Source organism: Poecilia reticulata, chromosome 5, assembly GCF_904066995.2.
Source record: "Poecilia reticulata chromosome 5, P_reticulata-male-v2, whole genome shotgun sequence".
Lineage (NCBI taxonomy): Eukaryota > Metazoa > Chordata > Actinopteri > Cyprinodontiformes > Poeciliidae > Poecilia > Poecilia reticulata.
Window position 1 is genome coordinate 1,112,243 of NC_088834.1, and position 71,244 is coordinate 1,183,486.

General features: G+C 49.6%; 1 protein-coding gene across 2 annotated transcripts; it reads right to left on the reverse strand.

The window, feature by feature from the left end:
- Positions 1-9,465: 9,465 nt before the first annotated feature.
- Positions 9,466-42,817, reverse strand: dag1 (dystroglycan 1). 2 transcript variants are annotated; one of them, XM_008408248.3, is made up of 5 exons: positions 42,305-42,817; positions 29,231-29,448; positions 26,062-26,678; positions 14,497-14,955; positions 9,466-13,685 (listed from the first exon to the last, which is right to left on the reverse strand). In XM_008408248.3, exons 2-5 carry the CDS (start codon positions 29,241-29,243, stop codon positions 11,880-11,882), a joined length of 2,895 nt encoding a protein of 964 aa, XP_008406470.2. In that variant the 5' UTR covers positions 29,244-29,448; positions 42,305-42,817; the 3' UTR covers positions 9,466-11,879. The 2 variants fall into 2 exon arrangements, with proteins under 2 accessions (XP_008406470.2, XP_081462891.1); XM_081606765.1 differs by lacking the exon at positions 29,231-29,448 and having other exon boundaries at positions 42,305-42,815.
- Between the last annotated feature and the right edge of the window lie 28,427 nt (positions 42,818-71,244).

Below are 71,244 nucleotides of genomic sequence, written 5' to 3' on the forward strand. Positions count from 1 at the left end.
TCTCTGACTCCAGTGTTTCCATGACTCCAGAGTTTCTCTGCCTCCAGAGTTTCCATGACTCCAGTGTTTCCATGACTCCAGTTTCTCTGACTCCAGAGTTTCCATGACTCCAGTGTTTCCATGACTCCAGTTTCTCTGACTCCAGAGTTTCTCTGACTCCAGTGTTTCCATGACTCCAGTTTCTCTGACTCCAGTGTTTCCATGACTCCAGTTTCTCTGACTCCAGTGTTTCCATGACTCCAGAGTTTCCATGACTCCAGAGTTTCCATGACTCCAGTGTTTCCATGACTCCAGTGTTTCCATGACTCCAGTTTCTCTGCCTCCAGAGTTTCCATGACTCCAGAGTTTCCATGACTCCAGTTTCCATGACTCCAGAGTTTCTCTGCCTCCAGAGTTTCCATGACTCCAGAGTTTCCATGACTCCAGTTTCCATGACTCCAGAGTTTCTCTGCCTCCAGAGTTTCCATGACTCCAGAGTTTCCATGACTCCAGTTTCTCTGACTCCAGTGTTTCCATGACTCCAGAGTTTCTCTGCCTCCAGAGTTTCCATGACTCCAGTGTTTCCATGACTCCAGTTTCTCTGACTCCAGAGTTTCCATGACTCCAGTGTTTCCATGACTCCAGTTTCTCTGACTCCAGAGTTTCCATGACTCCAGTGTTTCCATGACTCCAGTTTCTCTGCCTCCAGAGTTTCCATGACTCCAGTTTCTCAGACTCCAGTGTTTCCATGACTCCAGTGTTTCCATGACTCCAGTGTTTCCATGACTCCAGAGTTTCCCTGTCTGACTCTCTTCCCTGTTTCTCTGGTCTCTCCTAGTGAAACCCAGAATCCTCCGAGTTCTGCAGAAGAGTTGTTGTCAGGCGAGTTGGACGGAGCTGCAGCAGTTAATGAGTTCAGTGGAGCCCGGAAGGTTCTGGAATCTCCCCATGGGATGTTCCTGTAAACATCTCTGGTGACCTTTAACCCCCCTCCTGGGCCGGAGAAAAATCTGCCAGCTGAAACTCCTGCATGTGCCAAAGACGGACGAATTCTGCCACATTTTAACTTTTCATTTTCAGTCTGATGACGTGAAAAACAGTTTATTGGCTCATCGACTCAACAATGTTGGTCCAATCGGATGTTTCTGTCACCTGGACTGAATAAACGGATCATCACTCAGCTCAGACGGTCTGATGGTGAAGGAGGAGATTCAGGTCTGGATGAACGGCTCCGTCGGCACGGCAACCCTCAGCTGGCAGCATCAGATATGCATCAGGGAGGAATGAGATGCTGCAGCTGAGCAGAGCGCCGCAAACAGAACAGAGTGAGTCTGATGCTGGCGGTCTGACCTGAGGGAGTTAACCAGTTGGAACTGGTTCCAGGTTGGGACTGGTTCTAGTTTGGGACTGGTTCTAGTTTGGGACTGGTTCTAGTTTGGGACTGGTTCCAGTTTGGGACTGGTTCTAGTTTGGGACTGGTTCTAGTTTGGGACTGGTTCCAGTTTGGGACTGGTTCCAGTTTGGGACTGGTTCCAGTTTGGGACTGGTTCCAGTTTGGGACTGGTTCCAGTTTGGGACTGGTTCTAGTTTGGGACTGGTTCTAGTTTGGGACTGGTTCTAGTTTGGGACTGGTTCCAGTTTGGGACTGGTTCCAGTTTGGGACTGGCTCCAGTTTGGGACTGGTTCTAGCGTCTGTCCATCAGGAAGCCTTCAGTCCAGAGGATCTGTGGTTCTGAGCTTCAGGCTGATTGTCTTTCAGCTTCTGGGACCAAACAGAGAAAATAAAAGCCGACGTTCCTAATACCTGCGACACAGTATTAAACACACACACACACACACACACACACACACACACACACACACACACACACACACACACACACACACACACACACACACACACAGGCGCCCAGGGAGACGCAGCGACACACTCGCGGCTCGGCTTTCTGAGCAGCGTGTTGCTTGGCGTTCTGAAATGTCAGAAGGAAAGTGTTCAGAGAAACAGCCGGGCTCCTGGGAGATTCCACTTTATCAACATACAAATGAGCCGCGCTGAACGGGCTGCTGACACAACGCTGAGCGCCGCTCGGATGAGAGGAAGGCGGCTTTGACTCTGTGTGCCGCCTGCAGCTGCCGCGCTGCCGGGTCAGACGCTGGAGCGGAAGACCGGAGAGATCAGGAGACTAGAAATCTCCTTTAATGAGCAGCGAGTCCAACGTGGCTCACTGATGAAGGTTCTGCTGACAGGAAACAGAAACTCAACCGTCCAGGAGCCAAACCCTCACAGAGGTCAGAGCTGCGGCCTCTGGTGGCCGGTCCTGGATCCTGGGTCCTGGGTCCTGGATCCTGGATCCTGGGTCCAGGATCCCAGAAACTCAACTCAGGATCCAGGATCCAGGACCGGCCACCAGAGGCCGCAGCTCTGACCTCTGTGAGGGTTCCAGGACCAGGCTGAGCTTCATCCAGGTCATTTCCTCCGTCTGAAACCAACACTGAGGTCCAACAGAAGATGAAACATCCGGGAGACGTTCACGTAAAACAGCATCAACATTCAAATTAAAACCGACGGACGTTAGTCCCAGTTTGGTGTTTCTACCGTCTGTGACGGTGAGGAGGAGGCAGACCAGGGTTCTCCTGCAGACCCGGGTTCTCCTGGTTCTCCTGCAGACCAGGGTTCTCCTGGTTCTCCTGCAGACCAGGGTTCTCCTGCAGACCAGGGTTCTCCTGCAGACCAGGGTTCTCCTGGTTCTCTTGCAGACCCGGTTTCTCCTGCAGACCCGGTTTCTCCTGCAGACCCGGGTTCTCCTGCAGACCAAGGTTCTCCTGAGACGTTTGTAGAAATATAAACAGAAATGAAACAGAGATGAATAAACTCCAGATCTGTGATGTTTTCCTACCAAGACGGTTCTGGTCCAAAACCAAAACCTGATTTTATTTTTTCATTTGCAAAATGTTTTCACATCATGGTTTTTAAATAAAGTCACACTGGTTTGACCTTTGCTCCCATTGGACAGACAGGAAGTGGGCGGGGCAGAGCGCAGACCAGGGCAGAAAGGCCATCTGTCTCCATGGCAACACCTAGGACTCCTCAGACTGGTTCTTTCCTTCTGGACCAGCCCAGAACCAGTTCAGCACTGGGACCAGTTTGGTGGAGCTCTGGTCTGTCGTTGGGAACATCCTGAGCGTTTCTCCACAGGTGTGTGATTTATTCCTCGCTGTTCAGATATGAATCTGAGAGCAGCGTTGTTTGTGTGGCCTATTTATTTTCCCATCAATATGCAAAGTATGGCAGCTGCACATTAAGCTTCCCGACTCATTCAGCTGCAGAGATCAGCAGGAACGCTGAGCGGAGCGCCGCATCTTTCATCTTTAATCCTCCGTCTTTATGTATGAACGTGTTATGAGTGTGTTCGATCACAGGACGCCAGAAACACATTCACCGAAACCTTCTGCACCCACCGTTAGCCGGGCTTTACTCAGAGACGGGAGCCCAGCTGGAGCCAGAGAATTACTGCTACAGATACTGGTCTGGTCTGGTCTGGTCTGGTCTGGTCTGGTCTGGTCTGGTCTGGTCTGGTCTGGTTTGATTTGATTTGATTTGATTTGATTTGATTTGATTTGATTTGATTTGATTTGATTTGGTTTGCTTTGGTTTGGTTTGGTCTGGTTTGGTCTGATCTGGTTTGGTTTGGTTTGGTTTGGTTTGGTTTGGTCTGGTTTGGTTTGATCTGGTCTGGTTTGGTCTGGTTTGGTCTGGTTTGGTTTGGTCTGGTCTGGTTTGGTTTGGTCTGGTTTGGTCTGGTCTGGTCTGGTTTGGTTTGGTTTGGTCTGGTCTGGTTTGGTTTGGTCTGGTTTGGTCTGGTCTGGTCTGGTTTGGTTTGATTTGGTCTGGTTTGGTCTGATCTGGTTTGGTTTGGTCTGGTTTGGTCTGATCTGGTCTGGTTTGGTCTGGTTTGGTTTGGTTTGGTTTGGTCTGGTCTGGTCTGGTCTGGTTTGGTTTGATTTGGTCTGGTTTGGTTTGGTTTTTGTTTGGTCTGGTTTGGTTTGGTTTGGTTTGGTCTGATCTGGTTTGGTTTGATCTGGTCTGGTTTGGTTTGGTTTGGTTTGGTCTGATCTGGTTTGGTTTGGTTTGGTTTGGTCTGGTCTGGTCTGGTTTGGTTTGATCTGGTCTGGTTTGGTCTGATCTGGTCTGGTTTGGTTTGATCTGGTCTGGTTTGGTCTGGTTTGGTTTGGTTTGGTTTGGTCTGATCTGGTTTGGTTTGATCTGGTCTGGTTTGGTTTGGTTTGGTTTGGTCTGATCTGGTTTGGTTTGGTTTGGTTTGGTCTGGTCTGGTCTGGTTTGGTTTGATCTGGTCTGGTTTGGTCTGATCTGGTCTGGTTTGGTTTGGTCTGGTCTGGTTTGGTCTGGTTTGGTTTGGTTTGGTTTGGTCTGATCTGGTTTGGTTTGATCTGGTCTGGTTTGGTTTGGTTTGGTTTGGTTTGGTCTGATCTGGTTTGGTCTGGTCTGGTCTGGTCTGGTCTGGTTTGGTTTGATCTGGTCTGGTTTGGTTTGATCTGGTCTGGTTTGGTCTGGTTTGGTTTGGTTTGGTTTGGTCTGGTCTGGTTTGGTTTGATCTGGTCTGGTTTGGTTTGGTTTGGTTTGGTCTGGTTTGGTTTGGTCTGGTTTGGTTTGGTTTGGTTTGGTCTGGTTTGGTTTGGTTTGGTTTGGTCTGATCTGGTTTGGTTTGGTCTGGTCTGGTTTGGTTTGGTTTGGTTTGGTCTGGTTTGGTCTGATCTGGTTTGGTTTGTTCTGGTCTGGTCTGGTTTGGTTTGGTTTGGTCTGGTCTGGTCTGGTTTGGTCTGGTTTGGTTTGGTCTGGTTTGGTTTGGTTTGGTTTGGTCTGGTTTGGTTTGGTCTGGTTTGGTTTGGTTTGGTTTGGTCTGGTTTGGTTTGGTTTGGTCTGGTTTGGTTTGGTTTGGTTTGGTCTGATCTGGTTTGGTTTGATCTGGTCTGGTTTGGTTTGGTTTGGTTTGGTCTGGTTTGGTCTGATCTGGTTTGGTCTGGTCTGGTCTGGTCTGGTCTGGTCTCGTTTGGTCTGGTCGTCTCAGTTCGGACTTGAGGCCCGGTCTGCCTGATCCGGTATGTTTCCATGAATGGAGCAAAGCTTTGATGTTACATTTTGTTTTAATTGAGCTGAAAAAGGCCCGAATGAAGCACAAGCAGAACCAAATGTAATTTTCTCCACATGCATCGGCTCCAGAATAATGACTCACTAGAAATGTGAAGAGCTCACAGCCTGAAGTGAAGCGTTTGAAGAGGACTTATCAAAGCTGAAGCATTTTCTATCAAACAAAGAGGGAAGAGCGACATGAGAGGGTATAAAAACAAGAACTCACTCTGTGGTTTACAGAAGGAATGAATGGGGGATGAGAGGAAGAGGAGGAAGAGGATGGCGGGGTATTCACGTCCTCAGCTGGGAAACACAAGGTCAAGAACACTCAGAGAAGAGCGAGAGGAGAGGAGATCCATCATGAGGCTGGGAATCCTTATGGAGCGGACGCTTCTCACACTGCAGCATGAGAACCAAACCCAGTTTGTCTGGTTTACCTTCAGCTCAGAGACGGAAACACTTTCTCTGCTATACGACGACATTTAGAGCTTTTCATTATCCTCCTACATTTAGTTATGTGATCCATTATAACCCAACCTGAAAAATAAAAACTCCTCTCAAGCTTCACTTTTCAGACTTTTGTAAAGTTACAGTCAAAAATTAACAGCAATAAGAGAAAAAAATGAAGATGAATTGTTTTAATGTTAGATTCACCGTGCTATTCATTCCTTTATAAATATTACAACTTACAATTAAATATTTAGCTTATCAACAAATATTTAGATGTTTTGTCGTCAAGCTAGCTCTCTAACTAAATTTTTAGTTTGGAGCTAAAATATTTGTTGCTAAATAAATGTTTAGCGCCAAGCTAAATGTTTAGTTACAAAGCTAGCTTAGTGTGAACACAAAGCTAAATGTTTAGCCTGAATAGTTAGCTAGCCAGCTAAATGTTTAGTTACAAAGCTAGCTTAGTGTGAACACAAAGCTAAATGTTTAGCCTGAATAGTTAGCTAGCCAGCTAAATGTTTAGTTACAAAGCTAGCTTAGTGTGAACACAAAGCTAAATGTTTAGCCTGAATAGTTAGCTAGCCAGCTAAATGTTTAGTTACAAAGCTAGCTTAGTGTGAACACAAAGCTAAGTGTTTAGCCTGAATAGTTAGCTAGCCCGCTAAATGTTTGCTCCTGAGGGATGGGTTTCTCTGAATAGACAGAGGAAGTGGAAATCATCAGACAGGAAGTTGAAGTTTGGACATAAAGGTGTTTTCCAAATGGACAACGCCCACCAGCAGTTCACCAGAGTTACTGAATGACAACAAAGTTAATGTTCTGGAACATCCATCTCCAGGTTCTGATGTCAGGCCCAGAGAAAATATGGGACCAGAACCGTGACCCGGTTCCACCGGTTCTGTCAGTAATGGGCCAGAAACCCAGTGCATCGGGGAACGGGTTCCTGGTCCCAGAGGAGAGCCGTGGTGGCACTGAGATGCTTTCTGAAGGTTTTCCTCAGATTGATGGTCAATTTCTTTCCAATTTAAAGTCCTGATCGCTGCACAGCTTCAACGGCCAACACACGTTACGGGAACACACATTTTATTCCTTCTGTAATAGAAACCCTGAAATCTGTGAGTGTGTGTGTGTGTGTGTGTGTGTGTGTGTGTGTGTGTGTGTGTGTGTGTGTGTGTGTGTGTGTGTGTGTGTGTGTGTGTGTGTGTGTGTGTGTGTGTGTGCTCTTTTAATCAACCTTCCCTCCAACAGACCTGTAAGAATGAAACACTGGTCACTAAAGCTTTTCCTCCAACAATGAACTGAACAACCGACAAACGGAACAATCTGCTGCCGTTCACTGTTCAATTACTGAAAAAAGTGATTCAGTCAGCTGAAAGTACGTCTCATAAAGTCTGTCACAACTCCAGAGAGAACTAATAATCTATCAGAGAGCTGGCTCGGTCCGGAATGGACTTTTTCTTTCCTCCGTTGTGTGGAGGACGTTTTCAGACGCTGGTTTTAAGCTGAGGATTTCTCTCTGCTGTGTTCAGGCCTGAACTGAGACTTTACTGCTGATTAAAGCTGGTTCTGGTACTGCTGGTTCAGTGGGCCGGTACCAAGTCCTGCTGGGAATAAAGTCAGCAGGAAACAGGATGAAGAGCAATAAGATGTCCAGGTTGACAGCAGTTCAGACTTTATGATAAACCAGATAAAAGTCCATTTCTTAGCATCCATGTTGGATTTCAAAACATATAATTTACACGTATTAAAATTTCAAGATGTTTCCAACCAAGATAGAAAAGTTTCTAATTGGCTGAAATAAGAGCGAAGCTTCATTAACTCTTTGGATGCTGATCACATTTCACCCTGAAGTTGTTTTATTTGTTTACATGTATTTTTTTAAGTGCCGTGTTGTTTCAACCAGGTTTTATTAAACATTTCATATAAAATGTTTTTGTTCCACACGTTTGCTAAAACTCTCACTTTGTTGTGACTGTCAGGTATGTGGCAGATAAAAAAAATAAACATTAGCATAAAAGGAGCTTAATGTAAATACCAGTTACTGCAGCACGTTGTCATGCTGCCGGAGAGACAAGTTAACTTTATTTATATAGCTCCTTTCAGATACGTTGGAATTTACAGGCATAAAATCAAACATAACTACCTTCACTTATTGATCGTTGATTTGACTATCAATAGGTGTCAATATGTCAAACAATGGGATGTTTCCTGCCTGTTACCTTCGTACAGATGAGAGACAGTAGAAGTTCAGCTCGGCTGAAGGCCTTCATCCATTTCCAGACTCCTTCTGGTTTTGGAAATGTACTAAATTACATTCTGCCTCTAAGCATTCTGGGTAACGGCTGATTGACCTTCATGCTCCTCAGTGACGTTTGACTGAGATTTTCTGTTTCCGTCCTTGAGTTCTTTTTTTTTTTTTTTTTTTTTTTTTTTTTTTTTTTTTTTTTTTTTTCCTTCTTTTAATTAAACAATTCAAGCTGTACAGAGTCACATGGCATGTACATACATAAAGACGATAAGTCTCAATTACTTAAGGCACATAAAATTATAAGATGACAAAAAATGAAAAAAAAAAAAAAAAAAAAAAAAAGGGGGCACTAGTTTTCAAATAAATTCACATCATTATAGGCATCCAAGAGCTGCAGTCCATGCTTGTTTTTCATCCGTTTTAAAGTTCTGAAGTGGCTGTCCGTTAGAAGGTTTTTAAAGCATGTAAAGTCAGGTTTTCTATTTCCCCATTTACATGAGTGGATGAAGAATTTTGCAAGGATCAGTAGGTTGTTAAGTATGAGGTCGGTTCTTTTGTCTCTGTGGGTGGTTCCAAATATTATATCCTCTCTTTTTAAAGGATGATTTAGGAAAAGTTTTGATGAGATCCAGTCCTGAAAGTTTCCCCAAAATGTCCCAGTGTGCACACAGAAGAAAAAGAGATGATCTGTTGTTTCAATGTCATTATCACAGAAAGTACAGCTGTTAGTGTCAAAATTGAATCTTTGTCGTCCGTCCTTGAGTTCTGGCTGCAGCGCTGGAGGTTCCGGTCCTCCGGATAAGGGGCGTGTACTTCCGGAGAAACGCAGCGCTGATTGGTCAGCTGCTCACCAACGCACTGGATGACGGACAGGTGGCGTCATGTCAGGTCCAGTTCAGTCCGGATTTAGATTAAAGCTGTTGGCGTTTGGTTTTTAATTCTGATCCGTTAATATCACGAAATGCAATTAAATTTTACCTTAAAAAGCTTTGAATCGTAGAGACATTCCAATAATCTGTTCCAGATGTTTGTTAAAACTATCTGGATCTTAGTTTAGTTTATATTTGTGTCTCTTCATTCGACCTGAATCGGTGGCGCAGTCAGAGTTCATTTAAACTCCTGGTCCTGGGAGCCATTTTCTCTGTGAGAACAGATTAAACTCAGTCTGATCTCCAGGTTTAACTGGATCAGCAGCTGATGGACTCAACATCCATGCGGCTGATTTAGTCCGACAGCAGAGGCGCCTCAATCGGGCCGGGATCAATCCTCCATTAATCTCCATCATCCCTGAGCTCCGTCCCTCCTGCAGGAACTCATTCATCTTCGCTTCGCCCTCCTCCAAATTAAACTCCGTCATGAATCATCGCTCAGCTGTTTACGTCTAATCAATGGTCAACATCAGAGCAAAGCGTTTGGATTCAGTCGGTGGAGAGTGTGATTTGACTGGACCGAGTCTTCGAAGCAAAACCTTTAACCAGGAAGGGAAGTTTGGACAAGTTGGACAGCAGCTTGTCCGTCCCAGACGGCATGAAGCCGTCCGAGGAAATGGACATCAGACGGGGAGGGAGAACCAGAACCAGGCTACTCCCAACAGAACCAGCAGGCATGAGGCGAGAAGCAACAAAGACGAGCCAGGCGTTGGTTTGATTAAGGTACCAGTTGGTTTTATTATTACAATGCACACTGGATAAGCAAAAAAAGCCTTGGCATCCTGCGAAAACCAACATCATGACAGTATGAGTCACACGCGTGAGGCTGCATGGAGCGCCGCGCCACCGCGCCGCGCGCTATTATTGCATTGGGTCACTTCCTGCTCCAACTCAGGCGAAGGATGGAAGCGACTTCCGGGTCTCTGCGCCGCATCGGAGACGCCAAAATAATCCAAACGTGACCCAGGAGTGAACTAAGCTAAAACTTCAACAAATCACAGAAGACTAATCATCAATTCAGATCATTTTAATAAACAATTTGAGGCTGTATCAAAAAGTAAAAAAAAAAAAAAGGTTTTCTGGGAGAAACTGGTTGGAAATTCAATGTTTTTGTTTCCTGAATCTCAGCCACAATCCGGAAAAATCAGGAAAACAAAACTTCCCTTCTGGGAGAGTCCCAGCGTCACGTAGAAAAAAGTAAAATCAAATAAAACGATCCCTGGTTTAACCTTTCCGGGTTTCTTGACCCGTTTTACCGGAGAGAAAAGAGGCGGAGCTGGAATCCTGTGGAAAACCAGTTTAACCAGTACAGGTGATACACCTGCTCCACATGCAGCCTGAACACCAGGGGGCGCCACCTGGGTCATCAGGCGGTTACCAGAGCGTCTGACAGTGGGTCAGCAGACACAGAGCATGCCCAGTGGATGACAGTGGAGCCGTCAGGGTCACACTGGGGTCACACCGGGGTCAGGGTGAAGCAGGATGTGACATCAGAGCAGGTAAACCCGACCTCCTCACCATGAGGTCGGTTCTGAGTTACTGTCGGTTGCTCTGGTTGCCGCCTGTAACCCATCAGGCGGCATGTGGACGGCCTTCTGTCCAAACTGGACTATTTAAACACCAACCATGGAGCGTCTGACCGGGACCGGAGAAATAAAACATTTAAATCTGTTTTCTGTCACACGTTTGGGTTTTTTGATGTCCAAATTGTTTGGATGGTCGATTATTGGAACCAGTTTCCAGTGGAAATTCCTTCCACTGGAAACTGGTTCAAACCGGTTCAAACTGGTTCAAACCAGTTCAAACTGTTTCAAACCGGTTCAAACCGGTTCAAACTGGTTTAAACTGGTTTAAACTGGTTTAAACTGGTTCAAACCGGTTCAAACTGTTTCAAACCGGTTCAAACCGGTTCAAACCGGTTCAAACTGGTTTAAACTGGTTCAAATTGGTTCGAACTGGTTTAAACTGGTTTAAACTGGTTTAAACTGGTTCAAACCGGTTCAAACTGGTTTAAACTGGTTTAAACTGGTTCAAATTGGTTCAAACTGGTTTAAACTGGTTTAAACTGGTTCAAACCGGTTCAAACTGGTTTAAACTGGTTTAAACTGGTTCAAATTGGTTCAAACTGGTTTAAACTGGTTTAAACTGGTTTAAACTGGTTCAAATTGGTTCAAACTGGTTCACGCCGGTTCAAACCGGTTCAAATTGGTTCAAAGTGGTTCAAGCCGGTTCAAATTGGTTCAAACCGATTCAAACTGGTCCAAGCCGGTTCAAACCGGTTCAAACCGGTTCAAACCGGCTCTAACTGGTTCAAGCCGGTTCAAACTAGCTAAAACTGGTTCAAACCGGTTCCCACAGGATTCCAGTCATCGATCTTTCTGCCTGGTTTCTCTCGTCTCAGAGGACCGGACTGAAAGTTGTGGCTGATTTGTCTTGTAGAAAAACAGGAATAAAAAAAATCACCTGTTAATATTTTGAAGATAATTCTCTCTCCCACTTCGCTCCACCAAATAAAATCTTCCAGACGAACAGTGAACTTAAAACCGACAAAACAAACGATTATTCATCTCTACCTTGTTATTCTCAGCTAGACTTTGTGAATAAGAATAAAAACAGACAAACCGAGTTAAAAGGCAAACCATTATGAATCCCAATAAACACACACACACACACACCTCGGCCTCCCTTCGATCGGAGAGCTTGGGGTCGGGACGAGGATCCGATGCCTCAGAAGACGTGTGTGTGTCTGGTGACGCTAGCAGGACACAACGGCTGTTAGGCAACGCTTCGCTTCAGTCCAGTGAAAAATAAAAGTTATCGGGAAAAAGGAGAAAAGTCAAATCCAGTTCTCAAATGTAGAAAAAGCTGAAATGCTGAGAGGGAGAGCAGGTCTCCCGGTGGTCTCCTCTGGGTTGGGTCAGCGGCCCGCTGGGATCAGAGCGCGGCGGCTACCACAGAACCAGTAGTCCCTCAAAGCCGTTGCAGACCCCACCCAGACCGTCGCCTCCGTTGTTTTGGAACTTTAGCACCTCTTGACATCACTTCCTGTAAAAGTCCAGACAGAAACAGCAGAAACCAGCGCAGTTCCTGGAGCCTCCCTCCGCCGTGAGGGGAGGGCAGCCGGGCCTTATGGCGGCACGTAGGGGGGCGGCGACCTGTACGGGGTCATGTTCTTTGGACGGGAGCCCTTCCCCTCCTGGGGAGCCGTGAAGGGAGGAGGCGGCTGGTAGGGGGGAGCGTTGGGGTCTTCGTCCCGCAGGGCGGTGTACTCCCCCAGCATCTCCTGGTTGAGGGGCGTGGTCTCTGGGCTAGCCATGTTGGGGTACTCGGGGGGCGGCAGCGGCGGCTTCTCTTCCTGGAGAATCAGCGGCATGCTGGAGGAGGGGGGCGGCTTGGAGTCGTCCAGCTCATCGGCGAAGATGATAGGCACGCCCTTTTTGATGAAGGTGGCCTGATCCTCGATGGTCAGCTTGCCCCGCCGCTTCTTCCTGTAGCAGATCATGGCGATGATCCCTGCGATGAGCAGAATGGCCGCCACCACCACAGCAGGGATCACTGTGTGAAGGTAGACGTCATCAGTGCTGTGGCGGGTCGACCCCAGGCCTGGAGTGACCATGGACGGTTCTGGGATGTCGACCTCTGCTGGCGGGATGAAGGAGTACGTCCGGCAGCTGGCTCTGCCTCGCACCTTCACCTCCAGCGGACTGAAGTCCGGCCCCATGTAGTTCCTAAACTTCTGTGTGGGTCTCCCGTCGGCGTCTCCGAGCGTCCGGCTCATGTTCCTGAGCTGCTCCTTGGGACACAGATGCTGCGGCAGGCTGGTGTTCGTCCATTCCACCACGATGGAGCCTTTGCTGACGTTCCTTAGGCTCACTGTGCTGCTGTTGCGGTCGCCCAGAACGTAGGCCAGCTTCTTGACCAGCAGGATCTTCTTGTGGATGTTGTTGGTGATTAACCGCGGCTCTCCTTCAAAGCGGGCCGTGAAAATGACCGGCGTTTTGTCATTGGCAGGCCAGCGGTTTACTTTGACTTCAAACGCGTCGATGGCGTTGCGGCCTCCTTTGTCGGTTGCCTGCATAAAGTACTCGTGCTTCCCGAGGTGCTGAACATCCGGCAGGCCGTACAGCAGCTGGCTGGTGGTGTTGAACTGGATCCAGGACTCCTCTCCAACCACATCCTTGTGGTTCTGTTTCAGAGACAGGCGGAGCTTGTCTGTGGTTCCGTCCTCTTTGTCGAAGAAGGTATCAGAAGGGATTTTAACCTCGAAGTATGTTCCCACCAGTGCAACGACCTGATCAATGGGGTTCCTCAGCACCGGCTTCTTGTTGTTTGGGTCGTCGATGACGCCAGGTGACGGTGTGCTGGCTGTGGGGGCCTTGGGTGGGGGGGTCTTCGGGGTGGTGCTGGGTGGTTTCCTGGGTGGTTTTTTGGGTGGGATGGTGGGCGTGGCGGTGGGCTCTACAGGGATCTGCCTGGACATGGACGGCTGAATGGAAACGGTGCTGGTGGTCACTACGACCTTGGTCGGCTGAGGCGGGCCCAGGGTCGGGGTGTGGGCGATGGGGTCACGGATCCTGATGGTAGGCTTCCCCGGCAGAGGCACCGGGCCCCGAACCGGAGGGGCAGAACTTTCTGTGGGTGCAGCGATGGAGGGAGAGGAGAGGGTTGGGACGATCCTGACCGGAGGCTCAGCCGCCGTGGTTGGAGGAAGAACGGCCAGGACGGGCGTTGGAGTGTTGTTCAGCTGCCTTCTCACTCGCTTTGGGACTTGTGGCTTCTTGTTGGCGATGTGCCATCCCACCACGGGGTACCCCAGCCTGGCAGACATGGATCCGTCTTTAGCTGGACCCTGGACACTGTTGATGTCTGGAACGGTGACCCGGTCCAGGAAGCAGCCCAGCTTCCATGACAGAAGAGCTCCGTTCTCCACCACCTGAGAAACAAACACACCGATGAAGCCGCTGGGTTTCTGTACGATTCAGCGAATAGTTTGATTGTTAAAGAGGAGAAAAACAGCAGCTGGCCATTCTGTAACACTAGATCAGCTCTGATGGCTGATGTGAGGACTCTGTTTATGTTTGCAGTTTGATTTCTGCAGCAGCTCCTGAACCCTGGAGAAGCTCTGTGTGAAATATTAGGCTGAGTTTAAGGCCTGCTGAGGAACTCGAGTCTTTTATGACCTGAAAGGTAAATCCTGTGGAGTTTCACTCACTTACACTCAGGAAAAATGGTGTTTTGCAGATATGGCAGCTCAAGTTGTTGTGGTGACAAATCACATTTTTTATGTCTGTGTGGGGAGAACAGATGCATGTGAATTATTTACTAAGATGTTTCAGAAAGTAAAGGAACCGTTTTGTTCTGGCTTGTTGTCGGACGATAATCTGACCAGCTGGTGAAGATGTGAAAACATCCAGACGAAAACTGTCTGAGATGGAAGCAGCAAACGGAAGGCTGGGAGGAGAAGCAGATTGTTGTCTTGTTAGCATTGTTAGCTAACAGGAGAAGCTGCCATCCTGTTAGCTAACGACGCCAACAGGATCTTCCCCTGTTAGCGTCGTTAGCTAACAGGAGAAGATCAACAGCCTGAAGCTCAGAGGTTGATGTGACTGAACCTCTGAATGTCAAGTGAAGAAGAATAAACGGTAAACATATTAATTATGCACAGAAACCAGGAGAAATTATGAATAAAAGTTAAACTTTACGTCTCTTTGTTAGCTTACGGCCAACCATGCTTATCTGCTGACCTTCTTGGCGTTTCCTGGCCCGGCCATGAAGGCCGACATGTCGAACAGCCGGTTGTTGACCACTGGCAGCATCTTCATGCCCTGCAGCTCCACGCCTGAGAAGCTCCTCATCCGGTCCAGCAGCTCCACCCGCTGCGCCGAGCTCATCTTCGTCAGATCGGCGTCCAGAATCACCGTCAGCACCGTGACCGGCTCCTCGTTGCTACACACGAAGGGCTGGACGGGATCCTCAGCCGCCGCCGCCGGGCCGGACAGCGGCGCCGACGGGTCGCCGTCAAAGTGGTCGTCCGGGTGAACCTCGATGGAAAACTCCTCTGAGGAAGAGGAAGTGTGGTTGGAGATGGTCACAGAGACGTAGTGGACTCCTTTGTCCTCCTCCAGAGGGAGCCCCCGCAGGACGCTGCTGCCACCGTCCCAGTGCAGCCAGGCGGGCAGCGAGTCCTTCCCCACCTCCGTCACCTGGAGACAAACCAGAGAGCAGGAATGAACCGTCGATCCAGGATTTGGAACATTTGGGGATCACTGGCGGGGAACGGTGATAAAGACGGGAGATTTACACTTTGGTTACCATGGCAACACAAGTTATCGATGACTTAATGTAAAGTCGACTAATAATTAACTGATAAACAGCCATTTTTTGGGCCTCTGTCTCTTTAAGAAGCTCCTGCTCTTCCTGAAGCTCCAACTCCAGGAAGTCGTCCCAACATGGCTCCTCTGTTAACCCTTTAACGTTTTCACCAGCACTGAGCAGCAGCTGCTAGAACGAGCTCAGCAGCTCCACCAGCTGTTTGCTAATTGCTGCTGGCTAGTCTGGAGGAGCCGAGTGGGTTAGCAGCTGCGCCTCGAGGGCGGGGCTAGGTCCTCCCAGGGGTCTGTACAGTTTGAACGGCCATCTTTCCATATCAAACCAAGCAAAACTCGTGATAATGTGGTGAATTAAACATCTGAACCGTTTCTTCAGTCAGCTGAATTACAGAAACACATGAATGCATCTTGCATCCCACACTGGACATCGTTAGTCCTGCTCCTCTTCCTCATATGCAAACACAAACGAAGAGCTGAGTCGTTATTTAAATGCGACTAAAATTAAAATGAGTCGGTCAGTTATGAGGCTGAAGAGGGGAAATGGATCACCGGGGCGGGACAACGCAGAGATAAACTCAGAAACAAGAGCGAGTCCCTCCGCCCCCCACCCACAGATTAATGCTGCGGCTAATAAATCCGGTTAATAAATTATGCAGCGATCTGCTCCCAGGATGCATCACTGCGGCTGCAGCAGGATCACGAGAAGCAGACAGAGAGACGGAGCTCCAGGTTCTCATCAGGTCCTCGTCTCCTTGTCCAGGAGACGGCAGGTCCTCTGACAGGAGACAGGCGTCCACGTCTGCTATCAGGACGCTGCTCCACCCTCTGCTCCACCCTCTGCTCCACCCTCTGCTCCACCCTCTGCTCCACCCTCTGCTCCACCAGCTGCTCCACCCTCTGCTCCACCCTCTGCTCCACCCTCTGCTCCTCCCTCTGCTCCACCCTCTGCTCCACCCTCTGCTCCACCCTCTGCTCCTCCCTCTGCTCCTCCCTCTGCTCCACCCTCTGCTCCTCCCTCTGCTCCTCCCTCTGCTCCTCCCTCTGCTCCACCCTCTGCTCCACCCTCTGCTCCACCCTCTGCTCCACCCTCTGCTCCACCCTCTGCTCCACCCTCTGCTCCTCCCTCTGCTCCACCCTCTGCTCCTCCCTCTGCTCCACCCTCTGCTCCTCCCTCTGCTCCTCCCTCTGCTCCTCCCTCTGCTCCACCCTCTGCTCCACCCTCTGCTCCACCCTCTGCTCCTCCCTCTGCTCCCCCCTCTGCTCCATCAGCTGCTCCTCCCTCTGCTCCTCCCTCTGCTCCTCCCTCTGCTCCACCCTCTGCTCCTCCCTCTGCTCCACCCTCTGCTCCTCCCTCTGCTCCTCCCTCTGCTCCTCCCTCTGCTCCACCCTCTGCTCCACCCTCTGCTCCACCCTCTGCTCCACCCTCTGCTCCTCCCTCTGCTCCACCCTCTGCTCCACCCTCTGCTCCTCCCTCTGCTCCACCAGCTGCTCCACCCTCTGCTCCACCCTCTGCTCCTCCCTCTGCTCCCCCCTCTGCTCCATCAGCTGCTCCACCCTCTGCTCCTCCCTCTGCTCCCCCCTCTGCTCCATCAGCTGCTCCACCCTCTGCTCCTCCCTCTGCTCCACCCTCTGCTCCTCCCTCTGCTCCTCCCTCTGCTCCTCCAGCTGCTCCTCCAGCTGCTCCACCCTCTGCTCCTCCCTCTGCTCCACCCTCTGCTCCACCCTCTGCTCCACCCTCTGCTCCTCCCTCTGCTCCACCCTCTGCTCCTCCCTCTGATCCTCCCTCTGCTCCTCCAGCTGCTCCACCCTCTGCTCCTCCCTCTGCTCCACCCTCTGCTCCACCCTCTGCTCCACCCTCTGCTCCACCCTCTGCTCCACCCTCTGCTCCTCCCTCTGATCCTCCCTCTGCTCCTCCAGCTGCTCCACCAGCTGCTCCTCCAGCTGCTCCACCCTCTGCTCCACCCTCTGGTTTTAAACCACAGAGACATGAACCCAGATTTCCTCCCCACCACAGAAACGGGACACAAACAGTTTAAAGCTGAATTTAGAACAAAATCTCGTCTAAATCTCTTTTCAACCAATTATTAATTATTGACCAAAACTCTGTTCAGCTTTTCATCATGTTGGAGTTTGAAGGATTTTTAGCTGCAGATTCATTATTTGCTGTAAATGATCAAGGAATGATGAAATGTTTTATTTTAGAAAAGAACTGAACCATTAAAAAGAACTGAATCATTAAAAAGAACTGAATCATTAAAAATAGAACTGAATCATTAAAAAGGAACTGAATCATTAAAAAGAACTGAATCATTAAAAAGAACGGAATCATTAAAAATAGAACTGAATCATTAAAAAAGAACTAAACCATTAAAAGAACTGAATCATTAAAAAGGAACTGAATCATTAAAAATAGAACTGAATCATTAAAAAAGAACTAAACCATTAAAAGAACTGAACCATTAAAAAAGAACTGAATCATTAAAAAGAACTGAATCATTTGCTCGTTTCCATTTTCTCATGTATTTCAAATATTGTCTAAAATAATGTTTTGTAGTTAAATTAAAAATGTGCATAATATGACTAACGGGTCAGCGGATGAGCCGATGAACCAAGACCCATTCTTACAGAGTCAAAGGTCAAAGGTCAACATTTTGTGTTAGCCAGTATTTCTCATTGGACCTGAAGGAGGGACGTTTCCACTCAGACTGAGAAAACGAGCTCAGAGCCAATCAAAGCCTCTGATTGGCTCCAGTTCAACAGGAAAACATTCCCATCACTGCCAGTGGGCAGAAATGTGCAAGAACCTCTGAGCTGTGGGAAACGGACCAAACCCACCTGTGGCTCAGGTACGTCTGCAGGCTGCTGACAGGAAAACCACGAAGCTTTTCCTGTCGGCATCAAATGAAACGTGGAATTCAACTTCATGCTTTCCACTTCCTCTGCAGCTTTGCTTCTATTGCTACATGTGAAAGAGTTGTGGAAATGACCAGTGAAACCAGTGAAACCAGTGAAACCAGTGATGAAAGCTCGTCATGAACCCTTTCAGCTCCCAGCAGAAACCTTCATCTTTCCTCCTCCTCTCAGACGTTTAGAAAAAGTTTCCAGTCGTTTCCGGCGTAAAGCTTCTGATGTTCGGCCCTCCAGGCCGTCAGCTGAGACAAACCAGCTTCCTGCAGGACGGACCAGGAGGAAACGGGTCGGAACCGGCCTCTGGAAAGCTGCTACGGCGGCGGCGGCAGGCGGGATGATGCGGCTAAACGCCTCGTTCAGGAGCGATGCTGCCGAGGAACTGGCTCTCCGTGATGGATGCTAATGTTGGGTTTGAAGAACGAGCGGCAGGCGGAGCAGCCACATCCGTTTGGCCCCGACTTGAAAGGCTTCATTAAAAGGAAACGAGTGATAATCTCATCAGAGCTGCAGCTCCTTTCATCATCTGCTGCTGTGAGCCGCCGCCGGCAGCCGCCGCCGTGCAGCAGGCTGGCCAACAAGCCAACCGGCTCCAGGAGCGACAGGCGTGAAACGCAGGGCGGCGTTATCGCATCAGGCGGATTCCTGATGGCCGGGGTCAGGGGTCGCACGGTGAGCTGACGGCTTTATATTTATATGAGGGCGAAAACATTAGAGTCAGCCTGGATGCTGTAATAACACGGCATCACTGACTGACCAATCAGTGAGCTGGAGGCCAGAGGCGGCCTCTGATTGGCTCTGACCGCTCAGCACATGTTTAATGAGTCAATCTAAACTGAAAACTCATCAATAATTTGCTTTGAGTTTGGCCACCAGGGGGCGTTTTATGATGAGGGCGCAGGTCACGTGACTGGCGGCCCCGGAAACCAGCCGAGGTGGGCGGAGCCAAAGCGGCTAACATAAAATTAACGTTTCAAAATCTGAGTAATTAAAATATTAAATTGATTTGATTCACTTTATGATGCATAAATTCATGTTAAATTTTAATACATTTGTTTAGTTTAATATTTGTTTTTATAATCTGAATCATAAAAACAGCTTCAGCATTTAGACAAGCATGAATATTATTGGCTGTCTCGGTTGCCTAGCAGCAGGCGGGTCGTGGGTTCGAGTCCCACCCTGGGCTCTTTCTGCATGTCCGGTCCGTGTTGGGTTTAGTCCGGGTCCCTCCAGCCGAACCCCCTGACCTGCTCCGTGTTATTTCAGTCTCCTGTTTGGGTCTCAGCCGGAACCAGAACCGCCCGGCTGCTGCTGGCTGCGGGCCGAGCCCGTTAGGCGGGGAGTTCTGCTCGGATTTACGGCCTCTGCGTCTCCATCATCATATTTTAATGGCTGCTGCTTCCGCGTGTCTGTGGACGGCTGAGGTGCTGCGCATGCGCAGCTGCCTGTCTGAAGACATGAAAGCTGCGATCCGTAATGTCTTCCTCATGTACCGCCGCTCCCAGAATAGACCCATTAATAGTAACGGCCCGTTTTTCCTGGAACCGGCTGCGGCTCGGGGAATTTTCCGTCCGGCTCCAGAGCAGCTCGGTCGGCACCGCTGTCCTCAGTTTGGACCCGGCCCGGAGGAGTTCTGGTTCTGCCCGTTTATTCCTTCAGTGTAAACAAAACGGAGTAGCAGAAGGTGGTGTTGGCGAGCTGAGCCCTGATTGGCCAGCTCGGTCCGTGTTCTGATCCGGCTGCAGGTTCTGCTCCCACAGTGGGAAAGTTCCTGCTGTGGATTCCAGCCACAAATTCATTTTTAAGAGCAGAAAATGAGCCCAGAGATGGAAACGCTCCTGTAAACACCCACCTGGCTGCGGGCCACTCCGGCCTGCAGCTCTTCACCTCCATCCCTCCATCACATTTTCCACTGGACGTCCCTCTGCCTCCCTCCCTCCCTCCCTGTTGGCTGCTGCAGCTCCTCTTCATCCTTCCTCCTAAATATGAGGCTTATCTGCCGAGCCGGGCCCAACAATGGCCTCCTTTCTTCGCGTCCTGCGACAATGAGCCGCTTTCTTCCGCCGCCGGCAGCCCGGCCTCCTCCTCGTATCTCCAGGAGATATGGTTCCTTTCCCTCCTCCTCCTCCTCCTCCTCCTTCCCGCTCCGCTTCCTTCTCTCCTCTGGCTGATTAAACGTCGCTTTTCCCGGGATCATCTGGGAGCTGCTGGTTCTCACTCACTGGGAAACAAACCCTTTACTGGGAGGAAGCTGGAGACCCCGGAGAGAATCATGACAGAAACATCCCAAACTGGGATTCAATCCAGATCCCAACCGAACCACCAGTAAATACAAAAATCACTTTTCAATGTTATTCTGTTTAATAAATCAAAAGCAGCAGGTAGCAGGCGGGTCAGTGGTCCGGCGGAACATCGTGTTTTCAGCTTTAAAACATTACATTTACAGAAAATCTGACACTATTAACAATAAACGGGAACTATAAAGTCATCAAAAAGGCAAACGTAAAAATTAAATATTAATTCTGCACCCAGTTGTTTCATCCTAACTGAAATATTAAAATCTGATCGGTGACTGTCACTTTGTTAGCATGTAGCTCAAAATGCTCAACGTTAAACTGGGATTGGGGGGAAAATGGGAGCGGGATCATAACTGGGTCGGTGAAAGTCCAGCAGCATAAAAACTTCCAGCAGCAACAAATCTGGAGCAACGACGTGAAAACTGGGAGCTTCTACAGGATCCGTGTTGGCAGAAGAAAAAACCCAAATAATAACAATGATACCAATAATAATAATATTAACAACAATAATGATTATGATTCGGGATTAAAGACGCAGCTTTGGGTCAGAACCCGGTCAATTCACAGACCCAAACCTGAGACATGCCGGAGTTTTCCCTGAGCGCTGCCTCGCAGGCTCAGACGCCATCTTTGTCCAGCTAACGAGCTGCAGCTCAAACACGCTGATGGGGATAATGAGAGACGTGAAGATGAAGTGGTGAAGATGTGAGGGCAGCCTGAGGAAGAGGAGGAGGAGGAGGAGGGGTCAGACTCCCACGGTCCAATCAGAGTGCAGCGGCTGGGACAGTTCACACCCAAAAAAGCCTCAGAGTTTACGGACCGGTTCGCATGACGACCCGAACCGGGTCAGAACAGGAACATTTACATTAGGGGTGAGACGCAAAATTCATTCCCAAATCTCATTTTCCACGATTCAGAATCAACATAAAAAGTCCCAAAATCAATTTTCAAATATAAAATGATAAACAAATCCATCGTTTGTCGGTGGCGGGACGTTGTGACGTCATCAAGCAGCCGGTTCTGGAAGGTTCTTCTCATGAAGCAAAGAGGAAACTGAAGAGAATTAATCCGGCAAATGTTGAAGGGAAACATTTGGACTCATTTTGGTTCTGAATTCCCGGGAAGTCCGAGCCGGACGGGATCCTCACGGAGTTCAAAGTTCACAGGATGACGACCGAGGACTTCAGGAACAGCGCCAGTGGGCGGAGCCAAGCTTGGGAGGAGGGTTGTGATTGGTCAGGAGGTTGTTGCGTTGTTTATGTGAAGCTGTGAGGAATTATGGGCATTTCTTATGATTCTTCACCAAAGAACTACGAAGAACTACAAAGATGGCCGAAGAGTCCTGAATGGAAACGTCAACGTTGATTTTGAATAAAACCGCGGGGCAGTAAACGATCAGAGAACTTTTCTTCTGCACGGCGGCGGAGGACGGGTGATGTGGGCTGATTTTACAGCCACAGAGCCGAGGCGCTTTGGACTCACTGGATGGATCCTCAGCTGAAGCTCGGTCCAAAGCGGGTCACCAACAGAACCATGATCCTAAACGCAGCAGCAGATCGAAAAACTCCAGGGACTGCTGTGGCCTAGTCAAAGTCCAGACCTCACACTGACTGAAGGGCTCTAAAGGGAAACTTCTGAGAGCTGAGCAAAACCGATAGTGGACCACCTGGTTGGACTCACCTCATCGTCATGGCAACACTTCCTCCTGCTCTGATTGGAGGAATTATTATCCCTGAACGATTTCTACAATCAGTCCAGATTCTATAACCACCAAACGTGGTTCTGTAGAACCTCCTCCCGTTGGATCAGAACCAAACATGGCTTCCTGGTTCTGTAGAACCAATGGGAGCAGCTCTGTGGCCCGCTGCTCCCCGGTCCCGTTGGATCAGAACCAGACATGGCTTCCTGGTTCTGTAGAACCAATGGGAGCAGCTCTGTGGCCCGCTGCTCCCCGGTCCCGTTGGATCAGAACCAGACATGGCTTCCTGGTTCTGTAGAACCAATGGGAGCAGCTCTGTGGCCCGCTGCTCCCCAGTCCCGTTGGATCAGAACCAGACATGGCTTCCTGGTTCTGTAGAACCAATGGGAGCAGCTCTGTGGCCCGCTGCTCCCCGGTCCCGTTGGATCAGAACCAGACATGGCTTCCTGGTTCTGTAGAACCAATGGGAGCAGCTCTGTGGCCCGCTGCTCCCCGGTCCCGTTGGATCAGAATCAAACATGCATCTCTGTGGTTCCAGAGGGAAACACCAGCAGGGTAAACCTGCGGCCCGGATCAGAACCGAATGATGCACATAAGAGACCAGAACCAGAACCAGTAATGGTTTCCAGAACCAGCACATCCAGCTGAATCATGAATGAATGTGGAAGAACATAATCAGGAACATGTGAGTCCAGCTGCTGTATGTTTAATTACATAGCAACATGGCCGCCAGCGCTGCGGCGCCAGTAACCTCATGGTAGCGTGCTGCAGCGCCCGGCCCGGCCCGGTCTGGCCCGGCTGACTCATATGTTCTGCTGGGTTTCATCTCCTCCCAGTTCTCCAGTTTTCCGCTCCCGTCCTGCCAGTCAGGCTGCGGAGCTTCGCTGGAAAAACACGACGGCTTGAGATGCAGAGCAGCAGAGAGACGACGATGAAAGACCCGGAGAACCGAGCGACGGGTTCTGGAGGAACCGCAGAGAGATCCCAGCAGGGGGGAAATGTTCAGGAAGAAGAAAAACAAAACAGAAAATGGAAACAAACTGATGAACTGAGCAGGTTCTGAGGGTCCTAGTTAAATCCTGGTGAACTTTTTTAGGTCCAGGTGTGAAATGTAAAATAAAATGCAAAATATAAAAACCTTGACTGTTTCAGAACCGGTTCCCTGGAACTCAACCGGACCGCCGGGATGAGGAGGACCAGCTTCGTCTGCAGCGTTTAAAGGTCCAACAGAACATCTGAGACCAGATCGTGGTTCTGAACGTAATGAGAGGAAAAGGTTTGAAGTTTGGATCAGAACCAAACCCATCCCGACCATGAAATGTTTCTCCTGACCGCCTGATAAAAAGAGCTGCAGTCTGCTAAGCTAACAGCAGGTCTGCTAAGCTAACAGCAGGGCTGCTAAGCTAACAGCAGGGCTGCTAAGCTAACAACAGGGCTGCTAAGCTAACAGCAGGGCTGCTAAGCTAACAGCAGGGCTGCTAAGCTAACAACAGGGCTGCTAAGCTAACAGCACTGCTATAGGCTTCCACGTTTAATCCCACTGAAACCACAGACTGTCTGATCCCCTTTACTCTGACACCAACAAATAAACTCCAGCTGAATTACTGCCGTAAACAGAGCGCTGCAGCGGCCATCTTTACTGCCGTAAACAGAGCGCTGCAGCGGCCATCTTTGCTGCCGTAAACAGAGCAGAAGTCTGACTGCGGTCGCTTTAAACTAGTAGCAGGAACCATCGTGCAAAAGCAGTTTGATGTTTTGAAGCTGAAACCTGATGGAAGCTGCAGGTGATGAACAGCATAAACGGCGATGCATTCACTGTCAGCGGAGGGTGAAGATGCAGGCGGGACGGGCGTCCTGCAGGCGGACCCCGCCCCCCAGGTTGGTCTGAGAGCAACACTGAGCTGAGAAATTGATTTGGCCTTTTCCTCTGAAACCCTCGGCACCACCGACCTTCCAGAACAACTGGGGGGGAAGGAAGAGGTTCGGAGGGAGGGAGCAGGACGAGCAATAAAAGCTGAGGAAGAGGAGGAGGAAGAGGAGGAGGAAGAGGAGGAGGAAGAGGAGGAGGAAGAGGGTGTGGAAGGAAAAATAAAAATAAGAAAAAACTCCCAGCTCTCCTCATCAGGACGGGGAATCTAACCTGTAACCTCCCATTAGAGGACAGACGGGATGTTTTCCCCAAACACACAGAGACCTTCCTGAAGGGCCTCCAGCCTCTCCTCCTCCTTTTTCCAAAACCCCTCACGCCCCCTCATACCCCCTCACACCCCCTGCCCCCCTCACACCCCCTCATACCCACCCACACCCCCTGCCCCCCCAGCAGAGGGTGTCAGCTTAGCGCCCCCCTCCCCCCCACCGCCCCCCGGAATGAAGGATGAGTGGCAGGTCAACAAAACCAAGCAGAAACTTTCAGAGCCGCCTGCTGCTGATGGAACGTTTTCTGAGACAAACAGCTTTCCCCACAGAGAGTGTGTGTGTGTGTGTGTGTGTGTGTGTGTGTGTGTGTGTGTGTGTGTGTGTGTGTGTGGGGTGAGCTTCATTAAAGCAGCTAAAAGTGCAAGCTACTGTTCAATAACACTGATGTGATCTGATGTGACGGAGTGAGAGAGGGATGGGACTGGAGAGATAAAAGCAGCGATGGAGGGAAGATGGTTGGGGTGTGTGTGTGTGTGTGTGTGTGTGTGTGTGAAAAGGGAACAGCAGGACAGACGAGGTAACCGAGGAAACCAACGGCAGGAGTTAGGACAATTAGAGCTGGGGGGTTGTGCTCCAGCTGCAGGTGACGGAGGACAGGAAGGAGACGGGACCTTAATGTCTCCTCCTCTGAGATTCCATTAGAGAAAATCGGCTATTTTGGAAAATGAGCTGCGATTACGGATGAAATATTCCTGTGAAGAACCACAGAGCGCCGATTCCTGCCGCAGGTGGTCAGACGGATGATTCTCCAAGTTCATGAGTGGAGAAGTTTCATCCACCGGCTCCACGGACCGGCCCGGTTCTGCCTCAGAGGAACGGAGATCAGCAGAGCTCTGAATGGACCGATCACTGACATGTGGTTCCCTGGAAGGGGAACCAACCGGAGGGGCTGGGAACCTCTTCAGGTCCGGGAACTTCATGGTTCCCCCACAGGAAGATGGGGAGGGTCAGCAGCCTGTCCCTCCAGGACCTGCTGATGGACGGCAGGAAGCCACCCAGCATCGGGTCCAACAGGACCAACAGGTCCATCAGGACCAAGAGGACCACCAGGTCCAACAGGTCCATCATGTCCATAAGGACCATCAGGTCCATCATGTCCAACAGGACCACCAGGTCCAACAGGTCCATAAGGACCACCAGGTCCAACAGGTCCATCATGTCCAACAGGACCACCAGGTCCAACAGGTCCATCATGTCCAACAGAACCATCAGGACCAACAGGTCCTTCAGGTCCAACAGGACCAACAGGTCCATCAGGACCAACAGGTCCATCAGGTCCATCAGGTCCATCAAGTCCATCATGTCCAACAGGACCAACAGGACCAACAGGTCCAACAAGTCCATAAGGACCATCAGGTCAAACAGGACCATCATGTCCAACAGAACCATCAGGACCATCAGGTCCAACAGGACCATCAGGACCATCAGGTCCAACAGGACCATCAGGTCCAACAGGTCCATCATGTCTGTTGGTCCATCATGTCTGTTGGTCCATCAGGTCCACCAGTCTCCTCTTGGACTCTGATCTGTCTTCTCCTCTGACCGTGTCCCCCATCCGTCCCTGATCTCGTCGTCTCTGTGGTTCATTGACAGCCTGATGGTGACCAGCTGCACTGCAAAAGCAGAAACCCTGACCAGGTCACTCTGGTCTACGATGAAACTAAGTGTTTCAGCAACAGGTAGAGTTTTGTTCTAATGATAAATTAATGAAAAAGTTCCACATTATTTCACTCATGGGAAACTGCTGAGTCTGCAGAACCCAAATGACTCGGTGAGATGTTGTGTTTTTAGAGTGTCGCCTCTCCGGGCCGCCGACCCGACAGCCCACCGCCTGCAGAGTCCAGCATCAGCAGCTGAACCTGCTGCTTTGAGCCGACTCACCTTGACGACGTCTCCCAGGTGAACATCCTCCATCTTGTTTGGCACCTTGATCTGGAAAACGCGGCCCACCGCCGCCGAGGAGTCTGGGAAAGCTGCGGGCGCGGCGGCTTCCTGCCGGCTCGCCGCCACGCTGCCAGGCTCCGCGGCGCGCCGGCTGTCCATCGCTTCCTGGAAGTCCTGCAGCAGCGAGGAGTGCATGGAGGCCTCCAGGTCGCCGCCCAGCTCCTCGCCGTCTCCGTCCGCCTCCAGCAGCACCAGTCCTCCCAGCATGTCCAGCTCCAGCTCGGCGCGGGCCGCAGGCGGCGTCCAGCCCGCGGCGGCGAGCAGCAGCACCAGCAGCCAGACTCTAGTCCTGGGCAGAGTCCCGCCGTGACCTCTGACCCCCCTCAGCCAGCCCACACCGGCCTCACTGCACATTCTGGGCCTTTTGTCCGCCTGACGGTGAAGCAGGGAGCAGCGGGGAGGAGGATGATGATGATGATGAAGGAGGGGCGGGCCGCAGGGGGAGCATGCACCCCCAACCGATCCACCAAATCCGTCCTTCCAAACCCCCCGCCTCCTTTTGTCCTCCGCTCTCCTCTTCCTCAGAGCGCCGGCGGTCCCATCGGGTCGGAGATCTGGAAGGAGAGAAAGAGGAGCGGTGAGCGGACGATGAAGAACCTCACACTGCACCGGAGCGCACGGAGTAATCCGATTAGTTCAGCTCCGGTTTGGGAATGAAGGATGAAAGGATGAAAGATGGAGAGATGAAGGAGGGGGAGGTGAAGGTGACTTAGCCAACAATGGCCGCCCAGCCGGGTTTCTGGGGGAGTCCTAATGAATGCATGCCTTCTCCATTGTGAGAGGTCAAACCGAGTGTGTGGAGGTGTGTGTGTGTGTGTGTGCAGGCCTGAACTCAGACCCCTCCTGACTGAGTGTGTTGGAACAAAAGGCCTCAGAAATGCTGAAAGAAAGCAGAGAGAGGGAGCGTCCCGCTGGGATTCCACTTTGTCCCGTCAGAGAAAGTGGATTCTCTGCAGGAGTCTCCTAGCAACAACACGCCGCCTCCCAGGTGGAGCCCACCGCCCACCTCCGGACCAAACATTAAAGCTGCTAAAAACACTCCTCCATCAGCTGAAAGTCCAGGCGTAGCCTCACCCTGCTTCTCTAGGAAAACTTCCCATCGGCGCCGTTCTCCAGCCGGATGCTCTGCTGGTTCCCAAACTTCTTCCTGATCCAGTTTTACTCATCAGACACAAACCAGCAGCCATTAGGCGACGAAAGGCCTGGAGATGAAGGAGTGTGTGACAGTGTGTGTGTGTGACAGAGTGTGTGTATGACGGAGTGTGTGTGTGACAGTGTGTGTGTGTGTGGCGGTGTGTGTGTGTGACAGAGTGTGTGTGTGACGGTGTGTGTGTGTGACAGAGTGTGTGTGTGTGATGGTGTGTGTGACAGAGTGTGTGTGTGTGTGTGATGGTGTGTGTGACGGAGTGTGTGACGGAGTGTGTGTGACAGTGTGTGTGTGATGGTGTGTGTGTGACAGTGTGTGTGTGATGGTGTGTGTGTGACGGTGTGTGTGTGACAGTGTGTGTGTGATGGTGTGTGTGTGACAGTGTGTGACGGAGTGTGTGTGTGTGTGACAGTGTGTGTGACGGATCATCCACAGTAAGCAGTCGGTTGTTTTTATGCACGTTGTGAATATTTTCCTAAATGATTCTAATCAGCTGCACAAATTTCTCTTGTTCTGAATAAGTAACTTTTAATAACTACAATATTAATATTTTACAGTTTTACCCTAATTGTAAATTAGTAACACCTTATTAAAACCTTAGTGTGAATACAGACGCTTCTATTCATCTTTAATTCACTTTAATTTCTCCACTCCGGGACAATAAACAATATTTAATGTTATTTCCTGTTACCATAAAAATAATGCAGGTCAGATTCATGATTTCTAGTCATAAACTGATGTGACAAAACCTGAGCTGTGCTTTTCCAGGACCATCAACCTTTAATACATCACAGAAAATGATTCAGCCTTTTTGTTACTAAATAAATACCACAAAATACTGAAAATGTTTAGCAAATATTATAAAATAAAATAAGTAGCAACAGAACACATCAAGCCTCACTGACATCTGATAAAACTTTAACCGCTAGCAGACGCTAACAGACGCTAACAGATGCTAACAGACGCTAGCAGACGCTAACAGACACTAGCAGACGGTAACAGATGCTAACAGACGCTAGCAGACGCTAACAGACGCCAGCAGACGCAAACAGACGCTAACAGACGCTAGCAGACGCTAACAGACGCTAGCAGACGGTAACAGATGCTAACAGACGCAAACAGACGCTAACAGACGCTAGCAGACGCTAACAGACGCTAGCAGACGGTAGCAGACGGTAACAGACGCTAACAGACGCCAGCAGACGCAAACAGACGCTAACAGACGCTAGCAGACGCTAACAGACGCTAACAGACGCTAACAGGCATCATGGGTTCAGCTTTGTGCTGCCAGGTGATAAAAGCTAATATGTAGCAACAGGTGCTGCTGCTGCTGCTGCAGCAAGAGTTTGATTACAGCCAGATGAGGCGGTTCTGAATCGGTTCTGGATGCGGGTCAGGGTGGGTCATGTTTGGAGGGTCAGGAGGTTCGGCTCCAGGCCTGAGCAGGCTGCTGCTGAACCACAGAAACCCAGAAATCCTGCTGTGAATGGTTCCATGAACGCAGCAGAAGGACGGCAAACAGAAACTGTTAGCCACATGCTAACTGAGCATCATGAGAGCGTGTAAAAAAGCTCAGCTCTTCAGTCCAGGAGGCGTTCTCGCCAGCAGAACCAACTTCTGAGCCGACCGGGTTTTAACCAGAACCTGGCGGTTCTGCTGGGTCACTCTGACCTTTAAGGAGCCATTCTATGTGTCGGGTTTGTGAGTTTAATGTGAAAGAGGCTCTGCTCTATTTTTAAAAAGCCAACTGCGATGCGGCCGGTCAGGGTCTCTGCTGGCGAGCCGTGCTTGGACTGGGCCAGAGGGAGCGGGTCGGGTTCAGAACACTATGTGAAAACTGCTGAGTGCATCTAAAGATAGAAAGCTGCAGATGCATTTCCTATTTGGTGTGAATGACAGGGCAGCTGCTGCCTGGCGCCGCATCAAAGCGCGACCCAGACTGCGTCTCCGCATACCAACCGTCACACAACATCGGCCCAAATGATGGTTACGGCCATGTGACCCGGATTAATCGCCACTTCAGTCACAAACACAGAAACAGCCTGCAGCCCGTCCAGGTGTCGTCAGGGTCGGAGCCGCTCCAGCTCCCAGAATGCCCGGCGTGGCGGGAGGTACTGCGCCGCCAAAATGGCCGACTGTAACGACTCGGGTTGGAAATCAGGAGGGAAGTTTACATCCTGCAGCAAAACATCAGTGAGGCTGTTAGGCCGGGTGGTCCACAGAACCAGGAACGTTCATCTGAACAGAACCAGGAACATTCATCTGAACAGAACCAGGAATATTCAGTCTGGCAGAACCAGACATGTTCTGTCCTGAAGGCTAAAACACAGCAGAGCCGGGAGGAAAGGTTCAGGTCCGACTGGATGAGGTCCAGTGGTCCGTTCCAGGGTTTCTGGCGGGCTGCCAGACTTCATTTCACCCAAAACGGTCCGTTAGAAGGGAGGTTCTGCAGAGCAGGTTCTCCTGGACCAACGTTTCTATTGTGACCCGTCCATGAAGGCTGTTTTCTGAGATGCTGCTCCAACGTGACCGTGAAGAAGAAAAGTTTCGGCGCTGATGGTTCAAACCCGAAGCCAAACTCAAAAACCACGACTATCACGTTTTTAAAGGTTCAGCTGTGAGTTCACATGCTTGTTAAAGAACAATTCCCGTTAATCTCACATATAATCAATAATCGATCGGCTCTGTTTCCGCACTGAAACCAGATGAAAGATCCTCCACCGTCACCCGGTGGAGAAACTGGAGCAACAGCAGCAAAGACCCGAGATCAGAATCCAGATCATCATTCTGCACAGAAAAACCTCAACATGAAGTTATTCAAATCCTGCAGAGCAAAACAAATTCACACAAACAAGTGAGAGTCGTAACGACCGAACAGAACCCATTCAGAACCGATCTGGGGTTTAGTTGGTCCTTCAGAAAACCCGAAACGGCTCAGCATGTCTGAACTTAACCTGGAAGGAAGTTTTAATCCCAGCAGGAGGTTCAGCTTCTGATCCTCCTCAAAATAAACCAACAAAGAAGAAAACAGACGTCGGCGCGTCTCAGACATGAGCGGTGGATGGCTGAGATGAGAACCGGGCCCCAGCTGAGCCCGTTTCAGACGAACTGGATCCAGAAGGTGTGAAAGTTCCTGTCTGAACCTGAACTGGAATCTGCAGCTGGAATTTCCCCCAGCAGCCAATGAAACGCAGCGAAAACCACTCAGGGGCCAATTATAGTGACGGCGTCCGGGGGCCAATCAGACATCAGAACCGGGCCGGTTCTCTGACGCCTCCGTTAATGTCCTGCTGGCCGCCAGCAGAGCGACGCGTTTCCTCTGGAGGAAAGCAGGATTACACCGTTTACCTCTACAATGAGATTCAGATGCTTAGCGCTCAGATTAGACACGGTGGCGGTGTTCAGCGTAAACAGATTACAGCTGCGGTTGGAGGGAAGAAGTCCGGACTGTTCCGAGTCTTTGTGCCGGTTCCGACCTCGTTATCGGCTGCTTATGGAGGGATTTTCAAAGCTGTGACCTCTGAGCGAACAATCTGCGCTGCCTCCAAAAATCCTTCATCTGAATTCAGATTAATCTGCGCTCCGGCTCTTAATTACTCCTGTAATTAGCTCGGCTGCAGTTGGAACGTGACGGCGAGCCGCAGAATGATCCGCCGCCAGAAAAGCAATCAATCACCGAGCAAATCCACCGTCTAGTCCAAGGCCGAGCCGCCGCTAGCTGCCGCTACGCCGGGGCCATATGCGTGAACATAAGGTGGCAGGCAGAGCCGGCGCCGTGCCGACACTGAAACTCTCCCAATGAATTAAAAAGCATGTTGAGCGGAGGAGGAAGTCCAACTGGGCTTTGTTTGAGCAGCCAGCCGCGTTTCCCGAACCTAAAGGCAGGATTACTGCAGAACATTTAAACCCGGTTTCAGATGAGAGCAGCAGTGAGTCGGAGCCCGTCCTGCAGCAAAGTAGGTCAAACATGGAGGAACCAGGATTTACTGGACTTTACAGGACAAAACAGGAGATGCGTGAAAAGAGGCGGTTAGGATTTAAAACAAAGACAGAAAACTCCTCAGGCTGACAGATCAATGCTGACGATTCCTGAATCACCGACTTCACAACAATCACTGCTCCAAAACTGAAACTCGTGTTTTATTATATTCATGTTATCGACAGAGTTTATAATCAGCTGAAAATTAACAATCTGATCAGAGACGATTTTCCCCAATCAGAAATAACTGATAATCCAGCAGGGAGTGGACAGGACAGAGGCTGCGTCATGCTGTGGGCCTGTGTGTGAAGGCAGCACTGGTGGAGCAACATCCATGCAGAGACATCATGACCAGAGTCCAGAACGGGAGAACCGCTGCTGGGCCGAATCCGGGACTCTCCAGACGCGTCTCCATGGCGACGCCGGCAGAGTGACGGCTTGGAGAAGAAACTGGACTGAAAATGGTTTTCCATCCAAACATCCGACTTCCTGACCGGTTTCAGATGGAAACTAGAAACTTTACGGGATCTGGAGCTCAGATGAGTTCTGGTCCGAGTGGTGGGAGTCACTTCAACAGAACCTTCAGAAACAACAACATCTGCAGATCCAGCTGACCGGAACATCAGCAGGCGGACGTTTCCGGCCGCTCCTCGGCAGCTAGCTGGAAGCAGGGCGAGTTCAGGAACGTCGGGACAGCAGGAACTCCAGAGGTGAAGCCGTGTCGGGTCACGCCTCGATGAAAACATGAAACCCGGCGGGAAGCGGCACGGCGTTCCGAAACAGCCGCCGGCAGGAGGCGGAGCGGAGGCGGAGCAGAGGCGTCCGACCTCCTGCTTCCATAAACACGGAGCAGGACGGATTATAGCTCCGGAGTTACACAAGCAGACGACCTGCGGCGCCTGGAACGCCACAAACAAGATCTCTATCTGTGGAATCATCCTGAGTGGAAAACAGGCCCCACCGAGACAGACATCCGGACTGAACCGGCAGCAACCGGGACATCGGGCCGGCCCTGACCCGACCTTCACCGCTGACATGCAGCGGTCTGAAAACATCGTCGGGATGGACTCAGGAGCCCCGGGCCCCTCGGGCCCCCCGGCGCTCAGCAGCTTCTCCTAAATGAGGATTTAATTTGAGGCGAGGCCCAAAACAAATAAACAGCCGTAAGAAGGAAAGCAGCAGGAGGGAATCATGGGAATTATGGTTCTGCTGCAAACGCAGCCAAACATGCGTCCACTTTGATCAGAGCCTCTCAGTGTGTGTGTGTGTGTGTGTGTGTGTGTGTGTGTGTGTGTGAGACAGAGAAGATGCTAACGGCTCATAAGGGGAAATGTTGAGACTCTTTTCATTATAACGATGCAACTGCTGCAGAAATGAAACATGAAGGCGTCCCTCAGGGAGGCAGAGACATAATTACTGCTGAAGAACTTCTGATTACAGTCTGAGCTTCTCCCTCGGTCCAATCCACACCGGCTAAATCTGCAGAGATCAGTCGACAGCAGAAGGTCCAAACAGCTGATCTGACACTTTACTGAACCTCCAAACCAAAACCAGTCAACGAGGCTGCAGGCCTGGACTCACCTGGAGGCTGCTGGGAAATCCTGGAAACTAACGTTCCTGTTATAAAACGGTGAAGCAGCAGCGTTCAGCTTGTTCTGTCCGCTTTCACCCGACTCCGGTCCGTCTGCCTATAAACTCCGGTTCGGTTGTGAGGGGTGAACGCTAATTGACCTCTGACCTCTGGTCCTCTGGTCCTCCAGACCTGGGACTGGGTTCTGCTGAAGTGAACTCTGGTTCAGTTTGAACACCAAGCGGACCAGAGACCGCTCCAAAAGCAGGAAGTGGACTACAGCGCAGGGCATTCTGGGTAAATCCAACCAAAGCTAACATGCTGAACTAAAGGCAGCAAGCAGAGATTTAAAGGTTCCTGGATGAGTTTCTATTATTCTGGAACAGGAACACAAAGCATGAGCAGCTCAGCGTGTGTGTGTGTGTGTGTGTGTGTGTGTGTGTGTGTGTGTGTGTGTGGTCAAACCGGACCACCAGCTCAGACATGATGGACCCTGACAGCTGGCAGCAGCAGGTCACGTGTGTTTGGATGTGTGTGAGCGACAGCTGCTTCCAGCTGCTGCTGACTGAAAGTGACAGCTGGGAAACAACAACACACACACACACACACACACACACACACACACACACACACACACACACACACACACACACACACACACACACACACACACACACCCAGTTTGCCTTGCAACTGTTCAGATCTCACAGCCGTTTTTGTTTTCTTCACCTTCCTGCTGGAAACTTGAACTGGATCTTCACACTGATTCTATTTTCGTTTTTATAATTTTCATTTTGTCCAGATTTTCCACATATTCAAGTTTTTGTCAGATTTGATATTTTGGTGACTAAAAACCATCGAAATCGTTTCGCTCAGCCGGCGGTGAAAACATCGGCTGGGCTTCGTAAAGGACAGCGACCGTCCCAAACGCGGCGGTCCTGTGAGGCGCTGATGTTGTGTAAATATTGGTTTCCATGGCGACGGCTCGGGGTTTGGGTTCAAACGGCTGCAGCGGCTCTGAGCTCCACGTCAGACAGAAATATCCTCAGAGGTCAAGCGCGTTTCGGTGAAAGGCGTCTCACCGCTCATCATCTGCACGGCGGACCGGGTTCGGGTTTTATTTTTACTCTGTGACTCATTCAGACAGAGGAGGCGCGGGTGGGAGCCTCCAACCGGCCGGCCCGGTTTAGAACCACAACTTTGACTCACTGGCACAGATTCATCCACGCAGCGTCTCACTCACAACCATCATCCTCCCAATATTCGTCTCATCTCACACAGAACGCTGCAAAATCCTGATTCTGTAAAATATTATTATTAAGCATGATGTGCATCAGCCAGACAAACTATCCGTTTGGTGTTAATTTCATATATTTACATGGAAATGCTAATGAGTTAAGGCCCAGTTTTAAAAATGCTCATCAATGTCCAACATGAATAAACTGACCAGTCAGGACAAACTGGTCCGATCTGGGTCCGCTGCCAGAAACCGAGATGCCTCCAACTCTGGAACGCTGTGCCTCCAAACGGATGTGTGTGTGTGTGTGTGTGTGTGTGTGTGTGTGTGTGTGTGATGGCTCTGCAGTGATGGGCATCTCATCCCATCCTCCCTGCTGATGCAGGTCATCAATTCTCATCTCACCTGCCCGCCTCTCTGAGCGCAGCGAGAAATACCAGAGCAGAACCAACCAATCAGCTGCAGACACCTTCAGCAGGGATCTGCTGCGTCACACACACACACACACACACACACACACACACACACACACACACACACACACACACACACACACACACAGTTTCTCTGGATCGTTTCTGTTATTCCGTCCTGACTGGGACGGTCTCATCCAGAACCCGGCTGGTCGGGACTTTACACCCAGTTTGTCAATAAATCTTCCCAATGTGACCTCTGACCTCTGACAGTAGCCGTGTTCCTGACCTGGAAGCAAACTTCAGTCAGTCATTTATTAATGAAGTCAGAACCACGGAGCGTTTCAAAAAGATGTTAATCACGAAGTTATAAAATTAGAAATAACCTCTCCTAATCTAACTAGCAATTTATTATCCAATTAATCAATAAATCATCAATAAGTCGTTAGTGCAGCCCTAACGGCCATTTTTAATGGTTCAAACACCAAAAATAGCTCAATATTCATTCAACTGTCCCAGCGCTGCAACAGAAGCTAACCGCTACGATCTTCCACATCTCCAGCCAATCAGCAGTAAAGAAAATGAGCAACGCGCTTCGATTGGCTGCTTGCAAACAGCAGCCAATAGCGTGTCAGGGAGCAACGCTGAGCCATTTCAGCTTCAAGCTTCAGTTTCTTTCATACTTTAGATTTGATCTATGAAAGAAATTCAGGAGTAATAAGGAGAAAAATCTGAAAATCCTGAACAAGAACAGCTAGAGGTCAACTTTAGGGGTTGCCCTTTGACCCCTCTCAGAGATCCAAACACCTCATCATCATCCAGGTGGAGCTGAACGACAAAACCTGTGGAGGAATCATCCATGAAGGACCAACATGGCCGCCGTTTATCTGCTCCCTGCTGCTCCGTCTTGAACCAACATGGCCGCCGTTTGTCAACTCCCTGCTTCTCCGTCTTGAACCAACATGGCCGCCGTTTGTCAACTCCCTGCTGCTCCGTCTTGAACCAACATGGCCGCCGTTTGTCAACTCCCTGCTGCTCCGTCTTGAACCAACATGGCCGCCGTTTGTCAACTCCCTGCTGCTCCGTCTTGAACCAACATGGCCGCCGTTTGTCAACTCCCTGCTGCTCCGTCTTGAACCAACATGGCCGCCGTTTGTCAACTCCCTGCTGCTCCGTCTTGAACCAACATGGCCGCCGTTTGTCAACTCCCTGCTGCTCCGTCTTGAACCAACATGGCCGCCGTTTGTCAGCTCCTTGCTGCTAAGTCTTGAACCAACATGGCCGCCGTTTGTCAACTCCCTGCTGCTCCGTCTTGAACCAACATGGCCGCCGTTTGTCAACTCCCTGCTGCTCCGTCTTGAACCAACATGGCCGCCGTTTATCAACTCCCTGCTGCTCCGTCTTGAACCAACATGGCCGCCGTTTGTCAACTCCCTGCTGCTCCATCTTGAACCAACATGGCCGCCGTTCGTCAGCTCCCTGCTGCTCCGTCTCGATGTTCCAGGCTCCAACATCAGACTCGTTTCCTGGGCGTTGAACTGGAAACTGGCGGCTGCAGAGATCAGGATCTGTCGGCCCTTTGAAGCCGTTGTGTGGCCAGCAGCGGGATCTGGGCGTACCATCTGTTTGCCTTATCGCCCTGTAAAGCTGTGCTGCATGTAACCGCCCCCACCCCGTCCTCTGCGTCGCCCTGAGCGGACGCTCCCTCCTGCTGCATCCATCCAGCCCTCGTTTCCTCCTCCATCCTCGCTCTCTCACTTTCTATTAACCCCGTCTTCTCCCATCAGCCTCCTGCCCAATAAATCATCTCATCGCATTCGCACATCGCGGCTCCGGGTCGTCGCTGCCTCCTGCTACATGACTGACAGCTGAACGGGGGGGAATAAACGTGCTGATGAAGGTGTGAATAACAGGATGAATACATGACATCCTGATTCTGATCACAAATCCGCAAACGGGATTGGAGCGTAGAATATGGGCTGATATGGATATTAATATCGGCCCATATTTCAGAGCTGCATCGACGATTGTTTCAGTAATCAATTATCCTATTGATTATTCTGACAATCAGATAATAAAAATGTCAAATTCTGAAGATTTTTCCATTAACCACTCATCTTTTTATGCAATAATTGAAATCATTTTTTAAAATTCCTTTATTAAATATATTGTGTTGCCTAAAAGTCAATATCAGCGTTTTTAGCTTTTTGTTAAAACGATGAACCTGCAGCTGGAAAAACATGAGAAACGTTCAAACCATGTCAGCCTGGAGCCGATCTGATCATCAGGTGACTAATCAATAACTGATAATGATTATGAACTTACAAAAGCTTCATTAACAGCCTCAGATAATGAAATAAATAAAAAATCAATATTCAGGAATTTCTAGGAAGTTTTCTCTGATTTGTGTTTTAACTTTGTAACTTTTTACCTTCTAAAACATTTTAACCTTAAACATCAACATTTCAGCCACAGAGTGAATCATCGGCGAAAAGCTTCATGTTTCAATGCCAATAATAAGTTTACAGCAGCAGAAGAAACCATAACGTTAAACTGGATGCGGTTTGAATCTGACCTGCTGAGGTTGAGGGACGTTCAGGGACAGTGGGAATATTCAGCTCTGCAGCAGCGCTGATCCTGGACCAGTCAGACCGCTGCTATTTTAAAAAGCTGCTGACTCGTTCACACCTGCAGCGTTTGTGCAACCTGAGGCTTCACTCCTGTTTGGGTCAACACACATGCACACACACACACACACACACACACACACACACACACACACACACACACACACACGTACACACACACACTGGGCGTGTGAAGTGGGTCGACTGTTGTTTGACTGTCAGATTTAACAAGTCGTTTCCTCTCAGCTCTCATTTCCTCGGCCGGCTGTGTTTGTTTCCCACCGAAGCTTCAGCGGCTCCCAGTTTGTCCAAGTCAACACACACACACACACACACACACACACACACACACACACACACACACACACACACACACACACACACACACACACACACACACACACACACACACACAGTATTATTTTAAAATGGCTGCACACCGACAGAAGATCTGCTGAGTTTTCTGCAGATTCATCTGCTCCACATCATGGGAACTAAAATCCTTTTTGTGGATAATTTGAGACGTTTGGAGAATCCGTCCATGAAGAACCAGACCAAACATGGGTTTTGATTTATTTTCAGTTTTGATTTATTAATTTAAACCTGGTTTTATTCTTCATCCAACAGGAAGTCCTTCACCAAACCGGAGGTTCTGGTTCTGGTTCTGGTTCTGCACCATGTGACATTGCAGTCAGTCTCCCAGGCTGCACCCCTCCTCTCTGGTTGGGGTTGCTGGTGGAGCTGGATTCCTTCACAGCGGACCGAGCAACGCTCCTCCACCTGCGGCTCCGTTCCCATGGCAACCAGACCCGGTTGGCCCGTCGCCGCGTCTCAGCCGGACGTCATGGCGACTCCTGGAGACGGTTTACGAGCCGCTCGGATGCTTTTACCGCTTTGTTGTCACGGAGATCCCAGGAAAATCCCACCGTCTGATTAACCAGCCGACAGAACCGACATCAGGTCCAGAACCAGCGTCCCGTCCTGCTGGGACCGGACCGGTCCCGGCCGGGTCTCCCGCTCCTGGCAGGCAGAGCGTCATGGCCGACTAGCTAACCGTCTGGCTTGGTTTCCAGAAAGCGAGGCAGCCAGTGATCAGCAGTTAACGTCCCTGAACTAATTACGGCCCAGAACAGCGACACCAACCCGTCCGCCGCCAGGCCCACAAGGAACACTCAGGTTTCTCTGCCTGAACGCATCACCGAGCATTTTCATTTGGTTTAAATCTGGAGGAGCTTCCAGGTTCTAACACTTCCTGTTCCTGCTACGCCTGCAGGAAATGATGATGGGTAGTAAAGTTAACGCTCAACTGTGTTTTATTGAAATGGTTTTACTGAAACATTTTATCTGTTTTAGTTTCTAAATGATTTCAGCAGAAGATTTCATCGGTTTCCTTGCTGCAGCGCCTGAATCAGAAAATCCATCCATTTGTTATTTTTTGCAAAGCACAGATCAGAGATTAGGGCTAAAACAGAGACCATGATTAAATTAAGTCTTACTATTTAGTTCTGTGTTTTCTGGGCGAATGTTTGTGTTGCGTTTCTGGGCTGTTAACGAATGCTAACCGCTATTAGCAGCTATGGAGGGAGGCTAACTGCTATTAGCAGCTATGGAGGGAGGCTAACCGCTATTAGCAGCTATGGAGGGAGGCTAACTGCTATTAGCAGCTATGGAGGGAGGCCAACTGCCATTAGCAGCTATGGAGGGAGGCTAACCGCTATTAGCAGCTATGGAGGGAGGCTAACCGCTATTAGCAGCTATGGAGGGAGGCTAACTGCTATTAGCAGCTATGGAGGGAGGCTAACTGCCATTAGCAGCTATGGAGGGAGGCTAACTGCCATTAGCAGCTATGGAGGGAGACGACAAGCGACAGAAAGAGGAGCCACAGAAGGATGACTGCAGATGGAGCTGGTGTTTCACATCAACTCGTCATCGATGATGCAACGCCGCCTCAGCAGGAAACATCCACCACATGCAGCGAGCGCGTTCACTCCTGCTAACAGCTAACCGTCTGCTCCCGGTGCAAAACTCTAAACTTTAATCAGAGAATCTGATTCGCTACAAACAAGGAAATACCTTCTGGTTAATGTCGGACGTTTTCTGATGAATAAGAGTAATGAGGTAAAAAAGAAAGTTTAAAATAGTTTTTCATACTTCACACTTCAAAAGAAACGGCATTGTTTTTTACTAACCGTTTGTCTTGTATATTTGTTTTAGTAGCTTAAGTAGCGACTACAGTACAGAACAAGACAACATTTATTTGATTAACTGTCGATAGATTACTAAAATAATCATTTACAGCAGCCCAATCCAGATATTCTGAAGAAAATGCAGTTTGGGAAGCTGAAGTACCTCAGAGCTATGCTAGCTGACACGCTATTGGCTGGTCAGGCGCATCATTCATTTCCTTGCTGCTGATTGGCTGAACCCCAAAGGGCAGCGACATGGAGGACTGATGGCTTCTGCGGTTTCCATGGTTTCCACTCTGTGTTAAGGTATATTTGGTGTTTTAACTATTAAAACAGACGGAGGCGTTAAGGTGGGGGTGCTCAGGTACTCGCTGACGGCAGTGACCTTTGACCCCTACTGACACATCCATTCCCCTGCAGCTAATATCTACTGAAGTCCAAGCAGTTCTCTGCAAATTGAGATAAAATGACAAATTTGTGATATATTGTGAAGGTCCAGTGACATGAACTAAGCCCGTTTAGTTCGGATCCGTCCAGAACCCGTCCTGTCTGCAACATTCCCTCTGTTGGGATCAACCGATCGGATCCCAGCTTTACTGGATCCGCTCTGCACTGATCCAGGAAAACTGATCCAACTGGTTTTAGGAATATGAAGGGATGTTCTGATCCGACCCGTCAGAGGAGAAAACAGAACCAATAGAGAACAGAACCGGGATCAGCTGATGGAGGAGAAACCGTCCAGCAGGAGGAAGGAGAGGAGAGGAGAGGAGGTTCTGCTGCTGGCTCGGACCTGAGCTCTTCACCCGGTACTGAGACAGGCAGAGAGACAGAGAGAGAGACACACACGCAGAGAGTCACACACACACACACAGAGACACACACCACCTCTACACAAAGATCTTTCTGTAAAAGTTAAACAAACATGAAGAAAACGAGCAGCGAGCGGAAAAAACATTGTGTCAGAACACGAGGAGCAGACCTCTGCACCAGAACCAGAGATCCAACCAGAACCAGAGATCCAATCAGAACCAGAGATCCAACCAGAACCAGAGATCCAATCAGAACCAGAGATCCAACCAGAACCAGAGATCCAATCAGAACCAGAGATCCAACCAGAACCAGAGATCCAACCAGAACCAGAGATCCAATCAGAACCAGGCAGAGTTTCAGGTAAATTAATGCTGAGCTCGTTCCACCATTAAGATTCTGGTCCAAACCGTCACTCAGGACCTAAAATCCAGTGATGATGTCACTTCCTCCAGCAGAGCAGACAGAACCACCCAGAAGTTCTGGAAGCATTCTGGACCTTCCAGTTCTTCCTGAATAGAAACCCAATCCATCTGATCAGCTGGTTAAAAAGCAAACTCAGCCGTCTTCATGCTTTGACTAGACCGTTTCTCCCATGTCCTCCCTGGAGGAAGATGGATCCTTAAGTAGCTTCTAATCCAGCAGATCCGACCGTCTGGAGGTCAGAACAGCCGAAACGCGACCCAGAACAGAACCGGTCCAGCCGAACCGAGAGCATCAGAACAGAGAGACAGGATTTCAGCCTCCAGAACTGGACTTCCTTTGGTTCTGGTCCATCAGTCCAGTTCGCTTCACATTAAAAATTTAGGCTTTATTAGTTGTAAAAATAAAACTGATTTAGAAAGAAATCGCTGAAATTTCCAGGTACTGCTGATGTCCTTGAATGCACCATCAGTTTGTTCTGTTGGTTCTGTTCAAACGGATCCAGGTTCTTCATTTTCAGGTCCAGAAAGCAGGACAACCGGAAGGTTCCGGAATATTTTCTGCTCTCCAATCAGGATTAGATTAAATATTACAAGAGTGTTTATTAATTATTGATCAATTTATTAACATTATTGGTGTCAATGGAGAAAATAATTCACTAGTTTAAAATCTCTGGTCCAAATGATCCTGGAACGACTCTGGGGTCGGTAGAACCATGATCCGGATCGCCTCGAGGAAAAACACACACACACACACACACACACACACACACACACACTCAGAGCAGCAGGTGAGTGATTTACGTCACCGTGTCTCCAGAACAGAACCGACTGTGATGAACTGAGAAAGTACTGATTGGGTTCCCAACAGAGGCAAAGCGGACCTGTAGTCCTCAGACAGGGGAACGGCCCGCATGGGGCCCGCATGGGGCCCATCCTCAGAAACAGACTCCCGTTTCTTTACTTCAGCGTCAGAGGACATGACGTCACTTTCAGCTGACAGTCAGGGGGTCAAACCCAAAGGTCAGCAGCTAAAACCTCCCTGGGACACCCGAGAGGCCCAGAAAGCGGCCAAGGACACGTTCAGGTCCTCCTGGGTCACATCAGGACCGAACCCCCGGCTGGACTTCCGCATGTCCGGGTGTCCCTGAAGGCAGCAGGAATCGTATCCCTGGAGGGAAACTGCCGGAGGTTTGTGGACCCTCTGTGTCCTCGCTGTCAAACGTCTCCATGGCAAAGCCAACGTGAGGGGAATCAGGACGAGGCGCGCGCCCTCCCGGTGCGCCCCGGCGCGCGCACGCGCCCCCTTACCGGCCCGTTATCGCACGCGCCCCTTCACCGGCCCGTTATCGCTCGCGCCGGGTTCGTGACCGGCAGAAAATGGAGCGAGGACCGGTGAGGTCACCGAGCCCCGCAGGCTGCGGGAGTTCCGGGTCTGCTGCCTTCAGGAGCCCAAAATAACTCCGGAAATCACAGCCCGAGAGGCCCGGGCGGCGCTGTCCGTCCCGCATCTATCACGCACCTGTTCGGCGTGGAAGCGCGTGACCGCCCGGATAATGTCACGGACAAGAGCCCCTCCAAAACCGAAAAACAAAAAATCTCTACCGAAGCTGGAGCGAGTATCCACGGAGCCGCGGCGCTCAGCAGGCGCTCTGCCCGGACTCCGGGCTCCGTCTGGCGGCTGCAGCAGCTCCGGGAGCCGCCGCTGCTGCGCGCAGACAGCGGAGGAAGAGCAGCTGAGAAAAAGAAGAGCGAAAACAAGGAAGCGAGAAAGGAAGGAAGGGAGACTGACCGTGAAATTCCTCCCCGGATCAGCCCTCCTGTCCCCCGCGGTGGCGGCGCTCCGTGCGCGGCTCCGGCGGACAGATATAGCTCTGTGCTCGGTGTCAGATCTCCTCGGTCCCTCCTCCTCCTGACAGGCTGCTCCAAAGTTAGCAGCAGCAGCGCTCCTCAATCAATCCAGAGGTCTCCGAACCGGGACCAGAACGCGAACAAAGCAGCAGAATCTTCCTCCGGAACCAGAGGGACGGGATCCGCGGGATGTTCCGGAATCTCATGAAAAACGGCGTTTCTCCTGAAACCAGCTGAAGGACAGCCGACGTCGGAGCTCAGCAGCCTCCACGGCAGCCAGAGTCCCGATCCCCGGCGGTGCTCCGCGCAAATGTCCGCTGCTTTCCACCCGGAGGAGGATGAGGAAGAGGAGGAGGAGGAGGAGGGCAGAGCCCAGCATTTTCTCAATGACTCCTCCCACAGGCTGCTGCCTCCTCCTCTTCACCCACTGAATGCGTTCTGGTTCTCCTCTGGACGGTTCCGAACCGCTTCCCTCCAGCAGAACCCGCCTGGTTCCGACATCCCAGTTAGAAATGGGGTTTTTCTGAGAATCTGCCAGAACTTTTCAGCTCCTCCCACTGCCTCTCCTTCAGCAGTTTCATACTTCATGCCTCTCTACATTGTAGCAGCGCTTCAAATAAAGCGTAATTGGATATAAAACCTCAGCTAATGAATTCATAAAATCAGCTTTTATGATCTGCTTCAGCAGCAGTTTTTAAAACCATAACCTCGCTCTGCCACAGAGCTCGGTTTCCCCATAAACGCCTCATCATCGGGTCCATGTTAAATATTACATCAGTGATGAACGACCACAGATTCATCCTTTAAACCGGCCAGGCTGTTAGGAGGCCTGGAGGAGAAAACATGTCTGATCTCTGAAGCACCAGGAGAAAAAAGCTTCATGTCCCAAAGAGATGTCCAACCGGATCCGGTTCTTCTCAGAACGTCTGAATCATTTCTATTTGGTTCTTGGTAAAAGACTACAAACCATTTCTTCCGCTAGCGCTAGACTAGCATGCCTGTTTTGGTTACCCAGAATGCCCTGCACTGTAATCCACTTCCTGCTTTTGAATGCATAAACTCTGGTCCTGCCTGAATGTGAACGCCAAGCGGACCAGAGACCGCTCCAAAAGCAGGAAGTGGACTACAGCGCAGGGCATTCTGGGTAAATACAACCAAAGCTAACATGCTAGCCTAGCGCTAGCAGCAGAAATGGCTCCTGGTCTTTAGCCTAAAGAGAAATCCTCCAACCGCTAAAATCCTCCATCTTGTTTCCATCTGGTGAAGAAGGAAGTTGCTCTCAGTGTCTTCAGAGGTTTGTGTGTCGTTTCCTTCAGTGGTTCTTGGTGCAGCGCCCCCACAGGCCAGGAGGGGAACAGGTTGGTTTGACTCAGAGCAGCTGGAGGTGGAGCAGATGTTCTGGTTCCAGTAGAACCCGGTCGACTGGACCATCAGGAGGGGAACAGGTTGGTTCAGAACCACAGCAGCTGCAGGTGGAGCAGATGTTCTGGTTCCAGTAGAACCCGGTCGACTGGACCATCAGGAGGGGAACAGGTTGGTTCAGAACCACAGCAGCTGCAGGTGGAGCAGATGATGGAGTTTAAAGCTTCAGCTTCTCTGCTGCTGAACTGATGGATCATGTTGAACGTTTTTACTCAGTGATTCTGGATTTGGGTTTATTCTTCACACATTAAAAGATGATGAACTTTGAAGGCCGTGCTTTCTTCACATGTCAGCATTTAACAGGTTAAAGGTCACGGGAACCTGCTGACATGCAGTTTTTATCTCAGGAACAACTGAAGCACCAAAGGCTCCGGTGGCGAAGTGTTCGACGCCATCATGATCCGTTCATCCGGATCAGTTCAGGAATCTGTTCGCTAAGCAGCAAACAGCCTGCTGCTAGATTTATACGGAAATTCATAAAAACCAGATCAGATAATAACTGAGAATCAGTCAACATCCTGCTGGCTGCTGAAGGCGCCAGGGAGAAACTCCAGACTCCGTGTTGGGAGTCTGCTGGGAGCGTTGTCCTCCACAGGTTCTGGTTCTGGTTCCATCCTCCTCTCCCGCTCTCTTGATTAGAAACGGACTGTAAACCTGAGCTTTGCTGCAAACGTCTGCAGGCAGAGCGTGAGCTTCGGCAGCAGAAACGCGGCTGATGGATGTGTCCTGAAGGGAAGGTCGACAAGGTCCGGAATTCTTTAATAGATTCCCAACGAAGCGCTCCGAGTCATTTTCTCCACTCCCTGGGTAAATGTCACCCCACCGAGGCTTTTCAGAAAGAGTCTGAGGAAGTCAGACGTCTGGAGCAGAACTTTTGATTCCAGCAGAAACGGCTTAATTCCAGTTAATCTCTGGAGCGATGAGGACGGTTCCGGTTCTGATGGTACCTCCGTATCCGCATCGCGTCGTCGGCTATCATCTGGATTATTGGAATAATGGGATCGTCACCAGAGACGAGAGGAGGAGCCGTTTCATCGAATTCAGCTTTAATTTCATACTTCAAGCAAACAGCGGTGAAAGAAATTCAACGTGAAACCGTCAGAGATTCTGGGTCCGTTGAGTAAAGCATGAAGGCGGTTCTGAGGCCAGAGGAGGGAATCAGCCGGGTTCAAAACGTTCTGCCAGCACCTCAGCTCCAGCTGGACCAGAGCCAAACGGCAGCAGCAGATTTAGTTTGTATACACATTCTTAGCTAGCTGAACTCAACCAAACAAATCTCAGGTTCTTCCCCAAATGTGACTTTTTGAACTTTTCCTCCGCCCCAATCCGGATCTTTAACCTCCAGGATCTCAGATCTATGGGACGACATCCAACACGCAGTCGGTCGTCCTCCAAGTGTCTGCAGTCTGAACCATCATGTCGCATTTTATCAACTTTTTCATGGGAGCATCCAGAGATCCTGGAGGTGGTTCCCATTCGCTGCCCCACAGCATGCTGCCACCACCACCGTGCTTTTTGGTTCCCGGGTTGCTGATGGATCTCCTTCCATCTGAGCTGCAGTTCGGGTCAGACGGTTAAAGCTGGTTGTTGCAGCAGCAAAATGATCCCAGACATGGAAGAAACATGCTGTCCTTTTATTTCAATGAAGCCCTGAAGCTCCAGGGTCTCGCAGCAGAACCAGGTCTCCAGTCAGATGGCTGCTGGAGCCTCAGAGTGACCACATAAAGCCCGCAGCTGAGGTGCAGCCTGCTAGCTAAACATCAGTGTGAGTGTGTGAATGAATGCGAGTCTGTTTGTGTAAGTTTGACTGAAAACTTGAAGCAGTTTGCTGCAGATAAAGTTGCCCTGACAGGAGCAGGCAGCAGAGAGCCAGCAGGGACTGAAGTCAGTGTTGCATTAAACTAACAGCTGCAGACAAACACACAGAGCGGAGGGAGAATCTCCCAGAGTCTCTGCACCGATGCAGGGAATGCACCAGGCGAGCCTCGTCCAGGCGACCGTGTCTAATGCAGAGCGGCAACCGACCCCCCCCAATCAGGACTCCCCTCATTGTTGAGAACGTGCTGCTAATGCGGCCTTATTATGCTTTAATCACCTGCGGCGCGGCGCGGCGCGGCCTGGGAGGCGGCCTGCGCCTGCAGACGTGTAATAAGCTGGTAAACGGAGAGCAGCAGCTGTCGGGAACAAACTCTGGAGCTGCTCACACCTACAGACAGCAGGTAAATTGATTATCGAACGGCAGGCATTCAGAGCGCGTCGGGTTATCTGATGAGCGCGCGGTGGAAAATCTTCACTGAACTCCATCAATACAACACGACGATGAACTGCAGCACGCCGTCCGACGGGCCGGAACCGGCGGCAAAACCCCTCTCTCTGAGCTCAGACAGCAATATCTGTGTGACATCAGCCATCTGAGCGTGAGGGCGTGTGTGTGTGTGTGTGTGTGTGTGTGTGTGTGTGTGTGTGTGTGTGTGTGTGTGTGTGTGTGTGTGTGTGTGTGTGTGTGTGTGTGTGTGTCTGTTTCCTGCCAGAGGAGGGTACAGAATGTGGGTTAGGGTGTCGTCCTCCTTATTAATATTTCATCTCAGCTCTGGCAGAAAGAAATGGGCTAAAGAAACCACACACACACACACACACACACACACACACACACACACACACACATTTTCCTGAGCCTGAATTGTTTGTTTCTGTTGATCTCACACCCTGTTGACCCCGATGACCTTTGCAGCTTGTCCTCTCCATCTTCAGTTCTTAAAAATCATAAAAAGTCTCACTGCAGACCTACTCACAGCTCCTGGCACTCAGCTAACCGTTTAGCCCAAAGCTAAATATTTAGCTCTTAGCTAACTAAATATTTAGCTTAAATCTGAGCTAAAGATGTACCTTCATGGAAATATTTAGTTTGGAATGAAATATGTAATCTAAATGTTTAGCTTGAATGTGTTTAGGTCATTATTTTGTTAAACTACATATTTAGCTCCAAGCTAAACTAGTAGCTCAGAGGTATTTAGTTTGGAGCTAAGTAGCTAGCCTGCTAACTTAGCATGTGGAGCTAAATATTTACTTTGAAACTGGAAATATGAATAACATGCTGATAACATGAACCTAATTTTTTCTGAGTAATCCAGATGTTTATGTCAGCAGAACGTGGAGGGAAGGCCAGCCGGTGTTAAGCTAGCAGAGTTTTGTTTGGGTCACAGTGTGTGTCTGAGGTCAGAGGTCATGTCGGACAGTAACCCGGCCCAGTGGGGTGTTCTGGTCTCACCGTGACCCCACAGGCCCAGTCCAACCTCACGCCCCCTGCTGGCAGCTCTGCACCATCACTGGTGTGACCAGTTGAGCCCAAACTGGTCCGCTCCTGTCACAGTGGGATGAACGGGTCCAGCTTGTTTCTCCTGAAATCTTCTCAGTACCTGAAGACGCCGCCGACTTCCACGATGAGAACAAACTCATGTGACTGGAGCAAATAAAACACAGACTCATCATTTCCTGTTGGACAGGAGATGAAATGACTGGCTGCCACTACGACCAGGAGCAGAGCGTCCCGACTAAATTACAGAGCCGTGAGGATTATCAAGCTGCACAGCGGCTCTTTAAAGTGAAATATGGGGAATTAAGGTGGAGATAAGAGCGTTTTAGAGCCAGTAGAAGGCAGAGATGTGAGCGGGGAGTTGAGATTCAGAGCGGGGAAGGCGACGGGGGGCACTTCTGGCAGAGGCGAGTGTTTGGCCTGTGGCAGGAGATAACGGTGATGTTCAGGAGCCTCAGGGCGTCTGAACCCCGACCTCCCGCTCTTTTCACCAGAGCAGACACTGACCAGGTCCGACGCCGTCCCACTGGTGACCTCTGGGGAGGTCAGATGACCTCTGACTCATCCGTCCATCCATCCATCCATCCATCCATCATCCATCCATCATCCATCCATCCATCCATCCATCCATCCATCCATACATCCATCCATCCATCATCCATCCATCCATCCATCATCCATCCGTCCATCATCCATCCATCCATCCATCATCCATCCGTCCATCCATCATCCATCCATCCATCCATCCGTCCATCATCCATCCATCCATCCATCCATCCATCCATCATCCATCCATCCGTCCGTCCATCATCCATCCATCCATCATCCATCCATCCATCCATCCATCCATCCATCCATCCATCCATCCATCCATCCATCCATCCATCCATCCATCCATCCATCCATCCATCCATCCATCCAGAGAACTCAGCTTTCAGATTCACTTAACAAACTCAGAATATGATAAATATTAAAACCATAAATGGACCAAGCAGCACAACATGATGCTAATGTGGAAGAAACAGGAGAAAATCCACAAAGAGGATTTTAAAGACACAAACTTCTTCATGTTTCCCTTTAACAGATATAAACCATCCAGCCCTCCTCCAGCCTCTGCTTGCTGCTCAGCCTCCTGTGTTTGCTGGGAACTGGATGCTGTGTTTGTGCTGCTGAGGCATGAAAAGGCCACTGGGACATGAGGACAGCATCCAGTTAGAGGATTATGTTGTAAACAAGATCAGGGATCTGGATGTGGTCTCCTGGAAGCGACAGGGGTCTGATTAGGGATTCAAAGACCCGGAGATCAGCAGCGCTTGATGAAGCAGACGTTAATCTCCAGATGTCGCCGCTTCGTTTCCCTCCGACGGAAGGTTGGGAGAACAAACATGATTAAAATGTGAAATGATGAATCCTAAAACCCCACAGTGATAACCAAGACAAAGAGTTCTTCATCATTTTGACTCTTTCAGTTTCAGCTTGTTGTCGTTTTTTACTACAGTCCTTCATAACGTCATTTGGAAGATAGTTTAAAGATTTTTATTAGTGATGCTATTATTGTGTTGAGCTTTCCAGTAAGGTAGTGAATATTCAGGGTTCATTCCCACCAGTCCTGTTCAGTCCGCTTCAATCCAACTCCAGTCCGTTTTTCTAGAAGGTCCACTTCGTTTTGTGTGAACGCTAATCGACCTCTGACCTCTGGTCCTCTGGTCCTCCAAATCTCGGTCTGGGCTCAGACAAATTGAACTCTGGTTCGGTTTGAATGTGAACGCCAAGCGGACCAGAGACCGCTCCAAAAGCAGGAAGTGGACTACAGCGCAGGGAATTCTGGGTAAATACAACCAAAGCTAACATGGTAGCCTAGCGCTAGCAGCAGAAATGGCTCCTGGTCTTTAGCCTAAAGAGAAATCCTCCAACCGCTAAAATCCTCCATCTTGTTTCCATCTGGTGAAGAAGGAAGTTGCTCTCAGCGTCTTCAGAGGTTTTTGTGTCGTTTCCTTCAGTGGTTGTTGGTGCAGCGCCCCCACAGGCCAGGAGGGGAACAGGTTGGTTTGACTCAGAGCAGCTGGAGGTGGAGCAGTTGTTCTGGTTCCAGTAGAACCGGGTCAACCGGACTGAAGGAGGGAAAAACTTTCAGATTGTTCCAACACACCAGTGTCAAAGTGATTAATGACCTCCTCAGGTGTTTTACTGCAAAGTCAAATCTAAACGTTGCAAGACGAGTTTGGTCCTCGTCTTTCCAAACGTTCTTCTGCTCCTGCAGGTTTGCAACAAAATTACAAACCATCCACCAGGTTTGATTAGTCGTGTCTGGTTCTGTCCATCGTGGTCCAACGTGTCCACTCTGGTCTCATCTGTCCAGAGGACATTGTCCCAGAAGTCTCATCCTTCACCCAGATGCTGCTCTGCTAATCTCAGTCCTGTGGACCTTTGACCTGCTAAGTGAGGCCTGTAGGCATGGAGTTGTTGCTAAACGTGTGCTGCTTCTACATGTTGTTGTCCTGAGTTTGGCTTTAATAACAGCTTGGTTTCTTCCCTCTCTGAACACAAGCAAACATTAGCGTAGACGGAGTTGCTGCAGCGCGCCGCAGCGAGGTAAGCAGGAGGATCCCTTCACACAACGATCAGACCTTCTGCAGCACCTGTTGAATCATCAATAACCAGGAGGCTCCAGGATCCCTGATCTAATTACAGAGCTGCTCTCTTCTTCATGGCTGTTTACAACCTCACAGCTTCCTTTATGCACTCTCTCTCTCTCTCTCTCTCTCTCTCTCTCTCTCTCTCTCTCTCTCTCTCTCTCTCTCTCTCTCTCACACACACACCACCCAACTGCAGCAGGTTTCTCTCATCTCTCTGCCTTCAGGCCACATGACCAGGTCACTAATGTATTCTGCATTCTGCTGAGCGACATGTGAAGTCATGTCATGGATGATGTGATCCTGGAGATCAGGGTCCAATCTGCCCCCCTCACTGCCCTGCTGCCCCCCTCACTGCCCTGCTTCCCCCTAACTGCCCCCCTCACTGCCCTGCTGCTTCCCTAACTGCCCCCCCTCACTGCCCCCTCACTTCCCTGCTGCCCCCTAACTGCCCCCCTCACTGCCCTGCTGCCTCCTAACTGCCCCCCTCACTGCCCTGCTGCTTCCCTAACTGCCCCCCCTCACTGCCCTGATGCCCCCCCTCACTGCCCCCTCACTTCCCTGCTGCCCCCTAACTGCCCCCCCTCACTGCCCTGCTGCCCCCCTAACTGCCCCCCTCACTGCCCTGCTGCCCCCCCTCACTGCGCCCCCTCACTGCACTGCTGCCCCCCCTCACTGCCCTGCTGCCCCCTCACTGCCCCCCTCACGGCACTGCTGCCCCCCTCACTGCCCCCCCTCACTGCACTGCTGCCCCCCCTCACTGCCCAGCCAGTAGCTAAAGTCACTGCAGCTTCATGTCTGGAATAAACCGACTGCTTCACGCAGGTTCACGTTTTAAAGCGTAAAGTTTTCAGTAGAGACGAAGGCGGAGACAGCAAACGGTTAACTGTCCAAATGTGTCCACCTGTCCATCAGACGAACAGCTAATGAAGCTGTAGACCCTGCAGTCATGAACCATCTCAGCTGATAAACCGTTCTTCAGATGACCCCTCCCATCTGTATCCATAAAATACATTTTAATAAATACTAATATTTACATTTTACAATTTACTTTTCATAAATATTTTATGTCAGAACTAACGGGCCGAGACTTTACTCTGTTTCTGGTACGAACATAAATCTGACGCACAGCGACATCCGCTAACGGCAGCGACATCCGCTAACGGCCGGTCGCTGCTTCTGAGCGATCTGATTGGTCGCTGGGGAAAATGACGGCTGTGTTTAGGTTGTGCTAAATGGAGATAGCCAATCAGTGAAGCTATTGAAGCCTAAAATAGCATCTTAACGCTAAACATGTCGAGCTAACGCTAATGTCCACATTTCTAAAGGATTTGTTCAAAGAGTAGAAACATATCTTGTTCTTGAGCTCGTTTCTCCATTTATTCAATAATTCAGCAGCAAAAGGTTTTGAATTAAAAATGTTTCTTATTTTGTGACATCAATGCAACTGATTACAGACCAGTTAACTTTATAAAATATTTTAATCCCACCACTAATTATGACCTCAGCATCAATGAACATGTTCAGAAATTCCCCCAGTGGAACCATTAAATGGTTTCCAGTCCAGTGGGGAAGCATTTGTCCAAACACCCTGCAGAGGACGCAGAACAGCCAGGAAATCACATCTTGGCAGCATCAGGCCACTTCTGTTCCCTCCACTTTAAAGGTAATTTATCAGACATTAGACCTTCCCGGTCCAAGTAACGAGCTTTTCAGTCGTTGTTGGTGGTGGTGCTGCTGCGTGCTAAATGACGTGCTAAGCTAACGTCTGAAACTGGTACTAGTAATGAAGATCCGTCCATCCATTTCTGTTAGTCTTAGTTTGGCTTCCAGAGGAAATCCAGCAGTTTCTCCTCAGCTGGAGAAATAAGTAAAAACAGTCCCAACACCGGGCTGCACAGTGGTGCAGTTGGTAGAGCTGTTGCTTTGCAGCAAGAAGGTTCTGGGTTCGATTCCCAGCCTGGGGTCTTTCTGCATGGAGTCTCCATGTTCTCCCTGTGCATGGTGGGTTTTCTCCAGGTACTCCGGTTTCCTCCCACAGTCCAAAAACATGACTGTCAGGTTAATTGGCCTCTCCAAATTCTCCCTAGCTGTGAGTGTGTGTGTGCATGGTTGTGTGTCCTGTGTGTCTCTGTGTTGCCCTGCGACAGACTGGTGACCTGTCCAGGTGACCCCACCTCTCGCCCAAAATGTTGGCTGGAGATGGGCACCAGCACCCCTCCCGACCCCAGTAAGGGAAAAAGGGTGCAAGAAAATGGATGGATGGATGAAGTCCCAACACCTGGCTGCCTTAGTGTAACGGCATGTTCTCTAGTCTTTCCCATTTCCATTGGTTTTGTCTGGTTTTCACTGTGGGAGAAGCGGAAATGCTTGGTCTTGACCTGGCATGCGTCCTGAATCACGCACGTGAAGGTTAGAGGAGTAAAACGACAGCAGACTGAGCTGCAGCGTAAAGCTGGGCCTCCATGTACAAACTAATAACTGGTGACCCAGATACCATGAAGACAGACGATAATAAAGTCTGCTCTGAAACGCTCCTGCAGGCACAGAGCTCCGCTGCTGGCCCCAGATAAGAATAACCAGTGACAGCAGAGGGACTGGTTAGATTTTTATCACGTCCTGAACTCAGTCCAGTTTTAATAAATACCTGCGATTAACGCTGAATATTGAAGCATTCAGCCAGATGCCTGACAGCGGAAAGCCTTCCTGTGAGGAGCAAATCTCTGGAGCAGCTCCGGCTGAATAACAAGTCGCTGCATTAATGCAAATAGTGTTTGCATTAAACACATCAGCAGCAAGAACAGCGTTTTAATGACTGAAACCGTTCAATTTAATGCTCCACAGAATAGGACGTGGAGAAGCATCACTGAGAGTGTGTTCAGCGCTCCGTCATCTCACTTCCACCGGGACTTTCCAGAGTCAGGAGGGGGCTGGGGGTAAATGATCCAGTCCTCCCCATGAGGAGCAAACAGGAGCTGCCGAAGCGTCTTCATGACCCAACCTGCCCAACCCGGAGCCGGATGTGGAAGCACAGCAGACGCCTCTTCCTTCACGTAAACCGCTCCTTACGACGGAGGATTCTTTGTTTGGTCCCAAACAAACCAGCTGCAGAGCAGATCACATTCATGCTGCTCCAGTCATTTCTGCACACTGACAGGAAGTCAGACTCAGGAGCCAGACAGGAAATAAGCACCGCTTCCTGTGGCCTGTACCGTAGTCATGACGACATGAAGAGTTTTCACAGGTTGAGCTGAAAAGGTTCAGATTCCACCAGTTCAGTTGACCCCTGACCTCTGCCGTAGGGCATCAGGTCTAAGCTGTGTCTTGTTTGCGGTAGCTGAGTTCTGACAGGATTACGATGTACGCTGATGATGCTGTGATTGTAGAGAGAGCAGGCTGGGCAGAGGCTCTAAGGTCAGAGGTCAAGGCAGCTGCTAAGGATTGTTTGGTGAAGGTGGCAGGAGACAAACGACCATAAAAGGCCGAAGTGACGACTTCGGTTCTCATTGTCGCCGTTGTAGAACAAAGATCACGTCATTTTGTTCTCAGCCTCTTTGGGTCAGCCCCGCCCCGGTGAACATTTCACCCCCGTGCATAAAGAAACGTGGTCTGGCTGGTCGGGATCGTGTGTTTATGTGGAAAACATTCCCAACTGGTAGAACTCTGTTCTGACAGCATGAAAGATAAACGTGGACATTACATCTCGTTCATCATTATTTCCTCCTCCTACGAAGTGGTGACGTGCTGATAGTCGCTCCGCTCCACCATGATGGATGTTTGCCACACCCTGACCTCTACTGGGAGCCTCCACTGGAGCCCGGCTCAGTGGGTCTGGTGCACCGTCCGACCATGCCGGGCCATGAAGACCTCCTGATCCCTTCAGAGCTGTCAAACTCCACGCGTCCCTGAACCTCCTCCATTAGCAGGACAAGTTCTCCAGAGTCCTGCTAATGACCCGGTTATTTGGTTCAGGTGTGTTGCATCAGAGGCACATCTAAACGCTGAAGGACGCCGGCGCCTGCGGTTCACCTGAACGCTTCTTCCAGGTTTACCTGCTGGTTTTTCTCTCATTTAGCATCTCAGAGCTGCAGCAGATGGAAACTCTGAAACTCTCCACTGCAAAAAACAAAGAAAATATCAACAAAAAGTCAGAAAAATATCAAAGCAAAAGTGAGAAATATTCCATCTGAGCCTCGTCTGGGGTTCATTGAAGGCTCCGTGGTGAGTTACTGTGGACACAGAGGTGGTCGGCTGGACGGTTCTACTGTGATCCAACTGGATCCCTGAAGGATCCGAGCTGCTGCTTTAAACAAAGATCTGCTGCCAAAGTCAGGAATATTTTCTGCTGAGTAAAATCTTCAAACCAGACTCTTAAAGGGTGAAGTTTTAAAGGAATAATTCCTCCTGCAGTGCAGATTTAACATCTCACACCAAAGTAAAACAAATGAAAGAACTGCTGTCTGAGGAGGACAATGAGGACGAGTCCTCCGTCTCTGGTGAGGACTCCGGAGTCCCTGATGGCTGCAGGTGTTAATTATGATGATGACGCTGCTTGTTTTGCCAGAGTTCACCGTTTACACATCTCCACAGATGCTTTTCATTCACACACGCAGCTGAATAAAAGCCGTGGGTTTAAACAGAGCTTGAAATCGATGCGTAAACATTTCAGGAGGAACCTGGACGGAAGACGGTCGGCTTCAGAGCCTCATCTGCTCTCACATCACTTTCTGCTTCACAACCTCCGTTTACAAAGAGAAGAAAGCTCATTTATCCATTCATCCATTTACTCACACAGCCATTCATTTCGCCATTTCTAGCCTCCATCTTTGACGCATGAACACACTCAATTTTTCAGCAAAACCAAGCATTCATCTTTACTCAGAGCAAACAAGGTTAACTGTGCAATAATGGCTTTAACAAGGTACATGAATCCATGGCCCTCTGCTTGTTTTTCATGCTGGGTTTGTTTGAAGTGAAGAAGGTGTGTTGTGATTCCGTGCAGAGCTAAAAATCAATGAACACTGGATGAAAACACGGCTGAGTCATTCCCTAAACGAAGCCGTCACATCAGTCGTGGCCATGTTTTCCTGCAAACCGCAACGGATCCACATTATTACTTTGAATTTCATTTGAATTTCCAAGTCAGTAATTGCACTCGGATGTTCCCCAGACGTCCTGAAGCTCCTCTTGTCTTTGGTTTCTGTGGCTCGGCGGTCAGTTTCTCTGGCAGATCACTATGTTTTTATGCACTCTTCCACTTCAGTGGATAAAAAGGTTTGGGCCTCAGAGTTTGGCCATGGTTATGTCATCAACTACCACATCCTCGTCGCAAATTAAAAATGGTGTTTGAGGAGTTTGGAAGAACCGCCTTCGCTCATCCAGTGACGTAAATCCAAACGCCAGCAAATACAGTTTTCTGTTAAACCTTCTGAGTGAAATACCCGGATTGTACGGCTCCTAAACTGGCCCAAAAACAGGAAAGACTCATGCAAGAAATGCAAATGGAAACGAATCTGGAAAATGGAAACGAATCTGGAAAATGGAAACGAATCTGGAAAATGGAAACGAATCTGGAAAATGGAAGCGAATCTGGCAAATGGAAACGAATCTGGCAAATGGAAACGAATCTGGCAAATGGAAACGAATCTGGCCTGGCCGACTGGGGAAGAACCAGTCAGAGCCACAGCCACGGGGAGGGATCTGACGGGTTGAGGAACGTCTCCCAGTGCCGTCACTTCTCTGGTCTGGTTGGTAGAGCTCACAAAAAGCTTCCTAAGGTCCGGTCATGGGCTGGGTTAGGACACCAGAGCTCTGTTGGTATCTTCTCTTCATCAGCATGCATCGATGAGAACCATCACCTCGGCTTTTCTAGGGACGCCGCGTTTCGAGGCGCATGTGGGCCAGTCTGGCCTGGGAATGGCTGAGGAATCCTACAGGAACAGGAAATCTGAACTCAGAGCAGATCACAGCCCAGACACCCTTCACCCAGATGACGATCCAGTTTCACTTCTGAATGTTGCCTCCGGCAGGAACGCTCTGCTTTCTGATAAATCATCTCTGCACACCTGGAGGTGGAGCTGAAACTCAACACCGAGGCTCAGAGAGGAGGGAGTCATCGACGGGCCGACACCCAGCATTCAGCTCCAGGAGATTCCTGAGTCACGTAGACAAAGAGTGTTTCTCTGGAATCTGACCAATGGGTTTGTTGCTGCAGCGACCTTCAGCGTGCGAACAGATAACACACACACACACACACACCTTCAGCTGAGAGAATGAGTCAGGAAACAAAGAGAAGAACTATTGCAGGCAGACGAGACGCGGCTGCAGAGAAAGAAGGTCAGCAAACAGCAATCGATACTTGAAAGGTCAGGAACACTGAGACCAGAGTTCAGATTTTTACTTAACAAATATTTACGAATCTGATAAAAACAAATGCCAAAAGCAGAAAGTGTCATGAAAATGACTGATGGACCTGCAGCGGGTCTGTTCATAGAGGCAAGAATCCTCAGCAGACCCAAAAGGTCCCCGGTCCGGCTCTGGGACCGGGTCAACGGAGACGCCGGAGGCTCTGTTCTGTCTCCACCCTAACAGACCGGGAGACTGTCTACCCACATCCACAGCTGAACCGCTCTGTTGCCCCCCACTCATGAACAAGACCCAAAGATACTACAACTGCAGACCATCAGCAAAAAGCGGGAATCCTTATTGACCTGGACCTGTTGTAGAACCAGAACCTCAACCACTGAACAAGTCCGACTTGTAGTGCTGTACAGAAACATTGGCACCATTTCAAAGTTCTTCTTTTTCACCCTTTCTGTAAATGTTTCAGAGGCACTGAAACAGTTTTTTGGGGCTGCACAGTGGTGCAGTTGGTAGAGCTGTTGCCTTGCAGCAAGAAGGTTCTGGGTTCGATTCCCGGCCCCGGTCTTTCTGCATGGAGTTTGCATGTTCTCCCTGTGCATGGTGGGTTTTCTCCAGGTACTCCGGTTTCCTCCCACAGTCCAAAAACATGACTGTCAGGTTAATTGGCCTCTCCAAATTGTCCCTAGGTGTGAGTGTGTGTGTGCATGGTTGTGTGTCTCTGTGTTGCCCTGAGACAGACTGGCGACCTGTCCAGGGTGAACCCCGCCTCTCGCCCGGAACGTTGCTGGAGAGGAACCAGCAACTCTCCTGACCCCACTGAGGGACAAGGGTGCAAGAAGATGGATGGATGGATGGATGGATGGATGGATGGGTGGATGGATGGATGGGTGGATGGATGGGTGGATGGATGGATGGGTGGATGGATGGGTGGATGGATGGGTGGATGGATGGATGGGTGGATGGATGGGTGGATGGATGAAACAGTTTTCTGGGGAATCTGCAGAATGTCCTCCTCCTTCCAGAGGGAACCCCAGCAGTGACTGAAGAAGATTTGGGTTGAAAAAAGGAGGAATATTTCTTGAAGAGTGGAGGACTCCACCGGGTGGACAGACCCAAAGGACCCTAACCCAGTTCATGGAGAACCAGCAGGAGAGTCAGTCTGCCTGGTTCTGGTCAGTGAGCAGAACCAGCATCTGAGCGCTGAGCTGCTGACTGGTCCAATGCTGAAGGTTCTCCACTGACCCGTGATCCACGTATGGATCACGGGTCTCACTGTGGCTCTCTGGAGCCCCGAGGCCTTAGGAACGTATTGGTAACCCGTTTTGGTTGGATTTACCCAGAATGCCCTGCGCTCTAGTCCACTTCCTGCTTTTGGAGCGGTTTCCGGTCCGCTTGGCGTTCACATATTCAAGACAAGACAGAGTTCACTTCAACTGAACCCTGTCCGAGGTTTGGAGGGCCAGAGGTCAGAGGTCAATCAGCGCTCACACCTCACCGACCGGACCGGACTCTCGAGGCAGACGGACTGGAGTGGGATTAAAACGGACTGAACCTTTAGTGCACCTGTAGTTCCACACTTAGCTCAGGATTCCTTTGTCTGATGATGAGATAATATAAAACACATTAGAATGGAGCCGTAATGCTGGGAATCCGGTCGGAAAGAGGAACCACCTCCAGGTGAGTGTCTGTCCAGGTGAGTGTCTGTCCAGGTGAGTGTCTGTCCACCTCCAGGTGAGTGTCTGTCCACCTCCAGGTGAGTGTCTGTCCAGGTGAGTGTCGGTCCACCTCCAGGTGAGTGTCTGTCCAGGTGAGTGTCTGTCCAGGTGTGTGTCTGTCCACCTCCAGGTGAGTGTCTGTCCACCTCCAGGTGTGTGTCTGTCCACCTCCAGGTGAGTGTCTGTCCACCTCCAGGTGAGTGTCTGTCCAGGTGTGTGTCTGTCCACCTCCAGGTGAGTGTCTGTCCACCTCCAGGTGAGTGTCTGTCCAGGTGAGTGTCGGTCCACCTCCAGGTGAGTGTCTGTCCAGGTGAGTGTCTGTCCAGGTGAGTGTCTGTCCACCTCCAGGTGAGTGTCGGTCCACCTCCAGGTGAGTGTCTGTCCAGGTGTGTGTCTGTCCACCTCCAGGTGAGTGTCTGTCCAGGTGAGTGTCTGTCCAGGTGTGTGTCTGTCCACCTCCAGGTGAGTGTCTGTCCACCTCCAGGTGTGTGTCTGTCCACCTCCAGGTGAGTGTCTGTCCACCTCCAGGTGAGTGTCGGTCCACCTCCAGGTGAGTGTCTGTCCAGGTGTGTGTCTGTCCACCTCCAGGTGAGTGTCTGTCCAGGTGAGTGTCTGTCCAGGTGAGTGTCTGTCCACCTCCAGGTGAGTGTCTGTCCACCTCCAGGTGTGTGTCTGTCCACCTCCAGGTGAGTGTCTGTCCACCTCCAGGTGAGTGTCTGTTCACCTCCAGGTGATTGTCTGTCCAGGTGAGTGTCTGTCCAGGTGTGTGTCTGTCCACCTCCAGGTGAGTGTCTGTCCACCTCCAGGTGAGTGTCTGTCCACCTCCAGGTGAGTGTGTGTCCACCTCCAGGTGAGTGTCTGTCCACCTCCAGGTGAGTGTGTGTCCACCTCCAGGTGAGTGTCGGTCCACCTCCAGGTGAGTGTCTGTCCACCTCCAGGTGAGTGTCTGTTCACCTCCAGGTGTGTGTCTGTCCACCTCCAGGTGAGTGTCTGTCCACCTCCAGGTGAGTGTCTGTCCACCTCCAGGTGAGTGTGTGTCCACCTCCAGGTGAGTGTCTGTCCACCTCCAGGTGAGTGTCTGTCCACCTCCAGGTGAGTGTCTGTCCACCTCCAGGTGAGTGTCTGTCCACCTCCAGGTGAGTGTCTGTCCACCTCCAGGTGAGTGTCTGTCCACCTCCAGGTGAGTGTCTGTCCAGGTGAGTGTCTGTCCAGGTGAGTGTCTGTCCAGGTGTGTGTCTGTTCACCTCCAGGTGAGTGTCTGTCCACCTCCAGGTGAGTGTCTGTCCACCTCCAGGTGAGTGTCTGTCCACCTCCAGGTGAGTGTCTGTCCACCTCCAGGTGAGTGTCTGTCCACCTCCAGGTGAGTGTGTGTCCACCTCCAGGTGAGTGTCTGTCCACCTCCAGGTGAGTGTCTGTCCACCTCCAGGTGAGTGTCTGTCCAGGTGAGTGTCTGTCCAGGTGAGTGTCTGTCCAGGTGTGTGTCTGTTCACCTCCAGGTGAGTGTCTGTCCACCTCCAGGTGAGTGTCGGTCCACCTCCAGGTGAGTGTCTGTCCACCTCCAGGTGAGTGTCTGTCCACCTCCAGGTGAGTGTCTGTCCAGGTGAGTGTCTGTCCAGGTGAGTGTCTGTCCAGGTGTGTGTCTGTTCACCTCCAGGTGAGTGTCTGTCCACCTCCAGGTGAGTGTCGGTCCACCTCCAGGTGAGTGTCTGTCCACCTCCAGGTGAGTGTCTGTCCACCTCCAGGTGAGTGTCTGTCCACCTCCAGGTGAGTGTCTGTCCACCTCCAGGTGAGTGTCTGTCCACCTCCAGGTGAGTGTCTGTCCACCTCCAGGTGAGTGTCTGTCCACCTCCAGGTGAGTGTCTGTCCACCTCCAGGTGAGTGTCTGTCCACCTCCAGTTGAGTGTCTGTCCACCTCCAGGTGAGTGTCTGTCCACCTCCAGGTGAGTGTCGGTCCACCTCCAGGTGAGTGTCTGTCCACCTCCAGGTGAGTGTCTGTCCACCTCCAGGTGAGTGTCGGTCCACCTCCAGGTGAGTGTCTGTCCACCTCCAGGTGAGTGTCTGTCCACCTCCAGGTGAGTGTCTGTCCACCTCCAGGTGAGTGTCTGTCCACCTCCAGGTGAGTGTCGGTCCACCTCCAGGTGAGTGTCGGTCCACCTCCAGGTGAGTGTCTGTCCACCTCCAGTTGAGTGTCTGTCCACCTCCAGGTGAGTGTCGGTCCACCTCCAGGTGAGTGTCTGTCCACCTCCAGTTGAGTGTCTGTCCACCTCCAGGTGAGTGTCTGTCCACCTCCAGGTGAGTGTCGGTCCACCTCCAGGTGAGTGTCTGTTCACCTCCAGTTGAGTGTCTGTCCACCTCCAGGTGAGTGTCTGTCCACCTCCAGGTAAGTGTCGGTCCACCTCCAGGTGAGTGTCGGTCCACCTCCAGGTGAGTGTCTGTCCACCTCCAGGTGAGTGTCTGTCCACCTCCAGGTGAGTGTCTGTCCACCTCCAGTTGAGTGTCTGTCCACCTCCAGGTGAGTGTCTGTCCACCTCCAGGTGAGTGTCTGTCCACCTCCAGGTGAGTGTCGGTCCACCTCCAGGTGAGTGTCGGTCCACCTCCAGGTGAGTGTCTGTCCACCTCCAGTTGAGTGTCTGTCCACCTCCAGGTGAGTGTCGGTCCACCTCCAGGTGAGTGTCTGTCCACCTCCAGGTGAGTGTCTGTCCACCTCCAGGTGAGTGTCTGTCCACCTCCAGGTGAGTGTCGGTCCACCTCCAGGTGAGTGTCTGTTCACCTCCAGTTGAGTGTCTGTCCACCTCCAGGTGAGTGTCTGTCCACCTCCAGGTGTGTGTCTGTCCAGGTGAGTGTCTGTCCACCTCCAGGTGAGTGTCTGTCCACCTCCAGGTGTGTGTCTGTCCAGGTGTGTGTCTGTCCACCTCCAGGTGAGTGTCGGTCCAAACTAAACATGCAGATGGAGTTTATTAAGGCCTGATGACAGAAGCTGGTCACTGTTTGCTGTTTGCTTCTGGCTTTTCCAGTATCTGTTGTCACTGTTACACTATCTGCTCTGGAGGCTGATCACACACACACACACACACACACACACACACACACACACACACACACACACACACTGATCAATGGCTGCAGCCCGGGGCTGTGTGTAACTGCGGTGTGAGGAGTGATGGGTGCCATGGGGCGGCAGCATCACCAACGTTTCCTCCACACTGTCCAGTTTCCATCCGTTCCTCCTCCCAGTCTGGGCCTGAGCAGAACCTCCTGACCTGGGACCAGTCCGACTTTTACGGCTAGCTCTTTACGCTGATCCATAAGTGCACAGAGCGGTGCTGCAGCGCTGAAGGCTGCTGGACGTCTCTACTCTGAACAAAGGTCAAAGGTCCTGCTGAAATGTGAGCTCTGTCTGTAGTTTGGAATCATCCTTCTGCCACCATGAAACCAACCAAAAGGCGTTTCCTGCCTCCCTCCCTCCCACGGAGCCTCTGCCCCGCTGTGAACTCAGCCATGCTGCAGGAAAGCTCTTGTAGTATTTGTTGCAAGCAAAGGCAATGATCTGGAGGTCACTTCCAGCCAATCCTCTTAGACTTCCAGCCAATCCCGTCTGAAGTGCTTAACGGCTTAACGCCGGGCCACCCTGGACGGATGAGGGCTCCCTGCTGGAGAACAATGGCCGCTGCAGCATTGTCTCACTCTGACGGCTAATTGGGCCGTTTGGTTTCATTTGCATCTCACTTTCACATTAAACACAACAGCTGCTCTCTAAAACAAGCCGGGAATGAGGCGCCTTTTTTCCGTTTCCCTGTGTTTTCTGAAAGGACCGGAGAGCCACCTGCCTGCAGGAGGTTTTCACAGCCCGGCGTCTGCAGCGGCTCGGGGAACCGATGATGTGGAATATGAGCAGAATGGGGAGCCGTTTGTAAAATTACACAGCCAAACATTAACAATAATTTGAGTTATTTGCTTTCGCGTTACTTCACGTCCAGCCTTCATCGTCTCGTTTCCTCTTTTCTCGTCCAACATTTCAGTGAATCTACAGCAAGAGATGATTCAGCACTGAAGGACTCGGCAGGAAACGTTTCTACACAGGTTCTCAGGACCCTGTTAATTTTTGAACAACTGCCCTCCTGTTTATGTAATCTCAGTTTTGTGGAATAATTTCTTATAAATGTCCAGAAGGAACTCAAAGTCAGATTTTTTTTTGCTAAAGTTTATGATGGGAAGGTTTGATGAAAGATACTAGCAGCTGTGATGTGAGCTTTGAGTTTGGAGAGGAGGAAGACAAGAAGCATCTTACTCATCAGCTAACAGCTAGCAGCTAGCCTTAGAAGCTAGCAGCTAGACCTAGAAGCTAGCAGCTAACACTAAAAGCTAGTAGCTAGCCCTAGAAGCTAGCAGCTAGCTCTAGAAGCTAGCAGCTAGTACTAAAAGCTAGCAGCTAGCATTAAAAGCTAGCAGCTAGCACTAAAAGCTAGCAGCTAGTACTAAAAGCTAGCAGCTAGCACTAAAGCTAGCAGCTAGCACTAAAAGCTAGCAGCTAGTACTAAAAGCTAGCAGCTATCAGATTTAATCAACCAGCAACTTTATTTTACTAAGTTTTCTGGTGAAAGTCAGAAACAAAAGTCAAACAGTGTCGATGTTCAGAGAGATGCTCACGTTTTCACACTCCATGTTTTTCTGACTTTTATCCCATTAAAACATTTCTAGTAACAGACAAAGTGAAGCATAACGTGTCGCTGAGGATCAATGACTGTAGAGCTGGAAGTCTTCACATGTCCCTACACAGCATGATGCTGCCACCCCCATGTTCCACTATGAGATGGTAAGAAAGGCTGACTCAGCTTTTCAGTGTGGTTCTGGTCCGAGGTTCTGTAGGTTTTCAGGTGACTCTCATTGAAATCCAGTCCGTCCTTATGTGGTTCTTTAAGGATCCGTCCTCAGTTGGTTGCATTCAACCAGAACCTCCCTCTCCATCGACACTGATCCGTCCTCCGGTCAGAACCGACTTTCACAGACGAGGAAAGTCCTGCTGGAGTCGGAGAAAAACAAAAGTCCATGGAGTCAAACTCCCGTTGAGATGAGGTCGGGCTTATTGTTCCCTGCAGGCCGACCTGCAGCCCGACCCCAGTGATCACACCGGGTCAAAGTTCACGGTAACTTCTTTAGACTCGTCCCCTCGTCGATTAAAAAGTCAGAGTGAGATGTTGAACAATCTAAAGCTGAATAAAATGAACCGAGTTTTCAGCTGAGTTCTCTCTGTGTGTGTGACTGCAGCTCATCAGGATCACCAGAATCCATCAGAAATCTTTTTGCACACATGAGAGGAGCTGCAGCTCCCAGCTGCATCATTATATATGATGCAGCTGCTACTAGCTGCTAGCTTTTAATGCTAGCTGCTAGCTTTTAATGCTAGCTGCTAGCTTTTAGCATATAATCCGGCTCAGATGAGAGTTTATCAGCCTCAGGCTGCAGTCAGACCTGCGATCTCAGGGATTCCTCTGAGCAACCGGAGGCTAAAACCTCTGCAACATTTAGCCACATCTGATCTGCAGTCTGACGCTTCGCTCCGCAGTCAAAAACCAATCACTGATTATTAATAAGTTATCAGAACCATTTCAGTCCTGTTGCCTTACGGCAACATGCTGGTGCGCCCAGATTCGGACCTTTACTTGATTTATTAGAGTTTGAAGCTGATCCTGGTTTGATGGATTCTGCTTCTCCACATCTTTTTGAAACTTTTAAACCCAGAAATGATCTCCAAACTGTTCCTGCGTAGTTTGGAAGAAGTTCATCACCCAGATTCACGGTGAATCCGACTGCCATGAGAATCCAGGATTCTCATCCCTGCACTTCCTGTTGCTGTCCAGTTAATTCCAGCATTTCAGAAACAAGGCAGCTCAAAGTGCATCATAAACTCATCAGTTACCAACTGAGAAACAAGGAATAAAGATAAGTTGGTCACCATGTGGACGGACGGATCTGATCCCAGCAGGGATCCCTGCGGTGCTCCGGTGGAGATGCATGAAGAAGTTTCATCAACCGTCTTCAGGTAGAATGAAAGCGTTTCTGCAAAATGTCATATTATCTAATAAGTTCATTTCCAAACATCCATTTTCTTGCACCCTTTTTCCCTCAGTGGGGTCGGGAGGGTTGCTGGTGCCCATTTCCAGCCAACGTTTCGGGCGAGAGGCGGGGTCACCTGGACAGGTCGCCAGTCTGTCGCAGGGCAACACAGAGACACACAACCATGCACACACACACTCACACCTAGGGGCAATTTGGAGAGGCCAATTAACCTGACAGTCATGTTTCTGGACTGTGGGAGGAAACCGGAGAACCTGGAGAAAACCCACCATGCACAGGGAGAACATGGAGACTCCATGCAGAAAGACCGGGAATCGAACCCAGAACCTTCTTGCTGCAAGGCAACAGCTCTACCAACTGCACCACTGTGCAGCCCCATTTCCAAACATATTAAATAATATTTAGTCTCCTGAAACTGACTCTTGGGTGCATTTACTTGAATTACTTGGACAATATATTTCAAATCCTGCTTTCATTTGTAGTTTTTAAACTAATGTTATTTTATTATGCATGTAGTTTTATGTTCTATGAAGTTTCAGGTGAGCAATAATACATATTTTGGTATTTATTTGATACCATGAAGGTACGTGGCCAGTACAGCTGATAGCAATACTTATTATTTAAGGTTTATATATAAAAATTAAACTTCTGACCTTCAGGCATTTTTGCACTTTTTTTAAAAAAATTGTATTATTTTGTTAGAAAAATCCACAACTAGCTGTAACAATACACATGATTTGAGAAATATTATTTCAGGTGTAAAAACAATACAGTAGAAAAGTAGAAATAGTGTAAACTGTTTTTTAAAATACATTTAAATAAAATATTACCACACGGACGTCGCCATTTTGTTTACGCTGCAATGCATTCTGGGTAAATGGCAACTGCTACGTGTGATCGCGCGCGCTCAGTCCAGCTAAAACACCCAGAGGCTTGTTTAGTGACGTCATTAAGCCGTTTGGACCGGAGATCATTGACATCGATGGAAACGTAGGAATCACGCGGCGTGGTGAAGATGAGGAGGAGCAAACGGAGGAAGAGGAAGAAGCCGCTGGCGTTTTGCTGCTGCCATCTTGTTGAATGAAACTGTGAAGGACCTCTGGTCGGACTGCGTGACCCGGTAAGTGGTTCTGTTTCCGGTCCGGCTGTAGCATTAGCTCCGTTAGCTTCCCTTCTGACGTTTCTCCCAGACATCCAACATCCGGCGGCGTTCAGGCGCTTTGTGGGTGGAAACTGTTGTTTGTAGCTTGTTAAGGTAACGATCACCTGTTAGGATCAGTTTTGCTCTTATAGATGACTCAAAGTCAGAGAAATGCAGAGGCCACAAATCCTCCGGTTGTGTTCGGCTCATTCCCACTGCGCTGCTCTTTGCTTTTTCATGTGGGAAGCGATGAAGGCACCATTTTTAAATCACAGGGAACAGAGACTCTGCGTGGCGTGGACCTTACCAAGCTCCGCCCAGAAACTTACCAAGCTCCGCCCAGAAACGCCCCTCGAACGTCTCACGTGACTGCGTGTCTCACAAACAAAGCCTCGCGGTGCCTAGTTAACATGGCATTTTTCATTTTAACTGACTCTGCAGAGTATTTCTGAGTCGATTAGTTTAGCATTTCTGCCAGATTTTCACAAAATATCAGCCACGACAATAGAACCAACAAGTTCATGTCATCTTTTCTGGACGACATCAAGATGTTTTAGCCACGCGATGCCTCCAACATTGTGCCAGTTGCAGCTAAATGCTACCAGTCGATGAGGAAAACAGCAGATCCTCAGACCCTCAGCATAAATATATCTGTGGACAAGATCACTGATGGCTGTTGTTCTTGGAAGGCTGGGTGAGTCGGACATTCATGGTTTTGAGGGTGATTTCTGTTGGCAAATGTTCGTATGTACCTAGGCCTGATACACGGTACTCGGAGGCTAATACGATTAGCGTGGCTAGCACAATTACAGTTTAGTAAAAGCTAGCATGGCTAACACAATTACAGTTTAGTAAAAGCTAGCGTGGCTAACACGATTACAGTTTAGTAAAAGCTAGCGTGGCTAACACGATTACAGTTTAGTAAAAGCTAGTGTGGCTAACACGATTACAGTTTAGTAAAAGCTAGCGTGGCTAACACGATTACAGTTTAGTAAAAGCTAGCGTGGCTAACACGATAACAGTTTAGTAAAAGCTAGCGTGGCTAACACGATTACAGTTTAGTAAAAGCTAGCGTGGCTAACATGATTACAGTTTAGTAAAAGCTAGCGTGGCTAACACGATAACAGTTTAGTAAAAGCTAGCGTGGCTAACACGATTACAGTTTAGTAAAAGCTAGCGTGGCTAACACGATAACAGTTTAGTAAAAGCTAGCGTGGCTAACACGATTACAGTTTAGTAAAAGCTAGCGTGGCTAACATGATTACAGTTTAGTAAAAGCTAGCGTGGCTAACACGATAACAGTTTAGTAAAAGCTAGCGTGGCTAACACGATTACAGTTTAGTAAAAGCTAGCGTGGCTAACACGATAACAGTTTAGTAAAAGCTAGCGTGGCTAACACGATTACAGTTTAGTAAAAGCTAGCGTGGCTAACACGATAACAGTTTAGTAAAAGCTAGCGTGGCTAACACGATAACAGTTTAGTAAAAGCTAGCGTGGCTAACACGATTACAGTTTAGTAAAAGCTAGCGTGGCTAACACGATAACAGTTTAGTAAAAGCTAGCGTGGCTAACACGATTACAGTTTAGTAAAAGCTAGCGTGGCTAACACGATTACAGTTTAGTAAAAAGCCTTTTCAGGTGAAATAAAATCTTTAGTGTATGTCAGATACGGTACACGTTGCATATTGATCTGTTCAGCTAACGTAAGGCTGTAATTGACAGGCTTCAGGATGTAGAAGTTGTATCGGTACTGCCATTATGCTGTACTTGGCTAAAAGGTTTTCATAATGGACGTGTTTATTATTGACTTTATTTTTTTCATTCACTAAACACAAAGAAAGCAAAGCAATAATACTTACGCCAGCAGACACTTTGTTCTTATTGATCCTACGACGGTTGAGCTGCTAATGTGGTCGTGCTCAAGCTTTGATCCAAGCAAGACTTTCGTTTCAGATTTTGGAAATCTGTGAATTTTAGTTCCACAAATACGATCAGGATACCTGACATCACCTGTACAGATACCCCACTGATGGTGGAGAACCATTCGAGTTCTGACGCAAAAACTTTCTGCCGGTCTGCTAGTCCACAACGTACATTAGCATGTTTACTACTGTAGCTTGTGTTTGTGAGACGGTCACGCATGTGGTAGCTGCGCTGTGACGGGAAATGGGCATTAGCCAATGAAACGCGGCCGCTGTGGTAAGGTCCGTTGTCTAAATGTATACATTTACACCAGTCAAACTCAATATGATGAAGAAGAACTCGGGTAAAGTTAGCCTTCCTGTGTTCACTCTGTAGACTCCAAACTGCATCACCTACCCAGCATGCTTTGCGAAAGTGGAAAAAATGGCGCCCACCATGGTGGAAAATATAACAAAAGATTAATATATTTTGAAGTAATTGTGAGTTTTGACGTATCACAAACAGCATTTTTTAGTTAATAGATAAATTAAAACGTATTTCGGCCAACATGTTCAACTAAGACAGAATTAGAAAAAGTTTATAGATATCTACAAAATGCTTCACCACGTTTACACGATAAACAGAAACGATAGAAAAATTAAATCTGCAGATTGTTTTCTAAAAATCAAATGCAAAAATATTTCAGAGCGAGTGGAGTTGAGAAAATGCAACACAAAAATAAAATATAAAGAGGGAATCTGAAGCTAAAGTATTGTTATGCTAATATTGACACTAACTCAGACTTGGTATTAGGGCTGTTGTAAGCGATTATTTTAGTAATCGAGTAATCTATAGATTTTTCTAACGATTAATCGAGTAATCGGATAAAAACAATTATGAAATAAAATATTGGTGAATCTTCCATAACACCAGTGTTACTATCGGATATCAACATCAGTCTATTTTTTCCACCTTTGAGCTTCCCTACCAGTTACTGTTTTGTAGACCGGGGGAGCAACACGGGATATTTACGGCTCCTCCGTTCAGAAACTCATCTACCAGCCATGTTCCGCCTCCCGTTTGTTCAGACCGGGATGATATAAGTTTATTGTGCGGTTCGTCCGTAAAGCTGCTCTGACCCTGTAAGCATCAACCCTCAGCCGCCCGCCGTGTTCAGTCTCTCCGCTCACCTGTAGAAATCCTCCTCAGCTTCTTCCCGCCGTTCAACCAGCAGCTCCGGAGCAGAAAGGCTGCCGGACTCCCGGCATCGCGCCGGTCATTTTAAGGATGTTTATTGGTCCCACAAAAACGATGAAAACCCGGAATTATCACCAATCAGTAAAATCCCCGCGGGCCGAACTTGAAGATTGGACGTTATGCCGCTAACACGTAGCTTCCGTCAACAACTCAGAGGCGGAAGTCAGAGCTCCGCGCAACACAAATAATGTTCCGGCTGAAACACGGTGCGCTAAATGATAAAACATAAATTAACGAAGCTTCGAGGCAGGTCAATTTTCCTCGAGGAATTTTAATAATCGAGGTACTCGAATCACTTGAGGAATCGTTTCAGCCCTACTTGGTATGGATATTATGAATATTTTGAATATTTTCGCCCACCTCAAGCAGGAGCCTCAGATTTATTTCTGCTATTTTCATCTTGGGGTAGTCAAAGTTTTTCTGCTGGTAGGTTAAAATCTATGGCAGCAACACGTTCCTCTGTCGTCCAGCTCTCTGAAATCTGACTGAAATCCACAACAACGCAGCCCAGTATTTACTGCTGCTGTTTGAATTGAACTCTGGTTGCACATTTTTCCTGAACTGGGCTCTGAATTGAAGCGTGATGAGCGTCTCCGTGGTTCTGCAGTGTTTTTGTTTTAAAGCCCAGAGCGTATCGCTGTTCGGTGATTATCGAAGCCGCTGCGGCTGCTTGCAGAGCGCAGCGGCTAATCAGTGATGAATGTCCTCCTCTTTGTTATTGCAACAGCCGACCCTCTCCAATCACCTGCGCTCTCATTAAGCAGCCATTGTGATGAGGCCGGGTTCAGGAGGTGCTCTGATAATCGACAACAGTTCAGTCTAGATTAAAATCCAAGGAGAGAATGGACCCTGATTGTCTTTTCCTCCTCCCCTGCAGCACGACTCCAGCTCCGCTCTCGCCGCAACCTCTGAGTGTCACCTTTAGAAATAATGAACTAATTTGACCTGCGAGCGACAGGAGGAGCGGCGGGGGCTTCTGCTGACGTTCGTCTTTAAAATGAATGATATGCAGGAGCGTCTCTGTGGGTTTGTGTCTCAGGGTGCCATCGCAGGGATGGAGGTCATCCTGTGACCTCTGACCTCTGGAAACATGACAACCATCACTCCATCACCTCTGTTTAGTTTGTCGGAGGTTTAGCTAAGTTCCTCTGATGGTTTCAGAAACGATTCCTCTTGGACCTGAGAATCTATAAACACAACAGAAAATATGATTTTCATGCTATTAGTTTTTAACAAACTGTGATTCAGATGAAGGCTTATTGTATTTCTGTGCTCTTTTCAAGTAAATTCAGTTCATTTCTATAGCACCATGTCACAATACATGTCATCTGGAGGAACTGGCTTTAAAGTTTCTAAGCATGGAGCCGTTGACTTGCAGCACTCAGTCCTCCTGACCAGCAGGAGGCGACAGTGGAGAGAAAAAAAACTCCACTTAACAAGAAGAAACCTCCAGGAGAACCAGAACCAGAACCGGGATCAGAACAGTCGTCCAGCTGCAGCCTGGATGTTTGATCAGAGTGAGCAGAACCTTCTGTGTTGGACAGAAGTAAAAATGTAACAGCCAGAGAGGGAGAAGGATTAGGTGATGGCAGCATTATGTCAGCTGATGCCCCGCCTCCAGGAAGGAATCACAGCCAATCAGAACGCCAGATCAGATGGAGCGGCTATGGAGAGAAAAATTACTGAGAGAAAACAGAAAGTTTCTGACTTTTCTCTGTAAAGAAGTTGGATTCTCTGCGGTTCCTTGTGGAGTTTAGATGCTAACGTCAGGACGGTTTGCTAACGTCAAGAAGGTTTGCTAACGTCAGGAAGGTTTGCTAACGTCAAGAAGGTTTGCTAACGTCAGGAAGGTTTGCTAACGTCAGGACGGTTTGCTAACGTCAGGACGGTTTGCTAACGTCAGGACGGTTTGCTAACGTCAAGAAGGTTTGCTAACGTCAGGACGGTTTGCTAACGTCAAGAAGGTTTGCTAACGTCAGGAAGGTTTGCTAACGTCAGGACGGTTTGCTAACGTCAGGACGGTTTGCTAACGTCAAGAAGGTTTGCTAACGTCAGGACGGTTTGCTAACGTCAGGACGGTTTGCTAACGTCAGGACGGTTTGCTAACGTCAGGACGGTTTGCTAACGTCAAGAAGGTTTGCTAACGTCAGGACGGTTTGCTAACGTCAGGACGGTTTGCTAACGTCAGGACGGTTTGCTAACGTCAGGACGGTTTGCTAACGTCAAGAAGGTTTGCTAACGTCAGGACGGTTTGCTAACGTCAGGACGGTTTGCTAACGTCAAGAAGGTTTGCTAACGTCAGGACGGTTTGCTAACGCCAGGACGGTTTGCTAACGCCAGGACGGTTTGCTAACGCCAGGACGGTTTGCTAACGCCAGGACGGTTTGCTAACGTCAAGAAGGTTTGCTAACGTCAGGACGGTTTGCTAACGTCAGGACGGTTTGCTAACGTCAAGAAGGTTTGCTAACGTCAGGACGGTTTGCTAACGTCAGGACGGTTTGCTAACGTCAGGACGGTTTGCTAACGTCAGGACGGTTTGCTAACGTCAGGACGGTTTGCTAACGTCAAGAAGGTTTGCTAACGTCGGGACGGTTTGCTAACGTCAAGAAGGTTTGCTAACGTCGGGACGGTTTGCTAACGTCAAGAAGGTTTGCTAACGTCGGGACGGTTTGCTAACGTCGAGACGGTTTGCTAACGTCGGGACGGTTTGCTAACGTCACGACGGTTTGCTAACTGTGGTAAACAAGGTGTTGATGTTTTTCTTTCTGATTTCCACACAGAACGTTTCCCTCAGGTTTGACTGCAGACTGATGGCTTCAGTCTGTCTTTGTAGAGCTAATAATGAACATGAAGTCCAGATTTAAACCATTTAGACTCTGACATCTGACCAGCAGAGTAAATCTCCATGGAGATTTCTTCCTTCCAGACATGATCTTCTCTTTAACGGAAGCGATGGAGTCAGTGACGTCTGAAATATTCGAATGGAAATGATCTGCGGGGTCACAGCGTAGAGATGAGGTGGGAGAGTAGATCTGCCTGAACGTTGCTCTGATCCCAGCA

Coding starts and splice junctions, on each gene's coding strand:
- dag1 (XM_008408248.3), bottom strand. Junction 14,956..26,061: donor ACCTGGGAGACGTCGTCAAG/GTGAGTCGGCTC, acceptor GTTTGTCTCCAG/GTGACGGAGGTGGGGAAGGA. Junction 13,686..14,496: donor GGCCAGGAAACGCCAAGAAG/GTCAGCAGATAA, acceptor TTTGTTTCTCAG/GTGGTGGAGAACGGAGCTCT.